The 60948-nt window shown below is 48.1% G+C and overlaps 31 non-coding genes across 31 annotated transcripts; 1 reads left to right on the forward strand and 30 right to left on the reverse strand.

Moving 5' to 3' along the window:
* Positions 1-13674: 13674 nt before the first annotated feature.
* Trnag-ucc (transfer RNA glycine (anticodon UCC)) lies at positions 13675-13746 on the reverse strand. Its single transcript has one exon. It is a non-coding gene; the product is annotated as a tRNA-Gly (tRNA).
* A 6376-nt stretch (positions 13747-20122) lies between these two features.
* On the forward strand, positions 20123-20211 carry Trnay-gua (transfer RNA tyrosine (anticodon GUA)). Its single transcript is given in 2 exon segments — positions 20123-20159; positions 20176-20211. It is a non-coding gene; the product is annotated as a tRNA-Tyr (tRNA).
* Positions 20212-21809: 1598 nt separating this feature from the next.
* Positions 21810-21883, reverse strand: Trnan-guu (transfer RNA asparagine (anticodon GUU)). The gene has a single exon. It is a non-coding gene; the product is annotated as a tRNA-Asn (tRNA).
* Positions 21884-39525: 17642 nt separating this feature from the next.
* Positions 39526-39597, reverse strand: Trnag-ucc (transfer RNA glycine (anticodon UCC)). Its single transcript has one exon. It is a non-coding gene; the product is annotated as a tRNA-Gly (tRNA).
* Positions 39598-40154: 557 nt separating this feature from the next.
* Trnag-ucc (transfer RNA glycine (anticodon UCC)) lies at positions 40155-40226 on the reverse strand. Its single transcript has one exon. It is a non-coding gene; the product is annotated as a tRNA-Gly (tRNA).
* Positions 40227-40783: 557 nt separating this feature from the next.
* On the reverse strand, positions 40784-40855 carry Trnag-ucc (transfer RNA glycine (anticodon UCC)). The gene has a single exon. It is a non-coding gene; the product is annotated as a tRNA-Gly (tRNA).
* Positions 40856-41411: 556 nt separating this feature from the next.
* On the reverse strand, positions 41412-41483 carry Trnag-ucc (transfer RNA glycine (anticodon UCC)). The gene has a single exon. It is a non-coding gene; the product is annotated as a tRNA-Gly (tRNA).
* A 557-nt stretch (positions 41484-42040) lies between these two features.
* Trnag-ucc (transfer RNA glycine (anticodon UCC)) lies at positions 42041-42112 on the reverse strand. Its single transcript has one exon. It is a non-coding gene; the product is annotated as a tRNA-Gly (tRNA).
* A 557-nt stretch (positions 42113-42669) lies between these two features.
* Trnag-ucc (transfer RNA glycine (anticodon UCC)) lies at positions 42670-42741 on the reverse strand. Its single transcript has one exon. It is a non-coding gene; the product is annotated as a tRNA-Gly (tRNA).
* A 557-nt stretch (positions 42742-43298) lies between these two features.
* Positions 43299-43370, reverse strand: Trnag-ucc (transfer RNA glycine (anticodon UCC)). The gene has a single exon. It is a non-coding gene; the product is annotated as a tRNA-Gly (tRNA).
* A 557-nt stretch (positions 43371-43927) lies between these two features.
* On the reverse strand, positions 43928-43999 carry Trnag-ucc (transfer RNA glycine (anticodon UCC)). Its single transcript has one exon. It is a non-coding gene; the product is annotated as a tRNA-Gly (tRNA).
* Positions 44000-44556: 557 nt separating this feature from the next.
* Trnag-ucc (transfer RNA glycine (anticodon UCC)) lies at positions 44557-44628 on the reverse strand. The gene has a single exon. It is a non-coding gene; the product is annotated as a tRNA-Gly (tRNA).
* A 557-nt stretch (positions 44629-45185) lies between these two features.
* Trnag-ucc (transfer RNA glycine (anticodon UCC)) lies at positions 45186-45257 on the reverse strand. Its single transcript has one exon. It is a non-coding gene; the product is annotated as a tRNA-Gly (tRNA).
* A 557-nt stretch (positions 45258-45814) lies between these two features.
* Positions 45815-45886, reverse strand: Trnag-ucc (transfer RNA glycine (anticodon UCC)). Its single transcript has one exon. It is a non-coding gene; the product is annotated as a tRNA-Gly (tRNA).
* Positions 45887-46443: 557 nt separating this feature from the next.
* Trnag-ucc (transfer RNA glycine (anticodon UCC)) lies at positions 46444-46515 on the reverse strand. Its single transcript has one exon. It is a non-coding gene; the product is annotated as a tRNA-Gly (tRNA).
* A 557-nt stretch (positions 46516-47072) lies between these two features.
* Positions 47073-47144, reverse strand: Trnag-ucc (transfer RNA glycine (anticodon UCC)). The gene has a single exon. It is a non-coding gene; the product is annotated as a tRNA-Gly (tRNA).
* A 557-nt stretch (positions 47145-47701) lies between these two features.
* On the reverse strand, positions 47702-47773 carry Trnag-ucc (transfer RNA glycine (anticodon UCC)). Its single transcript has one exon. It is a non-coding gene; the product is annotated as a tRNA-Gly (tRNA).
* A 556-nt stretch (positions 47774-48329) lies between these two features.
* Positions 48330-48401, reverse strand: Trnag-ucc (transfer RNA glycine (anticodon UCC)). The gene has a single exon. It is a non-coding gene; the product is annotated as a tRNA-Gly (tRNA).
* Positions 48402-48958: 557 nt separating this feature from the next.
* Positions 48959-49030, reverse strand: Trnag-ucc (transfer RNA glycine (anticodon UCC)). Its single transcript has one exon. It is a non-coding gene; the product is annotated as a tRNA-Gly (tRNA).
* A 557-nt stretch (positions 49031-49587) lies between these two features.
* Trnag-ucc (transfer RNA glycine (anticodon UCC)) lies at positions 49588-49659 on the reverse strand. Its single transcript has one exon. It is a non-coding gene; the product is annotated as a tRNA-Gly (tRNA).
* Positions 49660-50215: 556 nt separating this feature from the next.
* Trnag-ucc (transfer RNA glycine (anticodon UCC)) lies at positions 50216-50287 on the reverse strand. Its single transcript has one exon. It is a non-coding gene; the product is annotated as a tRNA-Gly (tRNA).
* Positions 50288-50844: 557 nt separating this feature from the next.
* On the reverse strand, positions 50845-50916 carry Trnag-ucc (transfer RNA glycine (anticodon UCC)). Its single transcript has one exon. It is a non-coding gene; the product is annotated as a tRNA-Gly (tRNA).
* A 557-nt stretch (positions 50917-51473) lies between these two features.
* On the reverse strand, positions 51474-51545 carry Trnag-ucc (transfer RNA glycine (anticodon UCC)). The gene has a single exon. It is a non-coding gene; the product is annotated as a tRNA-Gly (tRNA).
* A 558-nt stretch (positions 51546-52103) lies between these two features.
* Positions 52104-52175, reverse strand: Trnag-ucc (transfer RNA glycine (anticodon UCC)). The gene has a single exon. It is a non-coding gene; the product is annotated as a tRNA-Gly (tRNA).
* Positions 52176-52731: 556 nt separating this feature from the next.
* On the reverse strand, positions 52732-52803 carry Trnag-ucc (transfer RNA glycine (anticodon UCC)). The gene has a single exon. It is a non-coding gene; the product is annotated as a tRNA-Gly (tRNA).
* Positions 52804-53360: 557 nt separating this feature from the next.
* Positions 53361-53432, reverse strand: Trnag-ucc (transfer RNA glycine (anticodon UCC)). The gene has a single exon. It is a non-coding gene; the product is annotated as a tRNA-Gly (tRNA).
* Positions 53433-53988: 556 nt separating this feature from the next.
* On the reverse strand, positions 53989-54060 carry Trnag-ucc (transfer RNA glycine (anticodon UCC)). Its single transcript has one exon. It is a non-coding gene; the product is annotated as a tRNA-Gly (tRNA).
* A 557-nt stretch (positions 54061-54617) lies between these two features.
* On the reverse strand, positions 54618-54689 carry Trnag-ucc (transfer RNA glycine (anticodon UCC)). The gene has a single exon. It is a non-coding gene; the product is annotated as a tRNA-Gly (tRNA).
* Positions 54690-55246: 557 nt separating this feature from the next.
* Trnag-ucc (transfer RNA glycine (anticodon UCC)) lies at positions 55247-55318 on the reverse strand. Its single transcript has one exon. It is a non-coding gene; the product is annotated as a tRNA-Gly (tRNA).
* A 556-nt stretch (positions 55319-55874) lies between these two features.
* Positions 55875-55946, reverse strand: Trnag-ucc (transfer RNA glycine (anticodon UCC)). The gene has a single exon. It is a non-coding gene; the product is annotated as a tRNA-Gly (tRNA).
* A 557-nt stretch (positions 55947-56503) lies between these two features.
* Trnag-ucc (transfer RNA glycine (anticodon UCC)) lies at positions 56504-56575 on the reverse strand. The gene has a single exon. It is a non-coding gene; the product is annotated as a tRNA-Gly (tRNA).
* Positions 56576-60948: the final 4373 nt, after the last annotated feature.

Genomic DNA, 60948 nt, shown 5'->3' on the forward strand with positions numbered 1-60948 from the left:
ATAACACAAAAAAAGTGAGAAAGACAAGGATTCCGACGATACCACAAATGACGCTATAGTCTTGCAGCTTGACCAGATTGCCTTAAAAATGTTCATAAACAAGATCCCACCAAGGGACTCAGATGCTTGCGAATCTAAAATCCGCGTAAGTCAGCTGAAGTTTTATTAAGCAATTCGCCGGATGTGTTGACATTTTTTAAGCGAGTTTATCACCTTATTTTGCGTTCGGTTGATGTATTAAAGTTCGTTTGGTCAACTGACAACGGTTTATTTGCGATTTCTTCACAATGTTTTACGTGTACTTAGAATCTCACTCAGTCGGATCTCAGCCGGATCTAAGCCAGTAACGTGGGATTGTTCATCTGAGCACGACATATATTTAAGCTTTTCGGAAGTGCTTCAAACTTTTGTTGGTATGGTGTGTCAGCCATTTCTTGTCGACTGCAACTTGGTAGCGCCACCAACATCCTACCGTGCGGGCCCACCGCAGTCTCCACGTTCAGTCCTTACGAGCATTCTTTGCCATAAACTGTAGGCGTGTTTTCGAAGTGACACATGGGTGCCGGACATCACAGTTTGCAAAAATGTAGCGAAGTCAGGCGTTCAAGGGCTAGCACTAAAACGTTTTCCGCGTATCGGCTTCCTTCCCTCCAAGTGTCGTCAAAAAAACATAGTACTCTGCATCCCCTGCCTCGTTACATCCTCGTAGCATTCCTGCCTCGTAACATCATTGACGCTGTTTTCTTCGCCTCTCCCTCCTCCCCTAATGCATGCACTACATGTTTTTAAATTCAATTCACCTTTGGTGGGTTCCCATAGCACTCGCAACTTCTGCTGGCACCTTTTCTCTACTTTGTTTTTAGAACAGGCCAAGGAGGCCTCTTATTTCCTTATTTTAATGACCAAAGCTTTAAGCGCACAATCTGGGAAACGTTGTCGTTGTTGTAGTAGTTGGTGTTTTCCGGTGAGAAAAATGGCCGCCGCTACAAAAGAAGAATAAATGGTACATGTGTTATCCGCTGGAATTTGAATCCCCGCATGAAGACTTGCAGACCAGTGTGCTACCGTTACGGTTTATTCGCACTTTTCCGCTTGTGGAACTGTGAAACAAAGTTTGTCATTCTTGGTCCTTTCTTTGTGGCACTTATGCACCTGGGGGATTCCCTATGAATCGGCATTTCAGAAGAATTAATGCCCCGGAGCCACAAATTCGGAGAACTGGGAATTGAAAACGTGGATGTTGCAGAAATATGTGTGCGACGTGACACCTTAACGTAATGACACTTTAGCAGAACAAAACGCACGAGCCGCGAGGCATCTTATTCTACCGAAGTTGTGGAACGTTCCAGTATGCTTGTTGACATCATTCGCCCCGCACGAGGAAGAAACACAAGAAAAAAGCTCAAACATGGTGTAGCAGAAAATAATTGTCGGTGCAAGTAATTCGCGCTGGGATACGAAGGCACGACACCCAAGAAAGAGACACGAACATGATATAGTGGCGTTGTTCTCAATTAAGACCACCCGGATTTTGTCTTCAATGGCCGTAAGCAGACATAGGTACCCCAAGGAATGTTTTTGCATTTCCTTTAATATCACCTGTTTCTGACACCGTTTTGTTTCGTTTTTGGTTTGCTTCCGCGAAAAATACTTTCACGTGAGTTGATTGACAGAATGGCGCGACTGTTTTCCCTCAATGCTTTCTCCCAATTACGTGCAATGTTGTGCTATCGCTGAAAAAGGTGATCTTTGATTCAAGCCACCAGTTCAGCAGTTTACAGCTCTCTTGCCTCTATATACCTCTTCAAGCATTTTCAGGACAGCGAGACACAGCAAAATCTTCTACTCTATGTAGCCGAAGAAAGAGTGCCGTTTTTAAATGAAGATTCCAATCTCGCAACCTACACTTAAAATGTGTGACTGCAATGTCTGAAATTAGCGTTACCCGAAGATTTTGGGTATCCGAGATGTGTTTCTCGAGAAAGCAAACCCCATTGCGCTTTCCCTTTAGAGTTAATCCATGTTAAAACCGTTAACAGTACTTTTTCTCACTTTGTTGTCAGTGCATGCACTAATGCCGGTTCAGATCCGTATTCAATGTTTTGTCTTCGCATTCTTTCGCGCATCTGCGCTGATCGCTCGTTTCCTCGCGGTCATGTGTGCTTCCGCGAGACGCGCTTTTGTCATTGCGAGACTGTTTTCCTTTCTGAGCTCACGGTGAGGCTTACTTTTATGAATAGTGCGTGATTCGAAGAGAGGACAAATAGGGGACAAAAGGCAACGTTTTCGTCTTACGAAAACTGCAGCACTGAAGCCACCAGTTAGCAGACACGGATCTAGTTAATGTATATTTGCCTAGCGTCTCACCGCACCCCCCTCCCCCCCCCCCCCCCCCGCTTGGGCTCCTTGGTCGCATGCACAGTTAAAATTTTGAGTCCCAGATGACCCCTGCGAATCTAGTCGCTACCCTGAGGACTTATTCTTTGCATGCTTGACCTGAGCTAACATATAACCATTCCACTGGATACGGCCGATAGCAGACTCGTATTACATCGGACTATCGACCGGTAGCGAGGGGTTCTCCAAGTTTGTACTTAAAGCAGGACCTTTAATACGACATTTGTGTCAATCCTGCCTGATCGCGAATTCCTACAGTACAGTGCACGTTGTCTCGTTTCAAAACAGCTCGACCGCAAGTGGACAGCGGCTGCTTTGATGAACGCGTCGATGTTGAATGGCAACGGGCTTGTGGGCAGTGGTCTGCAAAACGTGTCCAGACAGGACACGGAGACCGTTGTTCGCACCTTTCCGAAGGCGGCCCGCACGACCACACGTGCACCTTCCAGTCCACCAACGCCGCTTACGTCCGTCGAGGGCACTTTGCCGAGGTCGTCTTTGAAGATGGCCGCAAGAGCTGGACAGCGTGTTCTTGGAGGGAACAAAACAGCCCAGTTCAAGGTGGGCTATACGACTCATTTACGCAACTTCCAAAAGGTAAAGATGCTGCTTAAAATTTTTATTGAGCTCCCAAGACTGTAGGAACCACGGAATTTGAAATATTTATCAACAAAAACAAAGAAAAATTCTTATTTGTGTCGCATCTTCCCGGCGACTTTTAAAGTGCCATATAAATCGAAAGTCTCATCTTCGTGTTCTGATATAGATAATGACGTATAAGGATAAACATCTGCAGTCAGACACACGCACTTCCAGTTAATCGGCAAGGAATCCTGTAAAAATTCCAGCCAATCTACAGATCCCACACTCGCGTTACAGGTTACTGATCGGTGCGGGCCCGTCCGCTACACCTACTGCGAGCGCCTGCGTCAAGAATTCTTCTACGACCGAGAGAGCGGCGCGTGCACGGATGTCGCTTCGGCAGCTGCGCAGTCTGCCGAGCGCGATCTGGCGCAACACGGGGCTGGTGGCCACGGCAACGCAGAAAAGCAGCTCTGCAACATGAGCCCCAACCGATTCCGGACTTTGGAGGCCTGCCGGAGGACTTGCCAGGACAGCAAGTCGCCTCCGAAGGACTGCCTGGAAAAAACCGTATTTTTTAAGTGTCGCAGGTGAGGCAATAACCAGGTGTCCATATATTCGCTGAAAGCCTGGACGTTCAAGTCCGCGGAATATTTTTATGTCTCCGTGTCCAGGGTCAGTCATAACATCCTTGCGCGATGCCTGGTTCGCCTTTTCCAACAAAGGTCATTCTTCTTCGCCAGTTATTGCCGGTATATGCGATGCATTGATTGGCTTGACAAAAATATACGCAGAGGTATTCAAAATGACTGGTATTTAGTTGCATTAATCAGCTGTAATTAAGTAGTAATGTTAAAATTTGTAGAGGAAGGAATCTTCCAGATGCTACTTTTTATGTTTTCTACAATAGACGCCTCGAGATTCGTGATCGCTGCGCCGCCTGCCGCCGCTTCTCCGCGGCGTTTGCGGGATTAGCGCTGCGTAACTGATAAGTGGTCATGCGGTGTTTTGGTTCTCTTTCGCTTCTCTTTGCCTTTCCGTGCACTAAACAACTTGTTACGGTGACGTCTGTAAGCACACTGCACGTTTAGGGAACTTAAAAAAAACAGCTGCGTCTTGGTAGAGCGCTCGAACGCCAACGAGAGCTACCCGGGGAGGCGGTTCTGCGCGCTTCTTGGCCGCTCTTGCGGGCGTCGGCGACGGCAGCAGCATATCACCACTGTCACCTTCGAATACGTCAGCACAAGCGAATTCTATTTATTGTCGTCTCGTTTAGACGTGATATTGGCACTGTAAGAGGTTGGTGCGTTTTGCAGAGCAGACAACAAATGCGGCTTTGCTTCGAATATGTACGTCGTAGAAAAATATGTTTCGGGGATGTGGTTAACCCAATAGCTGACAATAGCTTGTGCCTTATATGGGAATATAAGCCACGCGAAAATGTTAAGTACCCTCAAAGGCTGTGCGTTGTCAAATATGTGCCCAAGCAAGCTTTAAGGATAAGTTAATGAAGGTATAAGTTAATGAAACCACCGGAAAATGAATCGTCTGCAAGTCAGGAATAAATAGAATAGTGGTACGGGAATGAAAAAAAAAACTGCAGCTTCTGAATTGCTAAAGACGTTCGTTTAACCAAGGTATACTATTCAGACCAACAAGATGCGAAATGCAGTGATATTTTGCAAGACATTGGGGGGGGGGGGGGGGGGGGGGCAGGCTAGGCAGGAGGGGGCTGCTCAACTATAGTTGTTTACAAATGCGGAGCGAAATCAAGGAACAAACATTTTAGTAATCACACACACACACAAGCTGCGTGTTCACTTTTTGTTTGTTTTTCGCCTTCGACGAACGGCTGATCACTTTGCGGACGCATTTTTTGAATACAGGGTAGGCAGTTCACAAGCTATACGAGGTGTCGTTGGAAGAGTTCATTGATTGATTGTACACACAGAACACAAATAAGCCGGAATGGGAGTAAATGGCTTGTGTCATAACTCAGTACCAATTCGGAGTTTTCAAAACTCCTTCCAATGGGAGTTTCGCCTTACTCCCATTATTTCGGCAGTTTTTTTAGTAGCATATGGGAGTTTCATTTTACTGCCACTACATTGGGAGTTTCCAGGGGTACCATTGGGAGTGTATTGTTTCCTCCAACTGGGAGTTTTCAGGGGGCGCATTGGGAGCAGTGTTGACCTGCATTCGAGGTTTTTTTTTTGTGTTTTTGTGCGCTTCGTATATATGCGCTGCAGTGGAATTTATTACTGCATTTGGGAGTTCTTAATAAGGGCACAGGCCGCATTTTTATTTTTCGTTGGGGATCACGTAATTTCTAGTCTTTTTCCGCTTCAAACGTTGAATGGCGAAACGTGAAAAGTTTGTTTTCTGCACTGTCAATTTATTGCATAAAAATTACATGGATACGATATACGTGTGAACACGTTAATAAGACAATAAAAACACTGAATCAACAATACACCTACATCGAGAACACAAGGTATCTTGGTAAGAACTTTATCTACTACAACACTCAACGAAAAAATTTAAGCCATTTGCAAACAATGAGGTCAGCATGGTGTCGGTGCGCTGTTTGCTTGCACCTGCCTCCCAAACGCTGACGTTGCCGCACCCCCTGGCACGTTCTTCTGGAAGCCACAGCAGCACATTCATTAGAGGGATAGCAAAACGCTTTAAATATGCGGTAACAAATACATAAGCATATTGGGCATCTGACCTGAAAAAAAAAAAAAAAAGAAACGGCACTGTAAAGACGCTGAACTTGTCACTCTTGTGTCCAACTTTCCGTAATGTCTGAATGTTTGTTTAAAGCTACGCAAAATTGCACTTCTGTCCGAGACACCTGCGCTCACTAGTTCGTCAAAACGAAGTGTTCTGCTGTTCAAAAAAGTGCGCGACCCTTCCTTGTGGCGACCAACTTCTCAAAATGCTTCATTTCACTCTTTTCCTTGCGTGTAGTGTTCTGGGAACGAGCTTCAGGTTTTACCCCCCGCACTGCCCCTCTCTCCGCTCACCGAAAGTTAAGGAAAAATTTCGGTCGGTGTGACGCCTGCGCGTGCCCCCCTTCAAATAAAAAAATAAATAAAATAAGCAGTCGTCTGTCGACTCTACAGAATGCTCCCTCGAATGGCGTTTGCTGGTTATAGTTACACGCGCCTAGCGTACGGAGAGCTCCCACGGAGCCGCGACCTTCTCCCTTTCCAGTGAAAGCAATTAATCGCCGGCGGCACGCGGCAGTCACCCTCCTCGTAGCAGGCGCGGCTGGCACCACACCTACTTCTCAAGAAAAGCGGCTGCCCTGCGACGTTTGACCGGCCAACTTCACCCTCGCTTGCCAGTAAGCCACAGACACAGCCTAACAAAACACCTAACAGCTGTCCAGAGTTCGGACAGTTTTCATTCTGCTTGCGAGTGTGAACCAGTGAGTGTTCTGCTCGAGACCCGCGCAAATACGCATTGCTTTCACACGTTCGGCCTCCCCAATGACGTTCCGGGCATGGTGCCGTCTTTCACGCACAACGCTCACCTCCAGTGGCGGAGAATCGCCCGTGCAGTGGCGCGGGAAACACGTTGAGTTTATTTGACGCTAGAAGGGGCACAAGTCTGCCAAAATGTTGCGTACAAAAAACGTGAAAATCTTACCTTCAACCACCTCGCAGAGGCACAACCGCGTTGTTTTTAACGAGCCACTCTCAGCGATCACTGCATTTAGGCCTCACGTCGGCTCGCTGGCGTATTCCGTCGGGTCGAAGGTCGGTGACACGGAGGCGACGTTGCAGTCCGTCGCACGTCAGTCCAGGCTGGTTCCACAATGTTCGCAACGAGCTTCGGTTGTTGGGAAGCACTTCACATCCGTTCGTCCGGCCGCAAGTTCACACTGGCAATAAATTTTCGGGGGCGCTGGAGCTCACACGACACACGACACCAACTGGCAGCCATTTTGTAAGGACGCGTAAAGGAGGAAGGGGTGAAGGAGGAGGAGAAGGAAATGGAGGTGGCGTGGGAGTTGTTAATACTCCCATTAGGACAAACGCAGTAATCACAGCCAGATACTGCATTTTGTGAAGAGGTACAACCGTGGTAAATGCGCTTATTTACGACGGCTTGTGGCCCCCGGTGTAAACTGGCACTTTTTCTACCATCATACTACCACACGTGGGAGCAGGCCGCCTGTCGTGAGAAGTTTAAAAGACGTATTCCAGCCAAAAAACTCCCATTCAGGCTAACTTGTGTTTTGTGTGTAGGTTTTAACGCGCCGAAGCAACGGAGGCGATGAGGCACGCCGTAGTGCAGGGCTCCGGATTATTTTGACCACCTGGAGATCCTTAACGTGCGCTGAAATCTTGTACACACGGGCTCATTGAAGAGTGTGGTATCTGATAAAGCTCTCTGATTTCGGTTTATGTTAGATTCTGCAGTCTCCCCGTGTCATATAACGATGTTTCGAAGAAGAGTTTAGTCGTGGAAGCGGATTACTCTATAAGCCCGTCTCCGCGCTTCTCGTGGAGGATAAGTGTTATCTTTGCGAGCGCTCACCTCGGGACAAGAGGACCCAGCATTAACATTTGTCGTCGTGTGCTGACTCCCGAGTATAATTTTGCATTATCCATCGTACTTCTTTCGTAAAATGTTTGTGAAATTTATGCCGCATTGGCTTGTTTAGGGTAGTGATCAATATAAGCGTAACGTGCGTGCTGTCAGGTATAAGTGCTCCGCTAGATTATACAAGCGCACAAAGTCGATTAACATCACAGTGTGTATGGCCGCAACATGGCCATCGGCGGAAACACGGCTTACAGAGACATTGCCACTAAATTTCAGGGCAGCGGAATCGCAATCAGCTTCATGCATATGCCGGCTTCGGGACGCCGGCCAGTGACACACAACTGGCGCTCATACCGATCGAATTTACCACACTAAGATCGCGTCATAAACGTTTTTACTCTCGTAAACACACCACGCTTGCAAACAGAGTGCCTGCTCCACATTATTCCGTATTTCGAACGCGTAAAAACGGTAAATCGCAGTCTTTAACGAGCCGCAAAAGCAACGGCGACCGGGGGGAGCGGGCCGGAGACTCCCGCGGCTGCTTTCGAAACGGGCCGGTAGGGGGATTTCAGTGGCGCCCCTACAGGCCGCGCTCGAGGCGTATATTCTGTTATTATGCTCTGCGTTTAATCAGACGTTGAGTTACTTCCAAGTTTTTTTTTATGTCCCCGTGCAACGCGTAGTAACGAGAGTCGAGTGTAATTGCATGCACAAATCAGTCTGACATGTTGAAAAATGGGAAGGACCACTTGATAATACCGTCCGTGGCTAGTAGAGTAATTTCAACTAATCTGTGCAGCTGTAAAAAATTCAGTTTGTACAAACAAGTAAGCCGCATTGCTTAACGAGACGCGCAAAAAGTTGCACACACTGCGATCACCAAGCTTCAGAAATGTTCTGCCTCTGGCGCTTTCTTTCCTCCATATTTACATTGATTCATCAGGGTTTGTCAACCTAATCTTTGTTGTTTATATACTTTATATACTGTTTATATATGTGGTTATATACTCACTCACTCACTCACTCACCCATCCACCCACCCACCCACTCACTCACTCACTCACTCACTCACTCACTCACTCACTCACTCACTCACTCACTCACTCACTCACTCACTCACTCACTCACTCACTCACTCACCACTCACCCACTCACTCACTCACTCACTCACTCACTCACTCACTCACTCACTCACTCACTCACTCACTCACTCACTCTCTTTTATAGGTGAGCAACCATGGTGCTGATGGAAGCGAACCATCACCACCATAATCAAAACCACGATCATCATCATCAACGAAGGCCTGTCCTATCTTATGTCCACCCTTCTTGTCTTGCGGAGCAATACTGCGCTATGTGCCGCCGAGTTTTTAGAAAGAAGGTTTTCAGAAAAAAACTTTGCTTGGGCTATTTGAACGAAACGCTTGCACGGTCGGCTTGTCTGTCGCTTGATTCATCCTTCTGGAACGAGAGGGTTCAATACGCAAAATATTTCCCATCTACTAAATCTGGTGGCGTTCTCCGTACTTGTCAACATTATTCTGCAATAAAAAATAAAAACAATACGCATATTTAAAACAACAACAGAAATAACCCGAACATTACTAGCAGAGTTATTTCAATACCGAATAGACGGGGGCGAGGCTCTGTAACAACAAACAAAAATAACATGATCCAAATATTATATTAATCACCAAATGCAAAAGTCTGACCGCGTCATGAAGTCTCGGATGGCTTCCGGTCTAAGGTGATCCCTTCCCATTAAGATACTTTCGGCATCCACAAATAATTTTAGAATGAATCTGCAGGGTACTAGAACAACACCAGGCGGTTATTGTGCCAAGTCTACCTCATTTTGATGCTGCAGTGACAAAGCTCGGCCGACGCTCTGGTACTTTGACGGGCACCGCTGCCATTCGTGGAACTTCGGAGACGACCGATGTCCGGAGGGCGACGTCTTCAGCACTCACCAACAGTGCTCCATGACATGCAGCTCGTCTCGTATCAGGAGAAACCAGGTACACTTTACACTCTCATCAGAATCTTTTTGACAAAATGTGTCCGTGACGTACATCAAACGGCCTTCGCACTAGATATGCCAACTGCGTGGGCGACAAAGGAAATCAGAACAACTTTATTATGCTCTAATTTGTTACGTTGCGAAAAAGAACAAAAATTCAATTTCTATTGCTCGAAAGGGGACGCTTTGAGTCAGGACTCAATCTAAATTGATGGGGCGTCTATGTCATTGTTAAAACTATAGTGTGCCTAAATAATACAAAAAACTACGTTTTACTTTTTTCCCAATTCAATGAATGGCAGGATTTACTTATTTATTTGTATGTAGATGTTGCGCGAAAGCAAGGAGCCTGGCACACTCTTACTAATTTAGAACGAGTAATTTAAGGAACCACCCGTTTGACGGAGAGGCTGCCAATAGACCGTAAACGCAATTGGGGTCAGCCAAAGACTCGATAGAGACACGAGGTCCAACAATTTGGGGCAAAAGGAGGGACTCAGCTAGCACTGGATATACGTGGCTGGAGGTCTTTAGGAAATGCCTTTGCCCTGCAGTGCACACAACCAGGCTTATGATCATACTGATGATCATCATCATCATCATGACGACGACGAATTGAAGCCAGCGGTATTTATTGCTATTGTTTCGTCTACTTCCACGTTTTCACGGGTTGCGTTTGCGAGAACTTAGATCCTCGACACTTGACACGCTTTCCGGGTTCCTGTAGCACAATTATGTGTCGGGGATTCTCTGCCTGTTATAGCAGTAACTGCAGTTGCGCTCGTTTCGATACGAAGTCCCCACAATTGCACTCTCAGATCATGAGTTCATGTTCAGACGCCTGCATCAGTTATTTCATGCATTAAAGCTCTCTTGAAGTTTTTTTGTGAGGCCAGATCTCTGCCATTTGACATCTTCCGGCGCATATATCGAAATCCTGCCTGCATTTTGAGCTTCACCGGCGATGATAATAATTGTACCGCTTGGGTGTATTCACGCTTTTGCACTCTAGCGGCCTTACTGGACGATAAAAAGGCGTTCCTCCGAAGGATGCTCAGGCAATTAAGGGCACTCCCATTGAGTAGATTTTATGCCTTTGATTTGAGCGAGGGTCACTCTCTCTGCGGTGATTGTAACGTAGAGATTTCTGTTTTGAGAGCGGCACTCATAGTTCACGGCACGTTCATTTCTAGGCGCATGGCTCGCATCCTGCGAGCTGTGCCAGATTAGAGGGGAGGGAGGGTCGATGGTGTTGGGATATGAGAGGTGGGACGGAGGTATGCCGGTGACACTTCTGACCGAGTAGAGGCGCTGGGGCCGCTCACCTGCTGCCATGGTTGTCTGCTGCCTTCTTGAAGGGCGGTTTTGTCGGTGGTTTTGAGTTTCGTCTGGTGCTGCTTGGTGGGTGGGTGCTGCCCCACTTTGTTCTTGTTGCTCTCAGAAGGTTTGTGTATTTCGGCTCGGCTTATGTCTTTCCTTGAGTATTTCATGTGTATTTGCTTGTGTGTTTGCCAAGGCTCGTCTATTTTGGCTGGGAACTTCGTTCGCTCTCCCGAACCTTAGGAAGGATTCTCTCGGTCCTTGGCGCTTCGGGTGGGGTGGCCGGGTGGCCAGTGCCCGTTCCGCGATGGAGTCCAGGGAAACAGGCGGCCCCGTTTTCCGAGTTCTTGAGCAATTTTCCTTGTTCCAATACCACCTGAGCATGGAGCAGCTTCACGAGATTTGCAGAGCCACTAGCTAAATACGCTTTAGGTTTCACGATATAACAAGTCTCATTAGTTCTACTGATGAAAAAATGCTAATCACTGTCCCCTGAATTTGTACTGGTTACATGGTTGCTCAAGCTGCTTTTGATTACCACTTATAACCTCGTAATGTTTTTTTTGGATGCGTAGCGTAGGAAATGTACACCGGCGTCACAATGTTTTGCAGAAGAGAAGAAAGCCGCCGCGGTGCCACCTTCCAAAGTCACTGCCTTGCCCTTCACGACAACGTCGCACCTACTACCCGTTCTTCGCCCACCTGTCTCCAACCGGGGACCGCATTCGCTGCCTGCAGGCCTCGCCCTCTGTGCTCGTCGCTCGTCGGTGCCTCCTCGGCCCCAACCGCTTTGCGAGCGAGAAGAAGTGCCGCGACTCGTGTGTCCGTGGCGTCACTAGCGAGGGTTCAGAGAGAACGTCATTGCCAGAACGGCCTCGTGGTGATCACGAAGCTACGGGCTCACCAAGGAAAACCGAGGCGCCTGATGAACAATATGAAGTTTCTACCCCATTTTCTTGAGACTTTCGAGTCATATAAATTCTTTCCTCGCAAATACCCGTTCGTACATATCCCGTTCCAAAAGCCTTTTTAAGTCTCCAAAAGCATGCAGTGAAGGGTGTTCAGAACGTAAATGCAAATCTTGTCTATCTACAATACACCCCGTTTTGATGGGTAGAAGCAAGAAATTATACCACAATAAACATGCATGACTGCGGTAACCAGGCATAAATATGGAGTAAAAAACGTAAATACATAAGCAGGCTTGAACGTGAATGATAACGGTTTTACGTCCCACATGAACACTAATAGTATTATGATGTAAAATAAAAAGAAAGAATTCTTGCAAAGGTCAGTATGGTGGCAGCGTCGGATAAAGAATGAACATGCATATACGTGATCTTCTTCAGTTCATTGTTCTTCCTAATAATTGCGCACAAAAGACTTGTGGCAGCTTCTCCGCCAACTCCTCGGGATGCGAGATCCTGTTGTGGAGCGACTGCTTCCACCACGGATGGGTTCCCGAACGCTGTTGGAAAATTCTTATACTGCGGTAAAATGTCGCAAAACTAAGCGCGTTTATCTCTGTCGCAAATCTGTTTGAAGTACGTCCTTTCTAATGCACAATGACCATTTCTTCCAACTGCTGTAATTCGTTGAGAAGACATACACATAACCACAGCTTGCATTAACAAAGATGGCCATATATGATTGTCGGTTATTGTAATTGCCAAGCTGTTGTGTCTCTCTAATGCTCTACAGCTGCTGTTGTACAAAATGAACGAATTCCTAGCATTTTCTTAACTGCGTGCCCATTCATTAGGTATAAACAGAGATTCAGTGACAAAGAAATGCTCACTTCGCATCCTGGTACTTGCTTTAAGCTCGTTAGTAAACACGAACTGTCCCGTGATGGAAAAGGGATCTCTAGTTTCTCGTAGCTTCTCGTTTCACCAAACTTCAAGACGATGAAGCACAGTGTTGTGCACAGGCTTGCCAGGGCTGTAATATGGCCGGCCTCTCAAGGCCGCACAACCGTGTTTATTATAGGAAAGTTCGCCCTGTGCTATAAAGGTTGGCGAGTTCACGGGGACGCAAACACTGACTTCGTGTATTATGTTTAACATGGTGCCCTCCACTTGCCCGGCTGCCACAAAAGATTATTGAAGTACAATTGTGCTGCTGACCAGAATCTTCTTTTACTAGCCGTTGAAAATGAAGATGACGCAATAACGTGTAATTCAACATTAACACAAATGCAGTGATGTGACGTAAATTGCAGTGATTTAAGCCACCTGATTTTTTTATCGAGATGCTGAAAGTCGGAAAAAGTCTGGCGAACTGGCGAAGCAAAGACGTTTTTGCACCTTCAGCTGCTGTTTTCAATAGTTTGTTAGACAGTGTGGTTGAAGGGGAGCCATTGCAGTCTGTACTCATGACGGGAAAGCGAACGTCCCAACGACGCGAGTGAATTTAGATTGAAGTCAACTAAGATATTGAAGGAGTTTTGAAAAAGTCAGCAACCGATACGGTTTACTCAGTTATGCTCGGTGCAGCACCGTCACATCCAATGTGAACAAAGTGGACTCCACAACGCATTAAAGTACAAAAGAATCCTACTTGGCGCTGTCCGCAACGTCCCTGCAAATTGTGCTTTGTTATTGCGCACATACGTAACGTACATGTGCGTATTCGCGGCCAAGGAGACCTCGTATTTGTGTTCAATTCAAAACTAAAAAGCGTGTGCAGGTGCGATAATCAAATTACTCCCATAGCTAAAATCGGTGTGTGGAGCTTCATTGCAGTCCCACATTTTTCCGCTGCAATTCAAGCATTATTAACAAAAGAAAACATGCGTCGGCCGGGAATCGAACCCGGGTCAACTGCTTGGAAGGCAGCTATGCTAACCACTATACCACCGACGCTTTTTTTTTCTTTATTGCACATTGAACAAACAGTCCCTACAATGTCTACAATGCTGTTCTAAAACGCATCAGTGTCGGTTTAAAACCCGCTCACCGAACTTCGGTTGGCGAAAACTATTATAAACATCGAAAGAAGACAATTCCTCCAAAATGGGTAGCCACGTAAGCTCCGGGCACTGCATATTAATGACTTCCTTCAGCATACTGACATTCTGAGACTATACCACCGACGCGGACGCTAGGGATTCAGCCTAACGTGACACTGCTAGCGTGGATTGTTTTGTGTGGCGCGCGTGGGAGTAAGAGAAAATGAAACGAAGCGCTGAACAAAAGCGGGCTGATGACTACTGGGGGCAGCTGCTCAGGACGCTGCTCGTGATGTAGTACACTGATGTTCTACTTCTTTTGTACGTTGTGCTTACAACATCCACTTATTCGTGTTGAATGGTGAATGTGAAGAAAAAGTTGTTTAAGAACTGTGGAGGCGGGACCAGATAGTGTACACTCCGCCGGCTTACCACGAAGCACTGATCGTCATCGCAACTTTGGGAAGAGGGCGCTATGAATGGAGGAAATTTCGAAGAAGCCGTAAAGAGCTCCGACCGAGAACGCCAACTCTGGGGCGTCCAGCAGGCCCTAGGGCGCTCGGAGGGCATGACACACGCGAGCCGGCAACAGTGAGCAGATGGCTCGTGCAGAATAATAGCTGACGCCGAGGCCGGGACCGCGTAATGACGTGTAGAAACACCGATGTGCATGCACAAATAAAGTGTATTCACATAAAATCCAACCTCCGTCGTGAACTTGGCTAATGGGACTCCGAAGCGGATGAAACAGGTCCTTTCCGCATTATGGATGCAACAAGAGTGTTCGCTTCGATTTGAGCTTTTAAAAATATTTATTTCGAAATCTTTTCACTCTTCAAGCCATTGACTGCAGAAAGTACGGGATTTATAGAAGACCACTTTCAATTACTTTTGAATGTGGTCGGATCAGCAAAACCGAACACTTCTGTTTATTAAAAGTTAGCAGTTCCCCAAAAGTACTGCATTTCCTTTGCTTGGAATTTTAATTTAAATCCTTCTCCTATTAGGGATTTTGATTGCCTGGCTTCCACGTGCCATTACAACTACAAAAATGCTTTTAAACAAAAACAAATTCGCGGCACCTTGTCGTGTTAAGAGGAACGCAGAACGTCTTTGTTCCCTTTCAAAGTAGCCAGTTTCCCGTTTGTTTTATGCAATATTGGAGTGAAAGCCTTGACGTAGACGCGCGGAATGTGCGCGTTGAATATCTGGGAAATGTGGTAGCCAAGAATGTTTCTGGGATAGCTGGCACCTCTGGTTTAGGAGCTGAAATACTTGGGCCTCCCCGGCGAGAGCTTTATATAAATGTTGCGTCATGTGCCTTGCGAACCACGATATCGCGATGCCTTGCTTACGTGTGAAAAAGAAAACTTCCCCTTTTAATTTCTGCTGCTTTTAGAGCAGTGTTTGAATGGAAATGATTCAAAACTTCGTACTGGACTACAAAAATTGTAACTCTGCAATGCAGCCCCTTTATTTCCTCCGTTTCACAAGTGGTGCTTTAGAGTTGAAGGACGCGAAGAAGGAGGAATAAACGGGTATTGCTTCCAAAGAATGGGAAAAAAGGATTGGGGGATGCTTGTCGGTCTTCCGCGCTAGGTGCCGGCTGTAGTTCGGGATGCCATAGCCATCTGCAGCTGAAATGGCCTGGTCACCAGGCCCCGCTGGTTTTCCAGGACAGCAGTGGTGAGCAGGACCTCCAATTGCTCCGGCGTCGATGCGAGGACCTCTGGTAGTTCAGCGTCGCCCTTACAATCCCACGTCTTGTGGTGCAGGGTGTTGGTCGTCCTATAGCGGAATTAGCAGCCGGAAGTGAAGAGCGAGGGGTGTGTTCTGTGCAACTGTGTAACGTGTGAGGATGCGTTTGTTCGCAGTCTTCGGAACTATATGGGTATTTCTTTGGTTAGCTTCGGGTGAGGCGGCGGGCGTATTCTTCGTCAGTGTCTGTAATGCTCTAGTATGCCCCTTCTGCGTTTGGGTATGGAGGGGGGGCACGCAGCTGAGCGGTAAGTGCCTATCATGGTTCAAGCCTGGTGTGAATGACGTCGCGCTGCGGTATTTGTTGCTTCATTGCCCTCCGAGGACTCTCGCGCCCCGGTGTCCATACGATATGCATGCCTAATAGATTTTTTGCGCTTTTATAGCCTTCGATAGCATCGAGAGTGTTATCGCTGAATCCCAGGTGATGACGGTGACCCCTTCTTGAATATCTGGGATTGTGGTGGTGACAAGCGGAACTGCAGTCGCCTCCGAGGAATCGGTGTCATCTGTACTGACCGTTGCCGAGCAAAAGTAATCTCCTTTATTGTTTGTCACACTTATCACGTGGGTCCGCTTGGTTCTTGCTGGGTATCTCGAAGCGTTGGCATATCTTGTGGAGCTGTCCTTGCCGCTGGCTTTTCTCAAGGCCTTGACCCCGGCTTCCCCTCGCCTATTGTGAAGTCGGAGCATGTTGCGTTAGGCGTTAGCAACCATGATTCCCACAAGGCATGAAGGACGCGTCTTTTTTTTGGTTATCGGGGCTCCCACCTTTGGCGCGTGGAAGTTTACCGTGCATGGGGCCCCTTCACTCCCTATGTCGTTTAGAGACGATAGCCTTGTTGCACGCCTGCTCCGTAGCTCTTTCTCCACTCTCCCCTCTCACCCCTCCTCTTCCGTTCCTCTCTCCCTGCGCTCATTAAAAACCAGCGGAAGTTTGTTCAGCGCAGTCCAGCCTTCCTGCATTCGCACTGCTCGCGCACCATGTACTAGGACTTCGTGCATCTTTCATTGCGAAATCAATGGGCCTCCTCAATATACCAGTCCTGGACGGCCCGCGGGCTGTCCTTCGACTGCCTTCGAGTGTCGGAGATTGTCAACGGGCAATCATCCAATATCGGCGTGAGAATGTTGGTGCCGCTACTGCGTAACGACCGGTCTTTAGCAGTTCAGAATTAAGCAGAAAGGTACATCCATGCCTGAGTGCCAGCATTCTTGGTGCCAGTTACTCTGATGCCCCCTCCCACAGCACTCACTGCCGACTTGTGAATATTGGGAATATATTTGCTCGTGCACCTTCTTCCTCTAACAATAGGACGCTGAAACTCCGTTTGGGTTAAAATACTGTCACAGACGGTGCGTGCTGCCACGGTGGTTCGCATTTAACTGATCGAGGAATCCCACGTGAAAGGAGAAGCGGTAGTTGTTCTTGGGTTCCAAGGGTTCAATGTACGGCTCATGGAGCACCGTGGTTTACTCAAGAATAATCCATTTGCACATATCACTCGGCACTGTAAGCCCCACGATGAAAACTGTCAAGGAAATTCAACCCAGTGTATAACGACACGTGTATTCTTTGGCACCAAGAAAAAGTGAAGGGAAGTGCATTAGTCATACTTCTGTGCCACTTTACGACAAGGAATTTGCCTTCCTGTCAAAGACGATGCCTCAGATTGTGTTCTTTTCTTTTTGGGGGGGGGGGGGGGGGCGGGGAGGCGGAGTTGGCTACGATGAGATTGTTGGCGCACCGCTGTGTAGAGATGACGTTTAGAGACACGTGCGGTGTATAATTGTATATATGTTTTTCTTGCGATTAAAGAATTATTTGAGAGTGAGCGCCGTCTTGTGTCCCCTCTTCGTCGTCGTTGTGTTGTTAAGCGCTGTTTAGGATACCCGCAAAAAATGTACAAAGCGGAGAATACTAATTAGCGGTGTAGGTCATAGTGAGCCCAATAGTACATGATACGTTAAATGATCATCATAAAACCATAGTGAAAAATGAACACAACAGTACTGCAAACATCACACTTGCTGATATCACAAAAGCTCAGTAGAGCGCGGGCCCATATCACAGGAAGCAAATCAATCCTACACGTGCGTAAGGCAACCCCCCGACGGGGGTAATTGTCCGGCAATGGGTTATTAAAATAGATGAAAATGTGCAGACCAATGATATGTTGGGGGTAATTGATTGGGGTAGTAGTACGAAACGGATGTGCCTCGCGTGTGTTTGAGATAGGAAAGTTCGGTCTTCACCATTATTTTTCAGTTTGAAGCATCCTATTAGTTCTTTCCGACGACGTACAAGCTTATTGACTGAAAATAAATGAGAACTGCTAGTTGAAGGTGGGAATATTTATTGGAGCAGGTTTGTTGGCTTCCTGTTGCCACCGCTACGTTCGGAATCTCTGAACTGCGGCGCAGCACAACTTCTAAAAAAAACACTCTGTGTAAGCCGCATTTGACGAGGTATCATTCAGGCGAAAATTAAGGGGAAGAACATGACCTTATTTCATTTTAAGCACCAAAACATTACCAGTGAACGCTTTGGTACATGCCGTGACCACTCGACGCAAAGGAGCACTAACTGAAATTATCGGAGTTCTAGGCGATGAAACTACTGCTTGGCTCTGAGGCTCGCCGCAGTATAAGCAACATGGAGGAGTAACACTATCTGGGTATCTTTACGGGCACTGAAATTCCCCCACACACGGACGTTTCTGTGCACCCTTTCCAACGGGAAAAGCGGTCGCCGCGACCGCGAATCGACCGCACAACGTCGTATTCTAGGGTCAACCTGAGCGCAAAGCAACCAAGGAAATGGGCCGGAAAAACGAAATAAGTAAGAAGATTGGCACACATTGAAAAAACCGCAACGAGGTTAAATTACTCATCGTGCAGTAAGCTTGCCTTTTTAAAGTAATATAAAGAAGAAGAAGACTTTATTTTTCCGCAGACGTTGTTACAATTCCTGCTGATGGGGCAGGAGCTAAATGCATTGAGTGCCTGACGAGGGCTCCTGACCCCCTGGAGTTTACAACAGAGGAGTTCACAGCAGAGGACATGTTCAAATCAAATATGCGTGCTTAGCAATGAGATCCAGCAATACAGAGAGAAAAAAATAAGTAAATTAAGAAAAATACAAAATCATTTCGTACGATTTTTACGATTTGGTATGATTTCGTACGATTTACGGACGAAATCGTACATAAAAACTGGAGTTACCTTTGTGTTCGGTACCTTCTTATATATTAAGTATATAGATAAGTTTGCATCTTCCTGTAATTAACGCCCGTCCACTAGCCGATACCAAAGTATGTGTGTGTGTTCATGTGTGTTTCTGCAGATTAAAAAGAACAGCTTTTGTTCAGTTTCGTTCCCCAATCTCGGAAGGCCGAATTTCCACCTCGGCTGAACTGAATGGAAAAAGAGTGGCCAGTGAAGTGGCCTATTTTCTCAATATTTTTCTATATGGTTGCTTTCAATACTTATCGTGCATTATTTAAGCGTGTATTTTGAGGACGTTTCTTCGACTTCAGCTGTATTGATGTTCGTGTTCATTATTTGAGTTGTCTGCTTTGTTTACGTCCAAGCTTGTAACTGCGTGTGCATCTTCATTAAAAGGACTTATTTACCTGTTGGGATTTTTTGAGGGGGGAGTGGGGGTGGGCTTCTTTTTAGTGTGTTTACGCTTCTTTTGTGTATCTTGCGTTGACCAGTATGACATCGTCGTTTATTTTGGGAGGAACTTTGAAGTTGAATAAATACATAAAAATGATTTCTGCTCTTCATATACCTTTTCGTCTCTATTATTCAGCCTCACTACATGATGGTCTAGCCCGATCATTCCACTCATCTTGCTGGATTCACGCGATTTGGGTCCGCAGATTCTGCTTTAGGTTTCGGTTTTCGCACTACACGCGACGGATTCACACGTGGCAAGCGCCAGCATGGATTTTGCGGTTATATTTTCGATGCCAATATGCTCTAATACAGTTAATTTATCAACTTATTGCACTGTGTCGAACGGGAATCGGAACCGAACCGAAAACCAGAACGAAACCTCAATTTTTGCCCGGAACCAATACCGAACAGAACCCCTATTTTTTCCGCCATTTTGGAACTAAACCAAAACCGGAACGTATCGAAGGAAACCTTCTCAACAGGTTACGAGGCCTCGAAACTGTAATTTACAATTTTTCCTCTTTTTTTCCCTTTCTTCTTGTGTGCGCAAAAAATCATTTTCTTTGTTTGTCGTCAACTGGGACTAAAGGTGTAAACTTGCCTATGAAAGGAAAAGCTCAGTAGGCCCCAAAACGCAGCGTAGGCGGCAATATGGCCCGATAGAGATCGAGCAGACGAAAGAAAAACGTATAAACAAGAGAACAATGAGCTGCAAGAAATCTCAATAGAGCGTAACTTAGAGCCAGCTGCCCCCAAGCTTCGCAGGCCTGTTTCAAGGTTGCTTTGTGCACACATACACCCTGTTTCCTCCTCACAAGGGCAAGGGAAGCTTGCCTGCTATCCCGTTCCCGTCGATAGCTCAGTTGGTAGAGCGGTGGACTGTAGAAGGAATCAAACTGACATCCATAGGTCGCTGGTTCGAATCCGGCTCGACGGACAACTTCTTTTTCTTTTTTTTTGACACGGGGCTATCCATTTGAGCTCTGTATACCTGTCCTGAAACTGTAACATAATGCCTTAAGTTTTGTGAGCTTTGTATTTTAAATTTCGTTTTCTATTTCCGGTGGAACTTGAAGCGACTTAATATACGGTGTAAAGAAGTTCGGCGTCAACCGTTAGTTGTCCCTCTCGAACCGTCGCGGAACTGCTCAATATTTGGCTATGGCCCAAAGTGTTCTTGATAATATTTGTACTAAACTGTCGTGGTGCTCCCATCTTGTTGTCGGGAGCTTGGCGTAAAACCACATGCAAGCCAAGGAAAAACATCAATTGTCATCCAATGCACAAAACGGTTCCTAGCTTTTTCTTTCAAGTTGTTTCTTCCCCCAAATGACTTTTTCTTACACGACCGAATGTCACATCAAAGGATGTCGCCATGTTCCACCACTTAAATGTCGGGGGTTTTAGCACCAAAGCTACACCTTGCCTATAATGCGTTCCGTAGGTGAGCGCTCCAGATTAATCTAGACCCCTCATGATATTTAACGTTCGCTTAAATCTCCACACACGTACGTTTCTGTTTGTAACACTGGGACTGTTGTAGCTGGACGTAATGTGTGGCGCTTAACTTTTTTAAAATACGAAGAAAATAGCGAACGGTGGTAAGCACGTCCCTAGGGGCGACCGCTGACAATCCCCGGCTCGCACAGTGGCGTTAGCAAAAAAAAAAGAAACTGGCGGAAACCCCTAGGAGCTCTTCCCGTTGCCTAGCAACCAACAACGCCACAGCTCGCGCAACACCTGCTTTTCAGACCCTTGATGCCACTCCAGCAACGTCGAGCATGCGTCGTGCACGTACGAGCCGCCGCTCCGCCCCAGATGTCGTCATGTGCTACCGCGCAAGTAATGCTTGGCATGAGGAGCACGACGATACCAATGCATATGACGATGACTACTACAGTAAAACCTCGATAATATGACTTTAAAGGGACCACAAGAAAGCGTTGTATGACCGCGGTGTCGTACAACCTGGGTGCGTGTAAATGCCGGCAAATAAACGGTCTCACGTGACAGGTGGGCTAACCCCCACATTCACAAACCTAACTTCAGTAGAACTTTTCCATTCGCACACGTTTCGGCGCGTTAACGCTTTTCAAGAACCAAACTTACGCTCAGAGGGCGCCTTTTCGCGAACTTATCGGACAGAAAAGTAAGCGCTATTTAAGTTAGCTCCCGACCTACCTTAGGTGCGCCTTTTCCCGACCAACATTGCAGACTACTACGATATCTTGGCTGAGGTGTCGGATTTCGCGCGTCGTACGCGAGAAATTAGAGAGTTTTAGCTGTCCGTTTTTGACGGTCCGCTCCGGTATCTCGCGACAGCTCAGCGCAACCGGAGCCAATGCCGTTCGCGACCAAGGGCGCCACGCATGCGGAATGTCGCTCCCGCTTGCTATCGAAGCGGAGCGGACCGATAAAAACAGTCAGCTTAGCGTCACTTATCCACGTCTCCTTGGTTAGCGTCACTTATCCACGTGTTCTTGGTTACCTAACACAAAAATGTCACGCCAAAAAAAAAAAAGAAAAAAACCTCGCCGCCCCCGGGAGGGCTCGAACCTCCAACCTTTCGGTTAACAGCCGAACGCGCTAGCCGATTGCGCCACGGAGGCGAGGCGAGCGTCCCCAGCGCAAACGCTGCAGTCTCTTCCATGCAAACAAACAAACGTGACACGCTGTTCTGCTCGGCTTTGCAACGATTTATTGACTTGTATCGCAGGCACAATAATAAAGAAAGCAATACTATAATAACCGTTTAACGTGACTCTTCGAAGTTTTTATGTTTTAAATAAAATGTAGAATCTTTACAGAGCTGTATTTTTAATAAACTGACAGGCGCCACTGGTAAATTCTGGGCGGCCAGTGTGGGTGCCACCGCCATTTTTTGTGTGGTTTAAGATCGTGGTTCATAAGATCATTTCTATAAGGGCTGGCGCTTTTTTGCACGTCATGTTCACTCCCTATTCCCATGCGCGACTCCTATGACGGAGACGTCTACGCCTGCGACGGGAAGGCGCCTGCACGGCAGCACAACTTCAATGTCCGGGTGCCCTTGGGCACGCCGGTAGACGCCGTAATTGGTGCGGCCTGCGCCATTGTCGCGGCAACCGCACTGTTCAGCGTGTAATATATATGGGCGGACTGGTGTTCCAAATAGGAGTGAACTCAGCGTCAGCGGTAAGGAAATTTCTGGAAACCAATGGTATATACGCACACGATCGAAGTAACATCGTAATTCGTGAATTGCCGTCTTTTTACCTGCCAACCTTTGTGACGGACGACGAACTCGCCACAGCACTGTAACCTTACGGGAAATTCCTGCAAATAGGCTCGAGCCGCTTTAAAGCCAAGCCGTACATGAAGACAGGCCTGCGATACCTACAAATGGAGATTCGAATGCATAACCCTGTACGGAGCAGTCGTATAAAGACAGATCTACTGCGCCAGATCAACATTGACCGAATAACAGGAATCAGGCCAGTAGTCACATTTCGTGCTTGGGGGTTTGCATTTTTTGCAGTGACGTCATTTAGTTATGCTCTGCGCTGAACAAAACGAGTACACAGAATGACAAGTATTTTGAAGTAGCAAAGACGTCCACGTGGTCCAGACACGTGACAAAGAAACAGATAAACAACTCAGTCCTGTGGTTTAACGCACCGAAGGTACACATCGGCTATCAGTGCCGCACTGGCGGAGGGCTACCGACGAAATGCCACCACATGTGGGACGTTAACGGGCCTCGAAATCTTTCCACAAGAGATATTTCAAAACGTTCATCGCCTCGATCAGAAAAACGGCCGCCGCTCGTGTGATCTGACGCTCAATACTACCTTGCACTGCGGCCGCCGATATGCATAGCCTGATAACTAGTGGCGCTTACCGCTGTGTACGATGCGAGGGAGGAGGAGTCAAGAGTATTGTTCTGTTTTGACCGCCCCCCCCCCCCCCTAAAAAAATCTTCCTTGCTCCCAAGTCAGCCGCAGCCTTCCTTGCAAATGCCCTCTAGCGGGACATAGGTAAGATTGCCTATACCACTAACTGGTTTTATGTGGTGCCACCTATCGCTTATCCCCTGAAAGAGAAGAGGTGAGTAATTCGTCCGTTATAGTCTGCATCATTTTGAATAACGTAATCCTCGGTAGATAAGGCCGCAAGCCGTTCAGCGACATTTTCACTGCCACTGGCCAAAGACGCACGAAGTTTCTCCATGCAACAATGCTAATTACTTTTTCTGATGTAACAGTGCCATTCAATTTCCTCGGCAATAGCACTGGTTTTGTGATTGCTAAAACTGCTTCCAAGTATCGCATCTTTTGTTTTTGACCGGATCCACAGCGTAGCCAATTTACACCAGCGTTACCGCTAATTTGCAGGAGAAAAGAAAGCCTCTGTCGTGCCGCCAGCCAAAATCGCTGCTGTGGCGTTCACGGCAACGCCACGAGTACGTCCCGTTCTTCGCCTCCTTATCTCCCAATGACGGCCGCATCCGCTGCCTGCAGGCCTAGGAGTCCCCGGCCGTGGTCGTCACCCATTCGTGCCTCGTCAGCCCCACCGCTTTTCCAATGCGCCTTAGTGCCGGGCCTCTTGCGTCAGCAGCGCCTCTAGCGAGGGTTTCAACGGGACGTCGATGCCAGAACTGCCTCGTGGTGATGACGAAGCAGCAGATCTACGAGATAAACTCAGTCGTCTCATTTTTAATTTATAGTCTCCGCGACGATTTCCTGGGGCCTTTTCATTCATATCAATTACAGCCTGAGGAATACTTTGCCGCGAATTCCCTGCCTACTAAGCCTAATTGTGGCTGTAAAAGAATGCAGTCACGAGATTTTGAAACGTCAGTGCAAATCTTGCCTTTTGGACAGCAACATACGTCGTTTTGACGAGCAGAAGCAACAAGGTTCTATGCCATAAACATGCGTGACGGTGGTAACAACCCAGAAATATACAGGGAAAAACGCGGTTACGTAAACGCGCTAGAACGTGTACCTCAGAGAAAAAATTATTTATTTCGTCCAGCGTGAAAGTAAATGGCGGCATAGTGTAAAACAAAAAAAAATAGAATCAGATGATCTACAAAAGACGTGTCACGCGTTAGCGTTACTCTGGCATTGAGGGAGCGTTTTGGAATGGAGATGCTGCATTTACCATTTATCAGTGACAAGACCTTCAAGACAAGACAAGACCTTCAGTGACGCTTCTGAATGAGAGGGACATTGGATCGCCGTAGTTAAAACGCCGTCTTGGGCCCCAGCGTCCACAAATGCCTCTACAACCTGGGGCTGGTTCACAGCCGCTCGTAATGGTGCGCCCGTGGTCTGCGCGTCTGCGTTCCCGGTCGACCGACTGTGGAGTCTAGTTAGCGGCCTGTTGTTGGTCACTTGATGGTATAGCCAGGGTGACCTAGTTACAGGGTGGGCTGGAAAGGCGGGTAGAGGACGGCCCATGTAGATCGCCAACGCCGCTTCCTCCGCAACAAAATTAAGTTTGTTCTATTAAGCTCTAATAATTGATTCAAGTCGGGGCCACTCCGCTTGGGTCATATGCTGGAATTGAGCCTGATAGATAAGTCGAGGCTGAAGTATTGACCGCACCAAGAGTCGGGCTATTTTGAAGCAGGAGCCCCTTCCCCCTTTTTTGACATGCGTCGGATAAGGTGTAGCATTTGACCTGCTTGTCGGCGGGCAGATCGAAGCCACAAGGCAGCTGACCCTGACAACGAAATTTCCAATCCCAGCACGCGAAGAGAGGTAGCAGTGCGCACAGGCTGGCTGGATAGTTGTAGCGCGATCGGGGATATCTCCAATCTACGACGGCCCCAAGCATTGGCCACAGACAGAAGGGCTGTCTTCTCGACTGAAAGCGAGAGACCAGCGTATTCACACCACTTCTGTGTATCGGTTAAAGCTTGTTGCAGGCTCGCGGGTTGCCGAGACAGGTCTGGGTGGACAGTCCATACTGTAATATCGTCCGCGTACACCAAAAGGTGTATGTCTGGCATGGAGCCAAGATGCCAGGCAAGCGGCAGCATAACTACGTTAAATAGGAAGGGTGAAATCACCGATCCCTGAGGCACTCCACGGACGGGCATAAAATGGCAATAACTAGCTCCACCAATCCGTACTGAAAATGATCTTTTAGTCAAGAAGGTCCGGATAAAAGATCGGACCTTTTCCGGCACAAGTAAGCTTTGGAGAACTTCCAGGATAGCACTGTGGCTGACGTTGTCATATGCCTTGTGAATGTCCATGGCAAGCAACGTCCGCACTTTGCGAGATCGGCCACCCAGTCGCACCATTGATGATAAATGCTCAAGTCCATCCTCTGTCCCCAGACGAGGTCTGAACCCAATCTGTGCCGGGTGGTGCCACCGGTAAGTGTCCATCCACCACTGAAGTCGCGTAGCCAGCATTCGCTCCAACAGTTTCCACAAGGTGCACATTAATGCGATTGGGCGCAAATTGGGAAAATGCTCGGGTGGTTAGCCTGGCTTCGGTATAGCGACGATATCTGCCCGGAGCCATGACTGGTATTTGGCCCGAGAGCCACACCTCATTGATAGAATCGAGGAGACGGCTCAGGGCCGGATCGTCGAGCTTCTTATAAACCTCGTACGTAACGCCGCCTGGGCCTGGATATGACCGAATTTTCGCCTGGTCTATCGCAGCCAGGAACTCTGCCATGGTGAAAGCCGATAGCATTCCACGGACCGCGGCATCAGAAGGGGAGGCTCCGACGTGGCTCGGTAGAGGAAACGGGCACGGGTTGCTAGCCGGGAGGATGTCAAATGCACGGTACAAGGCGCGAACCACATCGAAGGCAAAGTGGTCCGGGTTCTTGCCTGATGCCAGGCACGCACTGACTGCTGCATCCGGGGTGCGGCCGCCTGATTCCATTGCCCGAAAAGTGCTCTAAATAGACAATGTGGTGGACGAAGGGCCGAGCGACTCACACCAGCTAAGCCATCGTTGCCGCGAAAGACGTTTCTCGTGTCGTCTGGCCGCAGCGGTCAACCGTTGCAAACGCATTCGAGCCGGCGCACACGAGGGATCCCGCGAGGCAGCCACTTCAGCCTGTTTGCGCTGGGCCCACATCTGCAAAAGTCGGATGTCAGGCTTTGGCCGGGACTCCTCTACCCACGTCCTCCGACTGGCACTGCTCAGAGCCTCTTTAATCACAGTGGTGAGGTCGGTGGTGGGGGCCGTCATGGTTGCATTGATGTTGCACCGGAACTCATCCCAGTTCACTATATTGTAGCTCCGCCGAAGCCGATGCGTCGAGGTCGGGGCAATGCCAAGCCGGATAGGGTGATGATCACTGCCCCAGCAGTCGGCCTCTCGCTGCCGAGATACCACTGCACTACCAAGTCACCACGTTAAGTCGGGTGAGTAGGGCGGCATCCGGGGATGAGTGCATCGACGCGTAGGACATGATATATCATTTAGAAGTGCGAAGTGGGCATCGTTGAAATGTTCAAGTAACGTGCATCCGCGTTCACTTGAGGTAGGGTATCCCCAATTGCAATGGGGCGCATTGAAGTCACCGTTACGAGTATGGGACAGCCAGCGTTCGAACGGCGCAGAGATGTTAGCCAGCCCAATCACAGCCGGGGTGCACGTCCGCTGTGTGGCCGCACATAGCACGACACAAGAATTATTGCACACCTGGGCAGTTGCACCTTTACCGCAACCACTTCCTGCCAAGCCGTACATCATGCTTCTAATGGAATTGAAGTTTGTGCATACGCCGTGTGCACATAAATTGCGGCTTTGCCTGGTGGAGACGTGGTGGAGCCACAGCGCCCATCAGGTATGGAAGGCGTAGCATAGGCTCTAAAATTGGGGAGGCGAGGTAACCCGTTCGTCTCTTGGAGCAGGAACGCCCAAGCTCGACGTTTGCCTAGGCGGAGACGTTCACGAAGCTAACTCATCTTCGTTGTGAGCCCCCGGCAGTTTCACTGTACTACATATTGTGGGTCAGGCATAGTAATAAGAGGTCTAGCGAAGTTGGGCTGCTAACACAGACACCAAATTCTGTAGCTGCTGCACCACAAACTGAAGGAGCTCTTGCTGGGTGCGGATGGAAGGCACTGGCTTTTGCTGGTGCGGGCTCGGTTGTGGGAGACCGGGCTGACTCGAATGGCGTGGTTGTTCTGGCGGCTGACGCTGCGATCGACGAATTAGCCGAGCACGGCGCTGGCTGAGCTTGGTGACGTCAGCTTGCAGCACAGCCAACTGTTGGTCCACCTCTACTAGCTCGTCTGTAACCGGAGATGCATTTCCAGTGAACTTGTGCTTATTCTGTCGACGTGAGGAGCGACGGAGCACATCGCGGTACGAGAGCTGCGTGTACTCTGCCGGCTCTGCAGCGACTTCCTCCATAGCGTCTTCGTTACCTCCGCCAAAACTCGAAGCGATTGGACGTATGGATTGCCTTGGGCTCAGACCGGCGTCGCCACGCTCGTCGTTTAGCAAGTGCAGCTTTGCATTTCGTAGGACATTTCTTGTCCGTAATGTCATGGTCATCGCTACGACACAGACCGCATCGAAACATGAACTTTGGCGGCGTGGCCGACGGGTTAGCTGGCGGTTCCGATTAAGAAGTAGCGAGTGGTTCTGTGGCAGAGGATGGGCAGGAAGTGCTCATGTGCCCCTGACGAAAGCATCGGTAACAGTGCACCACTCCAGCCTTGAACAGGCGGGGCCGAAGTACGCTGCCATTGTACAAAAGTCGTTCTGGTGGCTCTAGCGGACCACGCAGAGTAACCAGGCACGTGCGGCCAGAGCCCATGTAGCGGGCAAGAAGCACCTGGTGAGTGGCACACCGGAGGCTGGCACGAAGGACTTCTGGATCCTCGCCGGGATCTACCCCAGAAACGACATATCGCCGGAAGTCACTTCCCGACAGCAGGTACACTTGTACAGTAAGCTGCTTTTCAGCCGCGAGTGGAATGCGGTGTAGGGAGCATAGCCGCTTTACAGCCTCTAGAGGCGGCACCCACACAGATATAGTGTTGGTGCGACTGTGGTAGGCGTAGCCAGTAAATCCAGAGGTTTCCAGGCAGCTGTCGAGAGTCCGTTGAAGTAACTTCGTTGGAGGAGACAGGATGTTGAAGCGCTCTCGAGGTTTGATGGCCACCTTCGACGTGGAGGAGCTGGCCGTCGCTGTAAAGCCCTGCGGAGCGGCGGTCGCTGCACGGGGTGGAGCGGCTGCCGGTGGTGAACTGCACTCATCCGACCGCTAAAGGGGCTTGTTAGTGTCCGAGGAACACGCCCGCTTGGCGGCAGGTGAAGTTGAGTCTTCAGTAGTGACTTGGGGTGCCCCCTGGTTAGACGGACGCTTAGATAAACTGGAGGGTTCAGCCAGAGGAAGCGGGAACGGTGGCGTTACATCCATTGGTGGGAAATCCTCTAGCGTAGGGTGCGTAGTCGCTTCTGCAGCAGCAAGGGTCACCGCCAGTTGCGCTGACATGTGGGACATAGCTGAGCGGTGCCGTGACCGCCAATTAAACTGCGATTGAGGTGCTAGGCCTAGCGGCCGGGGAGCGGGATCCGAAGCAGAGGACGTCCCCGAGGGGTCGTCCTCTTGCTTGCCGACTGTCCGTGGAGGGGCCAGAGACGTTGCAGCGTGGATCAAAAGGCACAAGAGGGGATAAACCAGCTGACAATTACGAATTCAGGCGAAAACAACGAGCATGGAACAACGCAAAGAGACCGCCCTTAAACCTACTTGCGCTTGAATTCATAGCGCAGTTGACAACCTACTTGCACTTGAATTCATAGCGCAGTTGACATAGCGGTATGTGTCTCCTGTTGCGGTGAGAGAGTTCGTGGTTAGAATCCGGGCGGAGACGCGTCAACTGAACGTTTTGTGGTGATGTCATCACCGTGCCGGATATGACGCCGGTGGGACACCATGGTTTAACCGGGCATAAAACACTTTCGCGTTAAAACATTTCTGGTAAGGTTGATTATGGTGGACGAAGAATAAACCTGTATAGATTTGATCTTCCCAAGACTGTTCTTCCTAAGCGCTGTGCTCAGAAGGGTGAGAAGCCCAGACGGAATTCATAGCTTCCCCTTCAAACTCATTCTGATTACAGATGCAGTTCCGCATCCACTGCTTGTACCGGGATTGGTTTCCGAACTCTTTTTCACATGCTTATAATGCGATAAAATGTAGCTGAACTAAACGACTTCATCTCTTTCACCAATAGCTTTGAAGTGCATGTCTCTTGTTATTTACATCTACCATTTCTTCAAACTCGTGTAATTCTCTGAGGGGACACATGCATCGTCATAGCTAATCCTGATAGCTTCGGCCATAGGATTGGGCCTGTTAACTCGCTTGGTCTTGGCCATCGGCAAACCAACATCATAATCGCAAGTCACTCTTAGCCTTCTTCAGCTCCCTCCTTCGGTATGATGGACTGGTGGAACCTTCAGGACTTCTCATCACTATTTGTGTCATCTTCATCAGTTTGTTGTAACCTAGTTGCAACCAAATGGTTGCAAATTATCTCTAAATGCAATTTCACCATTGTTTTGAACACCCTGATAGCTCAGTGTCACATCACTTCTTTTGTAACAGTGTAGCTGTATATTGCAATGCCGTTGTGCTACACATTTTGTATTGGAGCAAATAATTTGTTTCGGTGTATCATGTCTCTCTATGGTCAACCGAGACAATGTCACTCTACCACAACGCTCTACGATGACTGGTGTCATAAAACTTTCAGAAGAAAACATCGTTTGTTTATAGAAGCTATACCTTAACCCCATGTACTCATTCTAAGCGCTTCCGCCTGGGCATTCCAAGAGCAACACAAAGACGAACCCCTTACACCTTATCTTGCGCCCGTCCGACCAAATGGGGCCTTTAAAATATACAGCGGTGGTTTTCGTTAGCTCATATCCTTATCGTTGTCGGCAATAAAGAGTAATTAGCAGTGGCTTCCAAAAGCGTGCCATGAATTAAACCAGCACTACATTCGAAACATGCTAACGAAGTACGCATTTTACTTTTTAAGACACTTTTTTCGCATTCAGTGCTACAAGGGTAATGGGCCTTGTTTTGTGCAAGGTTGTTGCGGCGGCATCACCACGGCACCATTCATATTATTGTGATCATGTGTGTAGTTCGTATTGGATATGCCTAGAACAAATTGTGCCCACTGTTCCTGCCATAAGCCTCCCAATTGGGCGAGAATACTTCCTTTGGAGCGCCGTCCACGATACAGACACTGAGTTGGCCAACGCGATAATCCGTGAAGACATAAGTTCCAATACCACACTTTCGGTGTGGCTTGTTCATATTCTTCGCCCGGCAATTCAATTGTCGTAAAAGATACCAAACCACCCCTGCTGCTCACGAAAACAATGTGTAGAACACTCAAAGAGAACACTCAAAGGGGAAAAAACACGGTGCTTCCGCAAGAGGCAGCATTTCTGGTGCTCGAACCCAGGCTCCAAACTCGAGATTCTACTCTTAGGCTGCTGAGGCCGAACAGAGGAGTTCTTTTAGCAGTTCCTCAAAGGATAGATCGAATGTTTCAGGTCAAAAAGAAGGTGGCGTCGAGTGCGAACAGGAAGTGCCTAGCTTGTACTCACAGGGAAAAGGGATATCTCTGTCTCTTCGCCGTTACCCGATTCACAACGGACGCGTGACCTCAGAGAACCACGGTGGAGCGCAGTGCATCCCGCTGACCCGCAAATCAATCGCTCCTATTTCAAAATCTTCGGGGGTCACTCTTCCACCTACTGAGCTTCCAGCACTGGGCCTTAGCTTGGCTGCCGATCCTCAGGCCATAGGGACTTGTCCGACAAACTCGGTTTTACGAGACAGTGTATGCACGATAGCTTCGAGTTTAATTTGTGCCCGTTGTGGGCCTTGAGGAATAATAGAATAACGCGCCGTCGTCATTCTCACTACTCTCGCGCGGCACCGAACTGCCCTACCGAGAGACACTGGCCGAAACGCGTTCGAGAGCGAGGCACGACTCTCGGCTCGCGTGTACGTTTTCAGTCACTTCACAGGGAAGCGATAATTTTCATAGTACCAGGGTTTATTACACGGACAACCACCTTACAAACACTGCAGCGCATTACGCACGTAGCCTCTGGGGCATACACTCGTCAGAGTGTGCCCAGCCCGTCTACGGGCGGGAGTTAGGGTCCGTCGGCCTTGGCCGGCCGCGAGATCGGGGAAGGGGGCTCTCTGCGGACGCTATACATTTCAAGTCACTGGACTCAACCTGGCCGCATCTGCGCTCGTCCGCTCACCTTAGAAGGCGCAAGCCGTCACAGCGCGGACTTGGGCAAACCACCAAAGGCGTGGAATATGCCCGGAGACTCGCCGGTCAGCCTAGGTAAACGCACTGATGCAAATCGAGGCATGCGCAAATCGACTCGGTGTGTGCGATGACCCACGCTATTGGGAGACAACGGCGAATGCATGAAACGGCCAAAAGTGGCCGAAGGGCATTTACGTACCGTGCGATCGCTGCGCGTCCCAAGGGCGGTATCTGCGGGAGTCTCCTGCGTGCGTCCCCCATACCCTCGTAGGGAGAGGAGGAAGGAGCACGAGGATCGCCCTCACCCCATCAATGAGAAGGCCGTCTTAGCGCCTCCTCACTCGGATTGGAGGGGCCTGGGCCCCACACCGTGGGTCACGTAGTGGGCACGGTTTCCACGGTGAACAGCCTCTAACGCACATGACACCATTACCACCTCCGCAGCCACTGGCGCTACAGCTGCCGAAGTCTTCTGATTGCATAATTAGACCTCATTCCAGCACAACACAAACTTGGGCATCGCATAGTTTACAACTGAGGCCATGGAGCCAACGCAATGAAGGAATTATTCTCAACTGACAGATATGGAGAAACAGCAACAAAATTTTATTAGGTGTGTGCATTTACGGGGTGTACGTGTCCATGAAAAAAGACACTAAATTTGATTTTCTGTTAAACTTTTAAAAGAAAACCAACACATGTTGTAGCCAAGGATTGATTTATTTTGACGGTGAATCTTACGTCAACGCAGACGTGATGATTGTTCTTCAGCATTATTATCGCCTAGTTTTCACATGAAGATCGCAACGAAGAAGGCGTCCGAATGCGGGAGAAAGCATGTCTTCGTTAGAAATGTCGCTGACACAAAAAGTATACCTTTTGGTCATTGCAAATTCTTTCGTGTATAAACGAAGACCATATCGGATGTACGGTTCTTGTAATCGCCAAGGTGTTTTGTTACAGAAAAGCTTTACAGCTGCCTTTGTAGCAATAAATAAAATTGTCGCATTTCCCTCTAAAAATTTACCCTACGTACCCACACTTCAGGTGCAGAGGAGGGTCAAGTGACAAAGAAATACTTCGCATCCCACGCTTCATTTCTCGCTCGCTATTAAACTGTGATACTAAGAGGTGAACGAGAGGAAAGGAATAGCCGATCATAGCTCTATGTTCAACCAATCTCCGAAGAAGATGAAGCCAAGTATTGCGCACAGCCTTTCCAGGGCTGTCATGCCCGACTTGTAAATGCAGCTCAATTATAACATGGGGCCCCTCACTTTACCGGCAGCCGCTTAACGATACCTATGTGAAGAAAAACCGTGCTGATAAAAAGAAGCGCCTTTTACTGGCCGTCACACATGGTGACAAGTAAGTCAAACGTGGAACAATTCACATTATTTGTGGTAAATTGATCAGGAATGCGACCTGAGCTTCATTATGGTGACACTAAAATGTGGAGGAACTCTGACGAACTAGGGCAAACTAGGGCCTTGTCGCTGCCTAAGGTGTTGCATTCAATATTTCGTTACTCGGGCAATGCGGTTAGGTGGTAGTCATCGCAGTTTCTACTCATGACATAAAAACAATCGCCTTAACAAAGCGACGAAGTTTACACCGAAGCAAATTTGGATAGTGGCCTAGTTTATAAAAAGCGGGCAACCAACAAGGTTTCCTTAGTTCTGCTAGGTGCAGCAGCATCAAAATCAAACCCACTAATGTGGCCTTCATAGTGCATTATAGTGGAAATGTTCGTAACTGTCGCTATCCACAACGTGACTGAAAATTGTGCTGCGTTCGTTCATACATAAGAGACTTACGTATGTGTTTTCCCGGCCATGGAGATGTTGTAGTTCCGATGGAAGCTGCATGGACTGATCAGCGTACGCATGGGTAACCATACACACATTGCCACCGCTAAAAGTGACTCGTAGTGCTTCCTTACGGACCGCCACATTTCTCCGCAACAATTCGAGCTTCCCCAAGCATAGATAATACCATAATCTCAAGGAGCAGACAAATAAACCTTAGATAAACGAGTGTTTGAAATTTTAAAATAAAAAAAAAATTGCGTCGGTCGGGAGTCGAAACCGGGACAACTGCTTGGAAGGCAGCTATGCTAACCACCATACCACCGACGCCAACGCTGCGGGTGCAACCTCTCGCGACGCTGCCAGCGGGCATTGTTTCATTGTTACGCTCGTGTAAGTGCGAGATAAAAAAATTGACAGGGAAAAAAGAATTACTAGGCGGCTGTCCCGTGCGCCAGCTGGTCGAGGCGTTCGTTGCCAGTGACGCAATACCGCTACGTTCTGCCGCTACGTAATCTATTATGCGTTTTTGTTATAGGGTCCTTTTCGTTTATCACAGCCTACATCCGGGTGAGAAAGACGAAGGTGCGAAAACGTAGTTCCCAGATTCCATGGGGGCTAGCTCCTCTAAGTTCAGCTTGGGCACAACGCCACTGCGATGGCGATCGCGTCTCCAGGAAGATTGCAAACAGACACAGAAAATTACGCACTCATGAAGCTCACTTCGATAGTTTCATGTTACGTCACAAATATGTGGAAATGTATGCGGCCTAAATGAATGGTTTAGCCCGTATACATTTTTATTGCGATAGTTTTTCAGACCCCAAACTATTTGTTGAAATTAAAATTCAAATTGAAAGGAAATTGAAAGTTGCGGCATCTGAATGTATTAGTCGAATTTTATGCTGAACGACTTTCAGATTGTGAATTTTTTATTGCCACACCTTTGTTGCAATATTCCGTATACTTGCAGTTCGTTGTGTGTCATTGCATAAGTTTGTTCAACCCTCCCGCAATCTCCTTCAGAACCTCTGACGTATACTGTATAAGTAATTAGGTAGAAAAATAAATAAATAATGAATTGAAGGAGTAAAGTCCCGGTTTCGTGACGCACAACTGCGTTCGGCAGTTAACTTTGCTCGTGAACGAGTCCGCGCTAATGTGTTAACCACTAACCTACAACCGTCAACCGTGATTGCAGTGTTCGCATCTTAATTTAACATCAATTTGTACTACCTCAATAGAATGCTTTCCTTCAAAACTAAGTAACCTTACGCTAAGGTTCTGCTGATTTTCGTAATGGATGCTTTGGGCAGAACTTGAGTGTCTAAAATAGGCTAGCTTTGTGCGACTGTTTACGATACAAAACCATTATTTTTTCTCGTTTGATCCTTCCCTGTAGGCCGTCACCAGTGGCTTCTATAGGATGACCTTTTCGCTAATGGGAAGGGTGTCCAAGAAATTGGCGCTACTAAAAAAACCGTGCGGGATTACTAGCAATGGTTAGCATGCGTCATGCAAGCGGGTTTCTAAACTGGGCTCCCTGCATATTACATTCCGCTTACCGTGCAAAGACTGTTGACCGCCCATAACTCCATGACCATCGGCGCCCCCACTGCCCGTAATGTTTTCCAACATGTTCTGCTTAAACTATCAGCTCTTCTTTTTCACGCACAAGCCACAGTTTGTCATGGGACCGTTTACAACTCGTTGTAGGAAGGTGGAGCACACTGAGCAAAATTACCGGTTCCGCCCGTGCCCCGGACGTCCGTCAGATTTCATGGCGTGGATACAAGGACCACATCATGGCCCCTGCTCCGATTCCTTCGCGAATCCGGCGTGTATCTGTACATTTAATCTCCCCTTATGCTGAATTGCGAACTTCCGCAATAAAAAAAAATAGACAGAGGGAGATGAAGAAATATTCATGAGATGTGTGCATTCGCTAAATTTACCATTTATACGGACATTGTGAAGGGATAATGGTCTCAACTAGCGTCACTAAATAAAGGCTTTTAGAGTATCGCCACTCTTTTCTCTCATTGTTATGTGCCGCCAGGATTTTCATTGGTCGGTCGGCACCACGTGATATTTGTTTACCCATGGGCGCAGCCATTTTGTTTTTGGGCGGCTCTCCTCTCTCTCTCTCTCCCTGCTGCGTGAATGCTAGAGCTAGGGTCCCTAGAAATTATGCTAGCCTGCCGTCCGCGCGCTTTCTCTATGGGAAGGCGTGTCCGCGCCGCTGATGCACGCACAGCGCTGCGCAGAGGGCGCTGCGAGCAATCGGAGCGCCCGAGCGGCCGGAGCGAGAACGGCCGCCTGTGCCGCGCGCTACTGCCGCGGAGCGCGAGCGCGCATCGGGGTTTGTCGGCCACTTAGAGCGGTGAAATCGAATGGTACGAGGTACATCAGCTTCTAATCAGCTCACTATAAGACCTTTTAGTTTCCCGCCCCGAGTTTTTCGCGAATTGGGCTACGGAGCCTCTTTGCGGCCGCTGAATTTCGCGAATGTGACCGAAGGATGAAACCGCAGCAACCAGCGTAGCCGTTTCACTACCACCGCTTGAATCATTATTAAAGTAAAGCTTTCTGTGTCTCACTGATGGCCTATGTCGCCTCGAAAAAGCACTGAAAGAAAGCCAACTGTCTCTGACGACAGTGATGTTTGTGAGTAAAGTGAGAGGGAAAAAAAACGCTTCCCGTGGTCAGATTCGAAGCTGGCTTCATCGCGTTTTGAAGCCGACGTCTATCTCAATGCGCAATTCCAACATGGTCAAAGCAGTTTGCATTTGGAGAGGAGTGCAGTCAGAAAAAGTATCCACTCCTCCACTCCGCAACGATGGTTGAACACGAAGCTTTCTTTGCGTGAAATCAAACGGCGAAGGGTCGATGTCAAATCCGGCGCGATCATAAGTCCAAAATGCGTGCGAGTAAAAGTGAAAGCTCAATCTAGTCAAAGTCAAAACTCAGACGACAAGGAATCGCTCACAAAAAAGCTTGGCGTTCAACCATCAATGTTCAGACAGTGAGATCCCGTTCAAAAAGAGCTCCCTGCGGCACCAGAAGCTGCGTTTGTTCCACATCGAAACTACCGGGTCATTCCCGAACGTCGTTGACGGTGACAAGCACGCAGACGGCTGGTAGGCTGACAAAAAGAAAAGCGAAAGCTTGAGTAAAATGTGCCAGCAAAAACTTGTTCCTATATACTTTTTGCAGAGTGCGGGGGGAGGGGGGGATCAAGCGAGGTATATATGGTCATGACGGTATAAATAAACGTCAATATTTTTACTCCTTGGTTTCAAACAGCCGCGATTATAAGGATTGGCCACAACACAAATATTCTCCCGTTTTGCTTTCCCCGCGTGCGCCTCGCAATTCCCTTCGAGTGTGTGGGTGATCAAAAAGAACCTGTGCAATGAGGAATGCAAGCGAAGTTACTGATTTGCAGCCGGGTGTTATTAAAAATCAGTTTCACGTACACAATGCTGGCGAATGTTTCAAATCGTGGTGTTCACGAAAATTACAGGCACGCAAAAGAGGTTTGATAGTACCCAAATTTTTGAAAATTTCGAGGTAAGCGGAGTGTTGGGTTAAGCGAAATGAGAAAAACGTATACGGCCAGATTACTGGAATAAGAGCTAGTGCTGGTAACAAACGCTCCAATGCACAGGGACGCTTCCGGAATACAGGCAAAATAATTTGCAGAAAAAAAAAACATTTTTTTTCTAGGTATTGCGGAAAAAGAACTGCGTGATGCTCGCCTGTTACGCCTTCGCATCTGGCCCCAAAAAAGTGTTCTCGAGCTTCTCAATGCTGCATCAACTGTTGGTCGCCAACGCTATATTCTATCTTGCTGAAAAGCAGGCAAAGCATATGTTTTTCTTGTTCCTGCCATTTTTGGCACTTCTTGAGACACGTCGTCGTCCACATGATCAGAAGCGTCTTCCCCAGCTATATGAACAATGTAGGCGTCGGACAGCACTCCGATAACGGGAGATCGGCCGCGCACAGTGCGTACCCCGCGCAAATTTGCCGTTCGCGACGGTGTTCGGCGCGTAATTGGAGCTAAGCTTTAACCGAGAGCTTATCAGCTGCCTGCAGCGGATGTTGCATTGCGTCCTCTTTGTCAACATTTCGAGATATCCGTGATCCCCGAAAAGTTGTATCGAGACAAAGGGTGGAAAATGTCGCCTATGGCAGGTATATGCACGCCAAAAGAAGGTTTCGACTTAACCGGTATTTCGAGATATCCGAGTTCGAGTTATGGAGAAATCACTGTATCTGATGACTGAAGGTGATAAAACTTCGTATGCATGTGCACACGTCTTGATGTTTTATTCGGCATTTACATTTAACAGATTCCCAGTTGACTGGACGTAACTGCAAGGGGGCCGCGAAGACGTGCGCTTAAGGGCCTCCAGATGAACGATGCGAAAGGTCAGAAGGCACCGGTTCGAGCTCCTTTATTTACATACACGTACAGGGGACATCTTGGGAAACTTGCAAAGAAAGTCGGTTCCAAAGAGCCATACAAAAAAGCGGAGCGCCGACACACCACAGACACATTTTCACGCGCTGACTAATACATCAGTTAACAACGGCGGGGGTATTCACAAAGAACGGTTGTTTTCTAGCTGAAGTCCCGCATAATGTTTCCAAGCTGCAAAACGACGCTGTGCCGGCAGTGTTCCCGAAGCCCCCGAGTATGTGTGGAAATCGAAATAGCGTAGCGACACGATTCGCGGTTTTTACAAGGCTCGATCCTTCATAATACGCGAAAACGTACTCCTGTCACTTCACGTTTCGGTTAAAACTCTTCGTACTGGTGAGAGCGAACTTATTGGGCTAATCTGGTTTGTCGACAGAAACGGATAGGGTTCGAGAAGGGGCAGTTAAAATGGGCTGAGCCCGCCCAGAAATAAGGCAGAACTACGAAGGCAGCAGCGGCACGGCAGAGCGCCGTCCGCCGATGCCCACCGCGCCGGCCGGCCACCGCGCTCCGATTGACTGCAGCGCCGCCGCTGCATGCATCACGGAGGAGCCCCCTTCGCGGCCGGCGGACGGCAGACTAGCACATATTTCTAGGGACCATACTAGAGCGGCCCGTCACATTCTGCCCGTCACAACCGGCGGCGGTTTCGTTGGGAGAGATGGCAACACTCCAAGCCAGAAACAAAATGGCCCCCATACGCTTTCGGGTGCACGAAGCGTACTCTAAAGCGTAGCTTATTTAGTGACGCTAGTCTCAACCTCGCAAGAAAGACAGTGGAAGAATGCGAAAATAGGCAGGGCCACAGCGGAGCGGTAAAGTTAATTGTTCCCTTTCGTTCAATGTCATTTCCTGCGACGTTGAAACCATTATGTGCAAGCACCAACTAGCCAGACAATGCACCTGAAGCTATTCCGTTGTCAAGGGAGAATGATGCAATGTAGGCGCGAAGAGAATGACGCAGCTACGGCGTGAGGGCTGGTTTTTGGTTGGCTACGAACGAGGAGGAAGAGGCTGTTGGCTGTGTGTAAGAGGCGTGGTTGCCAGTGACTACGATGCCTGCTCCCATGGCACTGGCTGCTGTTTTGCAAATACAGTGAAGAAATTTGTTCTTGCACTGTCTTCCTTCGTTATCATGGCTGTCTTACCCGGCGTAGTTAATGATGAATGAAAGCGCGCTATGGGAAGAACGCTATATAAACAGCGTAGAACGGTACCGCATTGTCGGCATCGGTGGCGTCCGGGGAGCAGTAGGAAACCGGAAAATTTCGCCTTGACGCAGCCTAAATATGGGACTTCCATTCCGATGCAGCAAATTTCATTTTCCTGCGTTTGTGTGCCGGAACAAGGGCGCTTCAGACGCTTTGCTTACAAAATGTATTTATTGAGACAAGTTAAAGGTGTTCCAGTTTAGTGCAGCAGATTTAAACAACTTTTACAAAACATGCCCCGTTCAGCCTGGAGGGCCTTCTATTTATTGAAAACTAGCGGTAGTACCACGGGATGCCCGGGGTTAACATTCTTTCATACAAAGTGCACGTTGTCACGGGTATTGGCGTTTATCTTGTCGGTGAATTCCTCTTGAACGTAGGCACGGCGATTGCTTGTGGGCGCTAATATTGTCTAGTTGTCGCTTCAACCTGCAAACAGCGATAAAAAAAGCAATGCGTCAGCCAGGAATCGAACCCGGGTCAACTGCTTGGAAGGCAGCTATGCTAACCACTATACCACTGACGCCGACAATGCGGTGTTGTTCTGCGAAGAAAACAGTAGTTCAAGGACTCGAGGAGGGGACGTGGCCTGGATCACAATGCCGAGAACGCCCAAACAATTGCGGTCGCGGATTCGGGAAGGGAGAAGTACGAAAGCGGGAAACTTCGCAGTCACGCAGCTTAAATACGGAACGTCCATTCCGATAAAGCGAATCTTTTGTTGTGTGCGCGCTTGCCGCTACAAGGGCGATTCAGACGCCTTTTCTGAGTGCAAAGCCTTTGCCTCCGAAATGTATTTATTGAGACAAGTTCAGCGTACGCCCTTTTTAGTGTGGCAATTTTAAACGACTTTTAAAAAACATGACCCGCTCACCCAGGTAGGGCCTTCTATTTATTGAAAACTAGCGGTAGTACCACGGGATGCCCGGGGTTAACACTCTTTCATACAAAGTGCACGTTGTCACGGGTATTGGCGTTTATCTTGTCGGTGAATTCCTCTTGAACGTGAGCACGGCGATTGCTTGTGGGCGCTAATATTGTCTAGTTGTCGCTTCAACCTGCAAACAGCGATAAAAAAAGCAATGCGTCAGCCGGGAATCGAACCCGGGTCAACTGCTTGGAAGGCAGCTATGCTAACCACTATACCACTGACGCCGACAATGCGGTGTTGTTCTGCGAAGAAAACAGTAGTTCAAGGACTCGAGGAGGGGACGTGGCCTGGATCACAATGCCGAGAACGCCCAAACAATTGCGGTCGCGGATTCGGGAAGGGAGAAGTACGAAAGCGGGAAACTTCGCAGTCACGCAGCTTAAATACGGAACGTCCATTCCGATAAAGCGAATCTTTTGTTGTGTGCGCGCTTGCCGCTACAAGGGCGATTCAGACGCCTTTTCTGAGTGCAAAGCCTTTGCCTCCGAAATGTATTTATTGAGACAAGTTCAGCGTACGCCCTTTTTAGTGTGGCAATTTTAAACGACTTTTAAAAAACATGACCCGCTCACCCAGGTAGGGCCTTCTATTTATTGAAAACTAGCGGTAGTACCACGGGATGCCCGGGGTTAACATTCTTTCATACAAAGTGCACGTTGTCACGGGTATTGGCGTTTATCTTGTCGGTGAATTCCTCTTGAACGTAGGCACGGCGATTGCTTGTGGGCGCTAATATTGTCTAGTTGTCGCTTCAACCTGCAAACAGCGATAAAAAAAGCAATGCGTCAGCCGGGAATCGAACCCGGGTCAACTGCTTGGAAGGCAGCTATGCTAACCACTATACCACTGACGCCGACAATGCGGTGTTGTTCTGCGAAGAAAACAGTAGTTCAAGGACTCGAGGAGGGGACGTGGCCTGGATCACAATGCCGAGAACGCCCAAACAATTGCGGTCGCGGATTCGGGAAGGGAGAAGTACGAAAGCGGGAAACTTCGCAGTCACGCAGCTTAAATACGGAACGTCCATTCCGATAAAGCGAATCTTTTGTTGTGTGCGCGCTTGCCGCTACAAGGGCGATTCAGACGCCTTTTCTGAGTGCAAAGCCTTTGCCTCCGAAATGTATTTATTGAGACAAGTTCAGTGTACGCCCTTTTTAGTGTGGCAATTTTAAACGACTTTTAAAAAACATGACCCGCTCACCCAGGTAGGGCCTTCTATTTATTGAAAACTAGCGGTAGTACCACGGGATGCCCGGGGTTAACATTCTTTCATACAAAGTGCACGTTGTCACGGGTATTGGCGTTTATCTTGTCGGTGAATTCCTCTTGAACGTAGGCACGGCGATTGCTTGTGGGCGCTAATATTGTCTAGTTGTCGCTTCAACCTGCAAACAGCGATAAAAAAGCAATGCGTCAGCCAGGAATCGAACCCGGGTCAACTGCTTGGAAGGCAGCTATGCTAACCACTATACCACTGACGCCGACAATGCGGTGCAGTTCTGCGAAGAAAACAGTAGTTCAAGGACTCGAGGAGGGGACGTGGCCTTGATCACAATGCCGAGAACGCCAAAACAATTGCGGTCGCGGATTCGGGAAGTTAGAAGTACGAAAGCGGGAAACTTCGCAGTCACGCAGCTTAAATACGGCACGTCCATTCCGATAAAGCGAATCTTTTGTTGTGTGCGCGCTTGCCGCTACAAGGGCGATTCAGACGCCTTTTCTGAGTGCAAAGCCTTTGCCTCCGAAATGTATTTATTGAGACAAGTTCAGCGTACGCCCTTTTTAGTGTGGCAATTTTAAACGACTTTTAAAAAACATGACCCGCTCACCGAGGTAGAGCCTTCTATTTATTGAAAACTAGCGGTAGTAGCACGGGATGCCCGGGGTTAACATTCTTTCATACAAAGTGCACGTTGTCACGGGTATTGGCGTTTATCTTGTCGGTGAATTCCTCTTGAACGTAGGCACGGCAATTGCTTGTGGGCGCTAATATTGTCTAGTTGTCGCTTCAACCTGCAAACAGCGATAAAAAAAGCAATGCGTCAGCCAGGAATCGAACCCGGGTCAACTGCTTGGAAGGCAGCTATGCTAACCACTATACCACTGACGCCGACAATGCGGTGTTGTTCTGCGAAGAAAACAGTAGTTCAAGGACTCGAGGAGGGGACGTGGCCTGGATCACAATGCCAAGAACGCCCAAACAATTGCGGTCGCGGATTCGGGAAGGGAGAAGTACGAAAGCGGGAAACTTCGCAGTCACGCAGCTTAAATACGGAATGTCTATTCCGATAAAGCGAATCTTTTGTTGTGTGCGCGCTTGCCGCTACAAGGGCGATTCAGACGCCTTTTCTGAGTGCAAAGCCTTTGCCTCCGAAATGTATTTATTGAGACAAGTTCAGCGTACGCCCTTTTTAGTGTGGCAATTTTAAACGACTTTTAAAAAACATGACCCGCTCACCCAGGTAGGGCCTTCTATTTATTGAAAACTAGCGGTAGTACCACGGGATGCCCGGGGTTAACACTCTTTCATACAAAGTGCACGTTGTCACGGGTATTGGCGTTTATCTTGTCGGTGAATTCCTCTTGAACGTGAGCACGGCGATTGCTTGTGGGCGCTAATATTGTCTAGTTGTCGCTTCAACCTGCAAACAGCGATAAAAAAAGCAATGCGTCAGCCGGGAATCGAACCCGGGTCAACTGCTTGGAAGGCAGCTATGCTAACCACTATACCACTGACGCCGACAATGCGGTGTTGTTCTGCGAAGAAAACAGTAGTTCAAGGACTCGAGGAGGGGACGTGGCCTGGATCACAAAGCCGAGAACGCCCAAACAATTGCGGTCGCGGATTCGGGAAGGGAGAAGTACGAAAGCGGGAAACTTCGCAGTCACGCAGCTTAAATACGGAACGTCCATTCCGATAAAGCGAATCTTTTGTTGTGTGCGCGCTTGCCGCTACAAGGGTGATTCAGACGCCTTTTCTGAGTGCAAAGCCTTTGCCTCCGAAATGTATTTATTGAGACAAGTTCAGCGTACGCCCTTTTTAGTGTGGCAATTTTAAACGACTTTTAAAAAACATGACCCGCTCACCGAGGTAGAGCCTTCTATTTATTGAAAACTAGCGGTAGTACCACGGGATGCCCGGGGTTAACATTCTTTCATACAAAGTGCACGTTGTCACGGGTATTGGCGTTTATCTTGTCGGTGAATTCCTCTTGAACGTAGGCACGGCAATTGCTTGTGGGCGCTAATATTGTCTAGTTGTCGCTTCAACCTGCAAACAGCGATAAAAAAAGCAATGCGTCAGCCAGGAATCGAACCCGGGTCAACTGCTTGGAAGGCAGCTATGCTAACCACTATACCACTGACGCCGACAATGCGGTGTTGTTCTGCGAAGAAAACAGTAGTTCAAGGACTCGAGGAGGGGACGTGGCCTGGATCACAATGCCGAGAACGCCCAAACAATTGCGGTCGCGGATTCGGGAAGGGAGAAGTACGAAAGCGGGAAACTTCGCAGTCACGCAGCTTAAATACGGAACGTCCATTTCGATAAAGCGAATCTTTTGTTGTGTGCGCGCTTGCCGCTACAAGGGCGATTCAGACGCCTTTTCTGAGTGCAAAGCCTTTGCCTCCGAAATGTATTTATTGAGACAAGTTCAGCGTACGCCCTTTTTAGTGTGGCAATTTTAAACGACTTTTAAAAAACATAACCCGCTCACCCAGGTAGGGCCTTCTATTTATTGAAAACTAGCGGTAGTACCACGGGATGCCCGGGGTTAACATTCTTTCATACAAAGTGCACGTTGTCACGGGTATTGGCGTTTATCTTGTCGGTGAATTCCTCTTGAACGTAGGCACGGCGATTGCTTGTGGGCGCTAATATTGTCTAGTTGTCGCTTCAACCAGCAAACAGCGATAAAAAAAGCAATGCGTCAGCCGGGAATCGAACCCGGGTCAACTGCTTGGAAGGCAGCTATGCTAACCACTATACCACTGACGCCGACAATGCGGTGTTGTTCTGCGAAGAAAACAGTAGTTCAAGGACTCGAGGAGGGGACGTGGCCTGGATCACAATGCCAAGAACGCCCAAACAATTGCGGTCGCGGATTCGGGAAGGGAGAAGTACGAAAGCGGGAAACTTCGCAGTCACGCAGCTTAAATACGGAACGTCTATTCCGATAAAGCGAATCTTTTGTTGTGTGCGCGCTTGCCGCTACAAGGGCGATTCAGACGCCTTTTCTGAGTGCAAAGCCTTTGCCTCCGAAATGTATTTATTGAGACAAGTTCAGCGTACGCCCTTTTTAGTGTGGCAATTTTAAACGACTTTTAAAAAACATGACCCGCTCACCCAGGTAGGGCCTTCTATTTATTGAAAACTAGCGGTAGTACCACGGGATGCCCGGGGTTAACACTCTTTCATACAAAGTGCACGTTGTCACGGGTATTGGCGTTTATCTTGTCGGTGAATTCCTCTTGAACGTGAACACGGCGATTGCTTGTGGGCGCTAATATTGTCTAGTTGTCGCTTCAACCTGCAAACAGCGATAAAAAAAGCAATGCGTCAGCCGGGAATCGAACCCGGGTCAACTGCTTGGAAGGCAGCTATGCTAACCACTATACCACTGACGCCGACAATGCGGTGTTGTTCTGCGAAGAAAACAGTAGTTCAAGGACTCGAGGAGGGGACGTGGCCTGGATCACAATGCCGAGAACGCCCAAACAATTGCGGTCGCGGATTCGGGAAGGGAGAAGTACGAAAGCGGGAAACTTCGCAGTCACGCAGCTTAAATACGGAACGTCCATTCCGATAAAGCGAATCTTTTGTTGTGTGCGCGCTTGCCGCTACAAGGGCGATTCAGACGCCTTTTCTGAGTGCAAAGCCTTTGCCTCCGAAATGTATTTATTGAGACAAGTTCAGCGTACGCCCTTTTTAGTGTGGCAATTTTAAACGACTTTTAAAAAACATAACCCGCTCACCCAGGTAGGGCCTTCTATTTATTGAAAACTAGCGGTAGTACCACGGGATGCCCGGGGTTAACATTCTTTCATACAAAGTGCACGTTGTCACGGGTATTGGCGTTCATCTTGTCGGTGAATTCCTCTTGAACGTAGGCACAGCGATTGCTTGTGGGCGCTAATATTGTCTAGTTGTCGCTTCAACCTGCAAACAGCGATAAAAAAAGCAATGCGTCAGCCGGGAATCGAACACGGGTCAACTGCTTGGAAGGCAGCTATGCTAACCACTATACCACTGACGCCGACAATGCGGTGTTGTTCTGCGAAGAAAACAGTAGTTCAAGGACTCGAGGAGGGGACGTGGCCTGGATCACAATGCCAAGAACGCCCAAACAATTGCGGTCGCGGATTCGGGAAGGGAGAAGTACGAAAGCGGGAAACTTCGCAGTCACGCAGCTTAAATACGGAACGTCTATTCCGATAAAGCGAATCTTTTGTTGTGTGCGCGCTTGCCGCTACAAGGGCGATTCAGACGCCTTTTCTGAGTGCAAAGCCTTTGCCTCCGAAATGTATTTATTGAGACAAGTTCAGCGTACGCCCTTTTTAGTGTGGCAATTTTAAACGACTTTTAAAAAACATGACCCGCTCACCCAGGTAGGGCCTTCTATTTATTGAAAACTAGCGGTAGTACCACGGGATGCCCGGGGTTAACACTCTTTCATACAAAGTGCACGTTGTCACGGGTATTGGCGTTTATCTTGTCGGTGAATTCCTCTTGAACGTGAGCACGGCGATTGCTTGTGGGCGCTAATATTGTCTAGTTGTCGCTTCAACCTGCAAACAGCGATAAAAAAAGCAATGCGTCAGCCGGGAATCGAACCCGGGTCAACTGCTTGGAAGGCAGCTATGCTAACCACTATACCACTGACGCCGACAATGCGGTGTTGTTCTGCGAAGAAAACAGTAGTTCAAGGACTCGAGGAGGGGACGTGGCCTGGATCACAATGCCGAGAACGCCCAAACAATTGCGGTCGCGGATTCGGGAAGGGAGAAGTACGAAAGCGGGAAACTTCGCAGTCACGCAGCTTAAATACGGAACGTCCATTCCGATAAAGCGAATCTTTTGTTGTGTGCGCGCTTGCCGCTACAAGGGCGATTCAGACGCCTTTTCTGAGTGCAAAGCCTTTGCCTCCGAAATGTATTTATTGAGACAAGTTCAGCGTACGCCCTTTTTAGTGTGGCAATTTTAAACGACTTTTAAAAAACATGACCCGCTCACCGAGGTAGAGCCTTCTATTTATTGAAAACTAGCGGTAGTACCACGGGATGCCCGGGGTTAACATTCTTTCATACAAAGTGCACGTTGTCACGGGTATTGGCGTTTATCTTGTCGGTGAATTCCTCTTGAACGTAGGCACGGCAATTGCTTGTGGGCGCTAATATTGTCTAGTTGTCGCTTCAACCTGCAAACAGCGATAAAAAAAGCAATGCGTCAGCCAGGAATCGAACCCGGGTCAACTGCTTGGAAGGCAGCTATGCTAACCACTATACCACTGACGCCGACAATGCGGTGTTGTTCTGCGAAGAAAACAGTAGTTCAAGGACTCGAGGAGGGGACGTGGCCTGGATCACAATGCCGAGAACGCCCAAACAATTGCGGTCGCGGATTCGGGAAGGGAGAAGTACGAAAGCGGGAAACTTCGCAGTCACGCAGCTTAAATACGGAACGTCCATTTCGATAAAGCGAATCTTTTGTTGTGTGCGCGCTTGCCGCTACAAGGGCGATTCAGACGCCTTTTCTGAGTGCAAAGCCTTTGCCTCCGAAATGTATTTATTGAGACAAGTTCAGCGTACGCCCTTTTTAGTGTGGCAATTTTAAACGACTTTTAAAAAACATAACCCGCTCACCCAGGTAGGGCCTTCTATTTATTGAAAACTAGCGGTAGTACCACGGGATGCCCGGGGTTAACATTCTTTCATACAAAGTGCACGTTGTCACGGGTATTGGCGTTTATCTTGTCGGTGAATTCCTCTTGAACGTAGGCACGGCGATTGCTTGTGGGCGCTAATATTGTCTAGTTGTCGCTTCAACCTGCAAACAGCGATAAAAAAAGCAATGCGTCAGCCGGGAATCGAACCCGGGTCAACTGCTTGGAAGGCAGCTATGCTAACCACTATACCACTGACGCCGACAATGCGGTGTTGTTCTGCGAAGAAAACAGTAGTTCAAGGACTCGAGGAGGGGACGTGGCCTGGATCACAATGCCAAGAACGCCCAAACAATTGCGGTCGCGGATTCGGGAAGGGAGAAGTACGAAAGCGGGAAACTTCGCAGTCACGCAGCTTAAATACGGAACGTCTATTCCGATAAAGCGAATCTTTTGTTGTGTGCGCGCTTGCCGCTACAAGGGCGATTCAGACGCCTTTTCTGAGTGCAAAGCCTTTGCCTCCGAAATGTATTTATTGAGACAAGTTCAGCGTACGCCCTTTTTAGTGTGGCAATTTTAAACGACTTTTAAAAAACATGACCCGCTCACCCAGGTAGGGCCTTCTATTTATTGAAAACTAGCGGTAGTACCACGGGATGCCCGGGGTTAACACTCTTTCATACAAAGTGCACGTTGTCACGGGTATTGGCGTTTATCTTGTCGGTGAATTCCTCTTGAACGTGAGCACGGCGATTGCTTGTGGGCGCTAATATTGTCTAGTTGTCGCTTCAACCTGCAAACAGCGATAAAAAAAGCAATGCGTCAGCCGGGAATCGAACCCGGGTCAACTGCTTGGAAGGCAGCTATGCTAACCACTATACCACTGACGCCGACAATGCGGTGTTGTTCTGCGAAGAAAACAGTAGTTCAAGGACTCGAGGAGGGGACGTGGCCTGGATCACAATGCCGAGAACGCCCAAACAATTGCGGTCGCGGATTCGGGAAGGGAGAAGTACGAAAGCGGGAAACTTCGCAGTCACGCAGCTTAAATACGGAACGTCCATTCCGATAAAGCGAATCTTTTGTTGTGTGCGCGCTTGCCGCTACAAGGGCGATTCAGACGCCTTTTCTGAGTGCAAAGCCTTTGCCTCCGAAATGTATTTATTGAGACAAGTTCAGCGTACGCCCTTTTTAGTGTGGCAATTTTAAACGACTTTTAAAAAACATGACCCGCTCACCCAGGTAGGGCCTTCTATTTATTGAAAACTAGCGGTAGTACCACGGGATGCCCGGGGTTAACATTCTTTCATACAAAGTGCACGTTGTCACGGGTATTGGCGTTTATCTTGTCGGTGAATTCCTCTTGAACGTAGGCACGGCGATTGCTTGTGGGCGCTAATATTGTCTAGTTGTCGCTTCAACCTGCAAACAGCGATAAAAAAGCAATGCGTCAGCCCGGAATCGAACCCGGGTCAACTGCTTGGAAGGCAGCTATGCTAACCACTATACCACTGACGCCGACAATGCGGTGCAGTTCTGCGAAGAAAACAGTAGTTCAAGGACTCGAGGAGGGGACGTGGCCTGGATCACAATGCCGAGAACGCCCAAACAATTGCGGTCGCGGATTCGGGAAGTTAGAAGTACGAAAGCGGGAAACTTCGCAGTCACGCAGCTTAAATACGGAACGTCCATTCCGATAAAGCGAATCTTTTGTTGTGTGCGCGCTTGCCGCTACAAGGGCGATTCAGACGCCTTTTCTGAGTGCAAAGCCTTTGCCTCCGAAATGTATTTATTGAGACAAGTTCAGCGTACGCCCTTTTTAGTGTGGCAATTTTAAACGACTTTTAAAAAACATAACCCGCTCACCCAGGTAGGGCCTTCTATTTATTGAAAACTAGCGGTAGTACCACGGGATGCCTGGGGTTAACATTCTTTCATACAAAGTGCACGTTGTCACGGGTATTGGCGTTTATCTTGTCGGTGAATTCCTCTTGAACGTAGGCACGGCGATTGCTTGTGGGCGCTAATATTGTCTAGTTGTCGCTTCAACCTGCAAACAGCGATAAAAAAAGCAATGCGTCAGCCGGGAATCGAACCCGGGTCAACTGCTTGGAAGGCAGCTATGCTAACCACTATACCACTGACGCCGACAATGCGGTGCAGTTCTGCGAAGAAAACAGTAGTTCAAGGACTCGAGGAGGGGACGTGGCCTGGATCACAATGCCGAGAACGCCCAAACAATTGCAGTCGCGGATTCGGGAAGAGAGAAGTACGAAAGCGGGAAACTTCGCAGTCACGCAGCTTAAATACGGAACGTCCATTCCGATAAAGCGAATCTTTTGTTGTGTGCGCGCTTGCCGCTACAAGGGCGATTCAGACGCCTTTTCTGAGTGCAAAGCCTTTGCCTCCGAAATGTATTTATTGAGACAAGTTCAGCGTACGCCCTTTTTAGTGTGGCAATTTTAAACGACTTTTAAAAAACATGACCCGCTCACCCAGGTAGGGCCTTCTATTTATTGAAAACTAGCGGTAGTACCACGGGATGCCCGGGGTTAACATTCTTTCATACAAAGTGCACGTTGTCACGGGTATTGGCGTTTATCTTGTCGGTGAATTCCTCTTGAACGTAGGCACGGCGATTGCTTGTGGGCGCTAATATTGTCTAGTTGTCGCTTCAACCTGCAAACAGCGATAAAAAAAGCAATGCGTCAGCCGGGAATCGAACCCGGGTCAACTGCTTGGAAGGCAGCTATGCTAACCACTACACCACTGACGCCGACATTGCGGTGTTGTTCTGCGAAGAAAACAGTAGTTCAAGGACTCGAGGAGGGGACGTGGCCTGGATCACAATGCCGAGAACGCCCAAACAATTGCGGTCGCGGATTCGGGAAGGGAGAAGTACGAAAGCAGGAAACTTCGCAGTCACGCAGCTTAAATACGGAACGTCTATTCCGATAAAGCGAATCTTTTGTTGTGTGCGCGCTTGCCGCTACAAGGGCGATTCAGACGCCTTTTCTGAGTGCAAAGCCTTTGCCTCCGAAATGTATTTATTGAGACAAGTTCAGCGTACGCCCTTTTTAGTGTGGCAATTTTAAACGACTTTTAAAAAACAAGACCCGCTCACCCAGATAGGGCCTTCTATTTATTGAAAACTAGCGGTAGTACCACGGGATGCCCGGGGTTAACATTCTTTCATACAAAGTGCACGTTGTCACGGGTATTGGCGTTTATCTTGTCGGTGAATTCCTCTTGAACGTAGGCACGGCGATTGCTTGTGGGCGCTAATATTGTCTAGTTGTCGCTTCAACCTGCAAACAGCGATAAAAAAGCAATGCGTCAGCCAGGAATCGAACCCGGGTCAACTGCTTGGAAGGCAGCTATGCTAACCACTATACCACTGACGCCGACAATGCGGTGCAGTTCTGCGAAGAAAACAGTAGTTCAAGGACTCGAGGAGGGGACGTGGCCTGGATCACAATGCCGAGAACGCCCAAACAATTGCGGTCGCGGATTCGGGAAGTTAGAAGTACGAAAGCGGGAAACTTCGCAGTCACGCAGCTTAAATACGGAACGTCCATTCCGATAAAGCGAATCTTTTGTTGTGTGCGCGCTTGCCGCTACAAGGGCGATTCAGACGCCTTTTCTGAGTGCAAAGCCTTTGCCTCCGAAATGTATTTATTGAGACAAGTTCAGCGTACGCCCTTTTTAGTGTGGCAATTTTAAACGACTTTTAAAAAACATGACCCGCTCACCCAAGTAGGGCCTTCTATTTATTGAAAACTAGCGGTAGTACCACGGGATGCCCGGGGTTAACACTCTTTCATACACAGTGCACGTTGTCACGGGTATTGGCGTTTATCTTGTCGGTGAATTCCTCTTGATTGTAGGCACGGCGATTGCTTGTGGGCGCTAATATTGTCTAGTTGTCGCTTCAACCTGCAAACAGCGATAAAAAAAGCAATGCGTCAGCCGGGAATCGAACCCGGGTCAACTGCTTGGAAGGCAGCTATGCTCACCACTATACCACTGCCGCCGACAATGCGGTGTTGTTCTGCGAAGAAAACAGTAGTTCAAGGACTCGAGGAGGGGACGTGGCCTGGATCACAATGCTGAGAACGCCCAAACAATTGCGGTCGCGGATTCGGGAAGGGAGAAGTACGAAAGCGGGAAACTTCGCAGTCACGCAGCTTAAATACGGAACGTCCATTCCGATAAAGTGAATCTTTTGTTGTGTGCGCGCTTGCCGCTACAAGGGCGATTCAGACGCCTTTTCTGAGTGCAAAGCCTTTGCCTCCGAAATGTATTTATTGAGACAAGTTCAGCGTACGCCCTTTTTAGTGTGGCAATTTTAAACGACTTTTAAAAAACATGACCCGCTCACCCAGGTAGGGCCTTCTATTTATTGAAAACTAGCGGTAGTACCACGGGATGCCCGGGGTTAACATTCTTTCATACAAAGTGCACGTTGTCACGGGTATTGGCGTTTATCTTGTCGGTGAATTCCTCTTGAACGTAGGCACGGCGATTGCTTGTGGGCGCTAATATTGTCTAGTTGTCGCTTCAACCTGCAAACAGCGATAAAAAAAGCAATGCGTCAGCCGGGAATCGAACCCGGGTCAACTGCTTGGAAGGCAGCTATGCTAACCACTATACCACTGACGCCGACAATGCGGTGCAGTTCTGCGAAGAAAACAGTAGTTCAAGGACTCGAGGAGAGGAACGTGGCCTGGATCACAATGCCGAGAACGCCCAAACAATTTCGGTCGCGGATTCGGGAAGGGAGAAGTACGAAAGCGGGAAACTTCGCAGTCACGCAGCTTAAATACGGAACGTCCATTCCGATAAAGCGAATCTTTTGTTGTGTGCGCGCTTGCCGCTACAAGGGTGATTCAGACGCCTTTTCTGAGTGCAAAGCCTTTGCCTCCGAAATGTATTTATTGAGACAAGTTCAGCGTACGCCCTTTTTAGTGTGGCAATTTTAAACGACTTTTAAAAAACATGACCCGCTCACCCAGGTAGGGCCTTCTATTTATTGAAAACTAGCGGTAGTACCACGGGATGCCCGGGGTTAACACTCTTTCATACAAAGTGCACGTTGTCACGGGTATTGGCGTTTATCTTGTCGGTGAATTTCTCTTGAACGTGAGCACGGCGATTGCTTGTGGGCGCTAATATTGTCTAGTTGTCGCTTCAACCTGCAAATAGCGATAAAAAAAGCAATGCGTCAGCCGGGAATCGAACCCGGGTCAACTGCTTGGAAGGCAGCTATGCTAACCACTATACCACTGACGCCGACAATGCGGTGTTGTTCTCCGAAGAAAACAGTAGTTCAAGGACTCGAGGAGGGGACGTGGCCTGGATCACAATGCCGAGAACGCCCAAACAATTGCGGTCGCGGATTCGGGAAGGGAGAAGTACGAAAGCGGGAAACTTCGCAGTCACGCAGCTTAAATACGGAACGTCCATTCCGATAAAGCGAATCTTTTGTTGTGTGCGCGCTTGCCGCTACAAGGGCGATTCAGACGCCTTTTCTGAGTGCAAAGCCTTTGCCTCCGAAATGTATTTATTGAGACAAGTTCAGCGTACGCCCTTTTTAGTGTGGCAATTTTAAACGACTTTTAAAAAACATGACCCGCTTACCCAGGTAGGGCCTTCTATTTATTGAAAACTAGCGGTAGTACCACGGGATGCCCGGGGTTAACATTCTTTCATACAAAGTGCACGTTGTCACGGGTATTGGCGTTTATCTTGTCGGTGAATTCCTTTTGAACGTAGGCACGGCGATTGCTTGTGGGCGCTAATATTGTCTAGTTGTCGCTTCAACCTGCAAACAGCGATAAAAAAGCAATGCGTCAGCCAGGAATCGAACCCGGGTCAACTGCTTGGAAGGCAGCTATGCTAACCACTATACCACTGACACCGACAATGCGGTGCAGTTCTGCGAAGAAAACAGTAGTTCAAGGACTCGAGGAGGGGACGTGGCCTGGATCACAATGCCGAGAACGCCCAAACAATTGCAGTCGCGGATTCGGGAAGGGAGAAGTACGAAAGCGGGAAACTTCGCAGTCACGCAGCTTAAAGACGGAACGTCCATTCCGATAAAGCGAATCTTTTGTTGTGTGCGCGCTTGCCGCTACAAGGGCGATTCAGACGCCTTTTCTGAGTGCAAAGCCTTTGCCTCCGAAATGTATTTATTGAGACAAGTTCAGCGTACGCCCTTTTTAGTGTGGAAATTTTAAACGACTTTTAAAAAACATGACCCGCTCACCCAGGTAGGGCCTTCTATTTATTGAAAACTAGCGGTAGTACCACGGGATGCCCGGGGTTAACAGTCTTTCATACAAAGTGCACGTTGTCACGGGTATTGGCGTTTATCTTGTTGGTGAATTCCTCTTGAACGTGAGCACGGCGATTGCTTGTGGGCGCTAATATTGTCTAGTTGTCGCTTCAACCTGCAAACAGCGATAAAAAAAGCATTGCGTCAGCCGGGAATCGAACCCGGGTCAACTGCTTGGAAGGCAGCTATGCTAACCACTATACCACTGACGCCGACAATGCGGTGTTGTTCTGCGAAGAAAACAGTAGTTCAAGGACTCGAGGAGGGGACGTGGCCTGGATCACAATGCCGAGAACGCCCAAACAATTGCGGTCGCGGATTCGGGAAGGGAGAAGTACGAAAGCGGGAAACTTCGCAGTCACGCAGCTTAAATACGGAACGTCCATTCCGATAAAGCGAATCTTTTGTTGTGTGCGCGCTTGCCGCTACAAGGGCGATTCAGACGCCTTTTCTGAGTGCAAAGCCTTTGCCTCCGAAATGTATTTATTGAGACAAGTTCAGCGTACGCCCTTTTTAGTGTGGCAATTTTAAACGACTTTTAAAAAACATGACCCGCTCACCCAGGTAGGGCCTTCTATTTATTGAAAACTAGCGGTAGTACCACGGGATGCCCGGGGTTAACATTCTTTCATACAAAGTGCACGTTGTCACGGGTATTGGCGTTTATCTTGTCGGTGAATTCCTCTTGAACGTAGGCACGGCGATTGCTTGTGGGCGCTAATATTGTCTAGTTGTCGCTTCAACCTGCAAACAGCGATAAAAAAGCAATGCGTCAGCCAGGAATCGAACCCGGGTCAACTGCTTGGAAGGCAGTTATGCTAACCACTATACCACTGACGCCGACAATGCGGTGCAGTTCTGCGAAGAAAACAGTAGTTCAAGGACTCGAGGAGGGGACGTGGCCTGGATCACAATGCCGAGAACGCCCAAACAATTGCGGTCGCGGATTCGGGAAGTTAGAAGTACGAAAGCGGGAAACTTCGCAGTCACGCAGCTTAAATACGGAACGTCCATTCCGATAAAGCGAATCTTTTGTTGTGTGCGCGCTTACCGCTACAAGGGCGATTCAGACGCCTTTTCTGAGTGCAAAGCCTTTGCCTCCGAAATGTATTTATTGAGACAAGTTCAGCGTACGCCCTTTTTAGTGTGGCAATTTTAAACGACTTTTAAAAAACATGACCCGCTCACCCAGGTAGGGCCTTCTATTTATTGAAAACTAGCGGTAGTACCACGGGATGCCCGGGGTTAACATTCTTTCATACAAAGTGCACGTTGTCACGGGTATTGGCGTTTATCTTGTCGGTGAATTCCTCTTGAACGTAGGCACGGCGATTGCTTGTGGGCGCTAATATTGTCTAGTTGTCGCTTCAACCTGCAAACAGCGATAAAAAAAGCAATGCGTCAGCCAGGAATCGAACCCGGGTCAACTGCTTGGAAGGCAGCTATGCTAACCACTATACCACTGACGCCGACAATGCGGTGTTGTTCTGCGAAGAAAACAGTAGTTCAAGGACTCGAGGAGGGGACGTGGCCTGGATCACAATGCCGAGAACGCCCAAACAATTGCGGTCGCGGATTCGGGAAGGGAGAAGTACGAAAGCGGGAAACTTCGCAGTCACGCAGCTTAAATACGGAACATCCATTCCGATAAAGGGAATCTTTTGTTGTGTGCGCGCTTGCCGCTACAAGGGCGATTCAGACGCCTTTTCTGAGTGCAAAGCCTTTGCCTCCGAAATGTATTTATTGAGACAAGTTCAGCGTACGCCCTTTTTAGTGTGGCAATTTTAAACGACTTTTAAAAAACATGACCCGCTCACCCAGGTAGGGCCTTCTATTTATTGAAAACTAGCGGTAGTACCACGGGATGCCCGGGGTTAACATTCTTTCATACAAAGTGCACGTTGTCACGGGTATTGGCGTTTATCTTGTCGGTGAATTCCTCTTGAACGTAGGCACGGCGATTGCTTGTGGGCGCTAATATTGTCTAGTTGTCGCTTCAACCTGCAAACAGCGATAAAAAAAGCAATGCGTCAGCCGGGAATCGAACCCGGGTCAACTGCTTGGAAGGCAGCTATGCTAACCACTATACCACTGACGCCGACAATGCGGTGTTGTTCTCCGAAGAAAACAGTAGTTCAAGGACTCGAGGAGGGGACGTGGCCTGGATCACAATGCCGAGAACGCCCAAACAATTGCGGTCGCGGATTCGGGAAGGGAGAAGTACGAAAGCGGGAAACTTCGCAGTCACGCAGCTTAAATACGGAACGTCCATTCCGATAAAGCGAATCTTTTGTTGTGTGCGCGCTTGCCGCTACAAGGGCGATTCAGACGCCTTTTCTGAGTGCAAAGCCTTTGCCTCCGAAATGTATTTATTGAGACAAGTTCAGCGTACGCCCTTTTTAGTGTGGCAATTTTAAACGACTTTTAAAAAACATGACCCGCTTACCCAGGTAGGGCCTTCTATTTATTGAAAACTAGCGGTAGTACCACGGGATGCCCGGGGTTAACATTCTTTCATACAAAGTGCACGTTGTCACGGGTATTGGCGTTTATCTTGTCGGTGAATTCCTTTTGAACGTAGGCACGGCGATTGCTTGTGGGCGCTAATATTGTCTAGTTGTCGCTTCAACCTGCAAACATCGATAAAAAAGCAATGCGTCAGCCAGGAATCGAACCCGGGTCAACTGCTTGGAAGGCAGCTATGCTAACCACTATACCACTGACGCCGACAATGCGGTGTTGTTCTGCGAAGAAAACAGTAGTTCAAGGACTCGAGGAGGGGACGTGGCCTGGATCACAATGCCGAGAACGCCCAAACAATTGCGGTCGCGGATTCGGGAAGGGAGAAGTACGAAAGCGGGAAACTTCGCAGTCACGCAGCTTAAATACGGAACGTCCATTCCGATAAAGCGAATCTTTTGTTGTGTGCGCGCTTGCCGCTACAAGGGCGATTCAGACGCTTTTTCTGAGTGCAAAGCCTTTGCCTCCGAAATGTATTTATTGAGACAAGTTCAGCGTATGCCCTTTTTAGTGTGGCAATTTTAAACGACTTTTAAAAAACATGACCCGCTCACCCAAATAGGGCCTTCTATTTATTGAAAACTAGCGGTAGTACCACGGGATGCCCGGGGTTAACACTCTTTCATACAAAGTGCACGTTGTCACGGGTATTGGCGTTTATCTTGTCGGTGAATTCCTCTTGAACGTAGGCACGGCGATTGCTTGTGGGCGCTAATATTGTCTAGTTGTCGCTTCAACCTGCAAACAGCGATAAAAAAAGCAATGCGTCAGCCGGGAATCGAACCCGGGTCAACTGCTTGGAAGGCAGCTATGCTAACCACTATACCACTGACGCCGACAATGCGGTGTTGTTCTGCGAAGAAAACAGTAGTTCAAGGGCTCGAGGAGGGGACGTGGCCTGGATCACAATGCCGAGAACGCCCAAACAATTGCGGTCGCGGATTCGGGAAGGGAGAAGTACGAAAGCGGGAAACTTCGCAGTCACGCAGCTTAAATACGGAACGTCCATTCCGATAAAGCGAATCTTTTGTTGTGTGCGCGCTTGCCGCTACAAGGACGATTCAGACGCCTTTTCTGAGTGCAAAGCCTTTGCCTCCGAAATGTATTTATTGAGACAAGTTCAGCGTACGCCCTTTTTAGTGTGGCAATTTTAAACGACTTTTAAAAAACATGACCCGCTCACCCAGGTAGGGCATTCTATTTATTGAAAACTAGCGGTAGTACCCGGCGATGCCCGCGTGGGCCACTATACCAATGACACTACTGGGCATAACACCTATTCAGTTATTTCGTATCCTAATTGTGTTGGTCACCGTGAACTTGTACACAATTAGGAACTCCCACGTGCTGTGAATACACGGGATACTATCGGAGGCATGCGGTACCGCGAAAAGTGTGGACCTCGTGTTTTATTTGAACTCTCCCTAAACAATTTGTACCGCGATGGTGCGCTCAAACGACTACTTACCCATGGCAAGTGTTGCCTCAGTTGGTATGAAGGGTACTCGTCAGTCACAGTTTTATGTTATACTAACGTCGGCTGCTACGGGGAGGCACGTGGTTGCAAAAACTCTCAACATATGCCGATAGCTATGCGAAAGCGGGAAAATTGAACTGGATTCCACGTCCAGAGAAGTGCAAGTAAAAAATTCGTACTCGCGTCTTTACACACGTATTAGAGCAAAATCGTGAAAGAGGTATTTGGACAACTGTATAGGCAGCATGTGCAAGCGAAAACAAATTGGACACTCCAACGGGCTGTTTAGTTATTGAGTAATTTGTTAAAACACGTAATTTTCACAAAATCCTGATTGCCTCTATACGAGGTGAGTGTTATGGGAAAATAGTGTAAAACAGTGTTTAGATACCTGCATAACTTACCTATATGAAGAAAAACAAGTTCTATACCTGAACTGCTTTGGGATAAAAAAAATCAATATATGAATAACTATTACAGCACTCTCACTCTCTCACGGGTGTATTTTTCAAAAATGGCAGCAATATTCAGCTCCTACATTATAATCAGAATGCGCCCATGAAATGTGAAGCCGTTGGAGTGGGCAGCTTGGATAAGCGTTCATATCACCTGTTAGGCCTTTTCAGCTCGTCACGCGTGTCATTCTTTTTCTTTATTCTTTCCGCTTTTTTTCTTTCGCCTTTTTACTAGCGTCGTAGGGCGAAATACTTAAAATTGATTTTCCGTATTTGTGTTAGTACCATGTATTTTCAAAAATAAATTACATTCATCAATAAGTGAAAAATTTATTGGAGAACTTTTCCGAAATGACGAATCGGCCCAATAGCGTTGGTTAACGGAAAACCGTAAAATTAGTTTTTAAAGGAGCCATGAGGACAAAACACAAATTCGGTTCATTCAAAAGATTCCCTCGATAGAATCATACTAACGCCACTGTTAACGCACACTTTGCTCAAATAAGCTACATAACTAGGAAAAAACAGAATGGCCATGCGACCCACTAGCTCATTTCCCGCAACAGAACCTATGATGTCATATGAGCCCAGCTGCGCGATTAGCTGAGGACCGGAAAAGCAAACGCCAATTAGGCACGGCCTATGGGCTTTCCGAACGATCTATTTGCGCTTAAGTGTAATGCATATTCATTTTACAGCAGTAAGAATGTTGCGATAAACAATGAAAGTTACGAAACGCACGTAAGCTTAGAAGTACCGATGTGCACTGCTGTTGGTACTGGGCGCCCTATGCTTGTTTTAGCTGCACAGCACTCCGCCGCTTTCAAGTTGTTTGACAGGACACTAGCCGATTGGCGTAAGCGGGGTTGTCTTACCTGACCCTGTTTGTCGAGGATACCCCAGGTTTTACGAGACGATCACTTTTCACAGTAACAAAAACAAGACCGGTGCAAACACGCTCAAAAACAAAGCAACGGCGGACAACGATTCGTGGATGACTATATAGCAGCGCCATCTGGGAGGGCTTCTGGGAGTGCCATCTGGGAGGAAGGTTTTTTCTGAAGATGGCTTATTCAGGTGCGGGGATTCAGCCAGGGCAACTTGTGCTAGCCGCGATATGACCGACCGCATTTCACGTCAGCAATTTTACTGTGGCTTGGCACACGAAGGAATGCGGAGCGCAGTTAGCCAGGCTATGTAGCCAAGATGATGTCCGTTGAAGCATATTGTTACACTGGTAGGCACACAACGATTGCTATGTTGTGTAACTGTTACCTTGGCCAGCGGCCAGTGGCTTGTGCAACGTGAATGGCAGTGGATATGGATCGAGCGCGCACCCTCCCACGTAGAAGAAAAAGGAGAAGAAAGTGTTCCCGGCCCGCTGCTCACTGGCCTCATTTTTACCACGTCTTTCCTGTAATTTCACACGCCATGTAAATAAAGCCTACGCCCATCTGTTACGTTAGCAGCAATATCGTTCCTTTGGGATGGTTACTTGTGGCCTTCACGATGGCCGTGTTGCATTTGAGGCCTCCGAGAAATATTGGCGAGTGGAAAGCGATGAACGCTCATTTTGTTTTGCCTGCGTTTTTTCATTAGTAACCTTTGCTGGTTCGAAACAGACCCCTTTATTAAGGTTTAATTCTATTCATCTAGCTCGACCTTGATGAGGCCGCGGTAAATTTGGCGGTGGTGGAGCGATTCTCGAACGTCATGGGAATGTTCACTGTTCGCCATTTTTCCGAATTGGGAGTCTGACTAGGGTCTGTTACCGGTCGCATCTACCTTTGGGAAACAATCTTGGACAGGGAAGATTCGAAGTAAATTCGCGGCAGCGTGATATTGCAGTTCCCGCCCACTCTCTGAAGAATGATGGCCAGCGAAGATGCGTGATGTATAGTCGTCTTACAGGCTAATTGTCAAACACAGCACACTTTCAATAAAAGCAACTTCAAGGGACAAAATGAGTTCCAATTACCTGAAGTTCTGTTTACTGCAAGAAGTGCAAAAGTGCAAACTTATGTGCGTACACACCCTTAATATCATTTCACGGAACTCTAAGCACTAGGAGGTTAATGTAGCTGGTAGTTTTTGAGAAAGCAAGAAAATTACATGAGATTAAGGCAGAGCATTTACAAAGTTTATTTGGCAACAATTAGTCACTGTGCACTAAAAAATGCGTCAATTTTTTTTGTGTGTCCCTTGCAACTCTATCTTCAGGATCAGGATCTTCAGCAGCTGGTGCCCATGGCAATGGGTCTGAGAAGAAATTTCATTTTCAGTTCCGTTCACACGGTGACGCGTAAATTTTAGTTCCGATTACCAAAAGTTTTTTTAGTGTTATCTGAATAGAAAACCAACCAACTTTTTCCTCCGTTTAAGCAAAAATTCTGTTTAGGCGATTTCCGTTTATCCAGATTCTACTGTAATTTGTTTTCGGATAGTTCATGTAAAAGGAGTTACCGTCGTTTTCACTAAACGCACTCCCTCTTGATGTGGCCATGTATTTACCGCAGACAGTAATCCTGTAACGTTTACAACTTCACCGTGAACCAACTACGAAACATGAATAAAACTGCGCGTAATTCTAAAGTCATCTCCGCGGCCAATTGCCATGTAATTTGTTCGAGATACTTTCGATAACACAAGAGTCTAAGCCGCTTTCTGTACCTATGTTCCCTCCGTAGGTGGTTATGCTTCACTGTGGAAAAGAATTGTAGAAAAGTCACCTTATAAAGACGAACCTTACACCAATCGCTTTGAAGCCGGCTTCAACTCTAAACAAGAAATGCGTTGCTGGGAAGACATTCTTGTACGCGCAATATAAGCTTGTATAATAAAATATGAAAGCCCGAGGACCTTTTTTCGTTCTTTATATTTTTTTCCTTAACAGTCTACCCTCTCCCAGGTCACCCACCTGATCAGAAGAGTGACCAGCAAAAAACACGGGCTAAAAGAAGAAGACACAACAAGAATAACCCAGGTACTAATCATAAGTCGAATCACCTGCGGGACCCCTTAACTAGGACTGAAAACAGCAGAAGAAAGAAAAATTAAACATTTTAATTCGACAAACATACAAGATGGCGCTTGGATTACCGGCCAAGACCTCAACCGAAAAACTCCTGCAACTAGGGGTGCATAATACGTGGGACGAACTGACAGAAGCGCACCGGGCAAGCCAACTAGAACGGCTCAAGCTTACAAAAACGGGCAGAGCCACCTTGTGCCGCCAAAACTATCAGGGCCCAATAGAAACAGAAAACCAAAAACAAC

The sequence above is a fragment of the Haemaphysalis longicornis genome, unplaced genomic scaffold, assembly GCF_048455015.1.
Source record: "Haemaphysalis longicornis isolate Haplotype H1 unplaced genomic scaffold, Haemaphysalis longicornis Haplotype H1 scaffold_28, whole genome shotgun sequence".
NCBI classification, from domain to species: Eukaryota; Metazoa; Arthropoda; class Arachnida; order Ixodida; family Ixodidae; genus Haemaphysalis; species Haemaphysalis longicornis.